This window comes from Malus domestica, chromosome 02, assembly GCF_042453785.1.
Source record: "Malus domestica chromosome 02, GDT2T_hap1".
Lineage (NCBI taxonomy): Eukaryota > Viridiplantae > Streptophyta > Magnoliopsida > Rosales > Rosaceae > Malus > Malus domestica.
Window position 1 is genome coordinate 37108817 of NC_091662.1, and position 69575 is coordinate 37178391.

The window sequence follows — 69575 nt, forward strand, 5'->3', positions numbered from 1 at the left end:
AATGAGTTACTATTTTATATAAATATATCTATACATTTATCTGTGTTTGTGCCGAGAGATGGTAGAGACGTCGGTGGTTGAGGGTTTTAGAGGGGTAGAGAGTGCGGATCAGAGAGAGGTTGTAGATGGATAGTACGAGAGGCGGCTAAGTATGTCCTCTTAATGGGAGGGAGTAGGGTGATAAAGTAGAAAGATGATTATGATTTTTATTAATTTGGTCGTTGATGTGGGTTGGGCTTTTTTTATTTAAAATTTTAATTATTTTCTAATTATTTTTATCGTTTAAAATTATTTTCTTGAACTATTTTTGTTTTAAAATAGATTTTTACCTTTTAACTTCTTTAGGTAAACAAGATCACTCATTGTTGTTGCCCTTTTTAGGCGTTTGAGGCCTCTCCAACTTTTTTACCTTTCTCTCTTAGAAACCCACTTAATTATTAAAAAAAAACATTTGTATAAAATACTTAAAAATGGTAAACATGGATTTTTATTAAACGGGTGAAAGCAAAATTTATAGTAATTTTAGTGGATGAGCCATTCAAATCCAATTCACTAGCCACTCCCTACACCCTTGTGTGCGAGAAGCATTTTTTTATTATGGAAAAAAAGCACATGTATTTGTGTAATTTTGGTTTGTTTATTGCTCCTAGTTAATTTTATATTCTTTCAAAATAAATGCGAATTTTTAATTCAACTAAAAAGGACAACAACGATATTTAATGTCTAAGGAAGTTAAAAAGAAAATATATTTTAAAAGAAAAATAGTTCAAAAAAATAATTTTAAAAGATAAAAATAATTTGAAAATAATTACAAATTTAAATAAAAAAGCCCAGCCCATGTCAATGACTGAATTAATAAGAATCATAATCATCCCTCTACTCTCTCACTCTACTCTCTCTCATAAAGAGGGCAGACTAGCCGCCTCTCGTACTCTGCAGGTACAGCCTCTCTCTGCTCCTCCCTCTCCATCCCTCCTAAAACCCTCAGCCTCCGACGTCTCTATCATCTGTCCTCACACACAGATACATATATAGAGATAAATTTATATATATCGCCCCAGCTGCAGGTAATATATTTGTACTCACTCTTATTCTATCTGTTTGCTTTCTTCCAATCCCTGGTTTGGTTCCCGAGAAAATATACTGACAACGAAGCAAATATGAAAGTTTGATTCTTTCGTTTTTCAAATAATGAATGAACGATTGTTGCTATTGGCTCAGTTGATTGAAAAGTTATATGTATATATGTATGTATATGTATATAGCTTGTCCTTCAGTTGTTGCAAAATGACGAAATGGAAGGTTGAATGTTTTTTTTGTTTTCATTTTCTATCAATTTCTTGGCAGCCAAACGGAATGAATTGTTTACCCTTTTATATAATGGCTGTATTTTACAAGAGAATGCTTTCGTGACCTATTTTAGAACTTTTCTTGAAATTTATGTCTTTTCCATTAATCTTTGTTCAAGTTCGTATGCATTTTTAATTAGTAGGAAAGATGGAGGCTTTCCATGTTTTCGAATTGGGTATCATATGATAAATGTATAAAATCACTATAAAAGCAAAAAAGTAGGAGTATTTTCTCTCTATTGCTTGAGCAAGTGCTTATGACTTGGGCATCTTGACAATATTATCAGAATAGGGGGTGAAAATGGCTGGAAAGTCGAATAAAGGGAGGAACCGTAGAGGTGCGAGCAATGCTGTGGTCCCATCTGATGCTCCTGTGAAAGATAACTCAAGCGCTTCAGAGCCCATTAAAGCCGAAGACAATGGTGTTCCAGCTGTTGAAGAATCAACTGCTAGTCTGGAGGTAAAGGAGTCTGAAACAGAAAATTCAACCAGCCAAACTAAGCAAGGTGAATTTAGAATTTGGGCCTTCAAATATTTATTTCTGGAAAAGACTTCTGGTTGATATGCCATTCCCATATTCAACATTTCGTCTGATCTTTACAATGTCCTATTTTCTTTTCAATAGAACAAAATTTTTTACCACATGAAAGAAGCAATGTAGATGCCAACATGCATAAACATGTAGACGTTTACTTAAACTCACATGTGTGCATGCATCTGCAGGTACTTGTATACTCTAATCATGTTTGCCTAGATTATTTGGATAGGTAGAAAATAGTTACATTTCTTGGTAAATAACAATTTGATCCAAGTACCAGATACAAAAGACATGTTCTACACTTCATATTTTTGTTGACAATTTTAGATGAATAGAATTACTTATACAACGACAAGACACGAACATTGCTTGGACATATGGGGAAATGATAAGTTATATATACATATATGATTGCAGTCACACATGCACACCCATATACACATATGTAACTGCATTCATATTCAACAAAATAAAGGAAGAAGATCAAGATTGAAGCCTCGTTCTTTCTTTCTTTCTCCCCTCAAGTGTCTAATTTTGTTGTTGCATTGGTTTCATTGAAAGAAATTTGCTGACACAGGATATCAGCGATCTCTGGATTTTTTTTATGACAAACGTTATGTGTGCTGATTTTTTTTTTTGTTCTACAAAAAAATATGGATATGTATTTAACACTTCTTTAGAGGCAATTCCAATGCATTACTTTAGCTGGATTCCCTTAGTTTTGAGCAAATAACAACTGAATTTCTTTGGAGTAATAGTTCATGGTTGAATGCCATATAGCTTGCCTGTCAAGAGTATTTCCCTTCAATAGCAGTTTGTATTTATGTCCTTTATTATCATTAGAAGAACCTTTAGTTTTCTCATTTGGTTATAGAAAAAGCCGTCTGTCTCATTCTGATAATCCATGTCCGTGAGAGTGCAGGTGACCTACATCTGTATCCAGTTTCTGTCAAGACACAAAGTGGCGAGAAGCTTGAGCTACAAGTGAGTTAATTTTGATTGCTATTAAAATCATTTTTTTATTTAATTGGCTGCAAAATGAAAAAGGTAATGCAATTTGAGCACCTGTTCTCATATTTAGGTGACACATCTAGTAGTTCAACTACAGAAATTGAGATGTCTATGTCTTCTAGTTAGATATTTTGTGTCCCTCCACTGTCACGTTTTGTTTGACTTTATCCATTATAATTTCCAGTTGAACCCAGGAGACTCTGTTATGGATATAAGACAATTTCTGCTTGATGCACCAGAGACATGTTTCTTCACATGTTATGACTTATTGCTACACACAAAGGATGGCTCCACTCATCATTTGGAAGACTTTAATGAAATTTCTGAAGTTGCTGATATTACCATTGGTGGCTGTTCCTTGGAGATGGTTCCTGGTATACTAACTCTCTGTTGCTTTGGGGTTACAAGTCTTAAAAAAGGATCTTCTAATATAAATATATTTTTTGGCAGCTTTATATGATGATAGATCTATACGGGCTCATGTTCATCGTACGAGAGAATTGCTTTCCCTTTCTACACTTCATGCGTCACTATCGACATCACTTGCATTACAGTATGAGACTGCACAAAACAAAGTGGCGAGCCCTGGAGGTTTGAGATATAGTTCATTTAACATTAAGTCATAATTTTCTCATTTATCTTACCTGTTATCGACATTTGGAAGTGCTTTAGCTTGGCACTCCTGTAATTCTCTGTGATCTAGATACGGTGAAAACTGAGGTCCCAGAGCTTGATGGTTTGGGTTTTATGGAGGACATTGCTGGTTCATTGAGCAATTTGCTATCTTCACCCTCAAAAGAGATCAAATGCGTGGAGAGTATTGTGTTTTCATCCTTCAATCCTCCACCAAGCTATAGAAGGTGAACCATGACATCTCTTACTTGCATCTGATAACATAAAGATACTTTCCCCCTAGAAAAGGTCTTAACTATGTACCGTTTGGTGTTTTTGTTGTCAGGCTTGTTGGGGATTTGATTTATTTGGATGTAGTAACATTGGAGGGTAATAAACACTGTATTACTGGGACTACAAAAATGTTCTATGTCAATTCGAGCACGGGGAACTCCCTTGACCCTAAGCTGAGTAAAAGTAATTCGGAAGCAACCACACTTGTTGGACTTTTGCAAAAGATTAGCTCTAAGTTCAAAAAAGGTACTATAAATGGTTTATACATTATTAACCTGTATTATTTATTGTTTCCTTTAAAATTTTGAAGTGTATAGATGTTTGATTAATTATCTTCTACTGTTTCCCATTTGAAGCTTTTCGTGAAATTTTGGAGCAGAGGGCATCTGCACATCCTTTTGAAAATGTGCAGTCCTTGTTGCCACCAAATTCATGGCTAGGGTTATATCCAGTTCCAGGTTAGTTGAACTTAATTGTACTTGAATTTTTACTTCAAATGAGGATCTTCGGGTGGTAGAAGGTGGCACTCTCCTTGGGAAAACTCTTGTCTCATATTTAGCATATTTAGCAGTCTGGCCAATTGGCTGGTTGCCTCTTTCAGGCGTTTCTGTTACTGATGAAGATTACTGTCACTATGAATTCTTCCCTTAAATATAAAGGAAATAAATTATAACGATTTTATGTTTAACTCTTCGTGTTGGTTTGGTATATACTGGATGTTAAATCTGCCTTGGTTATGATACTTGAGCATGATCATTGTTTGTTGTTGTTTTTAAGCTGCCATTATATCTCACTTTGCCTTCAATTTAGAGTTCAACAAATTCTCAGTCATAATTCTGTATGTTTTCTTTGTCTGGAACCTTTTGCAAAAATTCTTATCAGCTCGTTTTCTTTTTCTCATGTCTTTTGTGGCCATGAATAATCCACAAATGACAGCGAATTTCACCATAATCATTCTTAAAGTAGGAATGTTTAACCACAATACATGCAAATCATTTTCAGTTTGTGGTCAATATTCTTGTTTCACTATTTTTGCTATTGAAACTTATTTTAGGGTGTCGTTTTCTAAGGTCATCTTGTTTATGTATTTGTAACTTGTGACACTATTATAGGGCATAACGAAGTTGGTTTTCTGAGTTTCCTTGATGTTGTGCTTTATCTTTACATATAAATACATTTTAAGGGATCTTCTATTGTCAGATCACAAGCGTGATGCAGCTAGAGCAGAGGATTCTCTTACTCTTTCATATGGGAGTGAGCTAATCGGCATGCAAAGGGATTGGAATGAGGAGTTGCAATCTTGTAGGGAATTTCCGCATACAACTCCTCAGGAAAGGTAATGATTTCCGTTAAAATATTGGGTTCTAATCTAGTTATATATGTCCTTTATAATTTAGGAAAACTAACGAAAAGTCCATAAAAACTTTAGTTTTAATAAAAAGGACAAATAAAGGTGTAGTGAATAGTACCAGGGAAAGGTAAAAATGTGGTTTTTCGTTAAAAGTGAACAATACCGGGAGTGTTTCGTTAAAACCCCCTTATAATTTTCCGGTAATTATTTCGTCACTCAAGGTTTTATGTTTTATATTGTGTCTTTATCTCTTTCAAAATCCTTATTTTGCAGAATTTTGCGGGATAGGGCTCTGTACAAAGTGACTTCAGACTTTGTTGATGCAGCTATTAGTGGTGCTATTGGAGTTATTAGTAGATGCATACCTCCTATAAACCCAACTGATCCAGAGTGCTTCCACATGTGAGACTGACCTGAAACAGATTACCTTAATTTTCTTTGTACATGTTATACTTGAAGACTTTCAGTTAGGACAGTATGTCTACGAATCACTTTGTCAGCTGCCTAAATGGCGAGTAGTTTTGTGTTAATAATTAGAACTCTGTAAAAACAATGTCACAGCACCTCAGTATGCTAATTATCGCTACCTTTTAATTGCCTTTTATTGAAATAATTTTTTCTGCTGTGTAGGCTAATTAGATCCCACTATACTGTAATTCTGCTGATATTGGCAATATGTTATACATATTTGGTTTGTGCATAAGCATACATGTATTTTGATTCACTTTTACCATAACTCTAATAATCAAATATGATATATCAGCACATCATTTCCATTTGAGGGTTTCTGCATTGAATTTGAACTTTGAGGCTCTGCTTTAAGTTATCTCGACATATTAGACATGCTTGTTTTGATAGATTTTGGTACTCATGTACTTTCCAGGAAGTATATTTCTTAAGCATATGGTTGTAACTTCGATTCTCATGGCATGTGCATGCATATTGTGATGATAGATTAAATTACAATCATATGTTCAATGTCTATTGAATTGATATAAGATTTTGATCTTTTTGGCTCTAGGTATGTTCACAATAATATATTCTTCAGTTTTGCTGTTGATGCGGACCTTGAGCAACTGTCTAAGAAACATGCATCATATTCTAGTCCAAAGATTGGGGGCTCTGGTTTTTTACACGGTTCTGAGAAGGCTCCTGACAGTTTGTTGCATGGAGAGAGTGCGATTCCTAATGGAGAAAAATGCAAAGGATCAAGTACAGTTGATGATGCCACTGAATCCTCTACTGATGTTTCTGCCGAGACTCAATTGGGTGAAACTGAGCAGGCTACTTATGCTTCTGCAAATAATGATTTGAAAGGCACTAAGGCGTACCAGGAAGCTGATGTCTCTGGACTTTATAATCTTGCTATGGCCATAATCGATTACAGGGGGCATAGAGTAGTAGCTCAGGTGTGCCTCGAATCTGATGTTCTTTCTATGTTTTATAACTTTTTTACTCTTATAAAAATTGGTATTCTTAAGGCTATAGCTACAAAGTTGCAAACATCATGTTTTTTAGAAGCAAAATTGTCTATTACAGCCTGAGCTTATCCCTCATACCCCCTGGCTGCACACCCCTATGTGCATGTGCATTTGTCTCTCTTATGATCACGTCGAATCCTTATGATATATCCGGAGATAGTTTTGCTACTAAAATCCATCTTTAGGATTTTTGAAATCCAAAACCATTGAAAAAGTAGTTATAGTTAAAGTTGCCTTTCTAATTACTGAATTTATTGATTCTATCATTCACAACAAAAATATATATTTTTTAATTTTATTTTAAATTGCCATGCTTGCTATGGATAATTTTTTTTTTTACTTTTTTTTTGTTTTTTAATAAGGAGCAACTTTTGCTATCTGATTGCTCTCTCCTTATTCTACCTCTAACTCATTGGCATTGACACCAGAGTGTTTTACCGGGCATTCTTCAAGGGGATAAATCAGACTCTCTTCTGTACGGTTCTGTTGATAATGGCAAGAAAATATGCTGGAATGAAGAGTTTCATTCCAAGGTGAGGATTTGAAGCTTGGCATATTATATGATGCTGCCAAATGTATCATATTTTGATTTTTTTTAGTCATAAAACTGCTTACTTTCTTTTTAAAACAGGACTTTATTGTGCAATTTCTAAGATTTTATTATGTTTAGGTAGTGGAAGCAGCTAAGCGCCTTCATCTGAAAGAGCATACAGTCCTGGATGGATCTGGAAATGTTTTCAGATTGGCTGCACCGGTGGAATGCAAGGGTATTGTTGGTAGTGATGACAGGTAAATTTCTTTTTCCGTATAAGGTTGGATTCTTCTGTCTGTGTGATATTTGACTTCTCAGAACTCCTGTGTTGATAGTTTCCTCCAAAAGAATCTCTATCTATATGTTGAATATCTATTCATGCAATCAAGAATTTACATTCATATAGATCTAACTTAATACACATGTTTTAACTCTGCTCCCTATTTCAGGCATTATCTCCTCGACTTAATGAGAGTGACTCCTCGTGATGCAAATTTCACTGGATCTGGGTCCAGATTTTGTATCTTGAGGCCAGAACTAATTACTGCCTATTGCCAGGTAAGATATAATACCTTGTATCAGTACTATATTTGAATTTTTTTTCATAAGTTTTTAAATATGAGCCTTTTGTGTATTGGGAGAAGGCCCAAGCTGCTGAGAAACCAAAGTCTAAGTCTAAAGATGGAGAAGGTATTATCACCACTGATTCTTCAGTCATCACTGATGCTAAGCAGGTAAAATTTAGCCGATTCAACTGCGGTTTATAGAGTTTATGAACATTGCAATTTTTGTTAGACTTGTTTCTGCATTTTCAGTATGTAAGTAAAGTTTAGTCGTTGATTTTTTATGTCTCATTGGTCCCTATTTGACGGGAAAGGGGGTTTTACATATCTTTTGGAGTTGGTAAAAATTGCCATAGTATGTTAATAGTGTTAAGGGTACACTTATCATCTGTTTGGACAGTATGATTTTTTATCCATTTCCCAATGGGCCTTAAAGTAATTTGGGTGATGTGGCTTTTTGGATTGCTCTTCACAGGACATAACGGAAGAAGGGAAGGCCACAGATGCACAAGAAAGTGCGTCTCCACCTCCACACACTGATAGCTCTGATCCATGTGAAGAAATTCTTTTTAACCCTAATGTCTTTACCGAGTTTAAGTTGGCTGGAAATGAGGAGGTGTGTTTTTTTACTTTGTAATTTTTTTCAGTGGGTTTGAACATGTATCCATTTATTTGTTTTCCTTTTTCCAGGAGATAGCAGAAGATGAAGGAAATGTGAGGAAAGCCAGTTTGTATCTTACAGATGTTGTGCTTCCAAAATTTATACAAGACCTCTGCACGCTTGAAGTATCACCCATGGATGGGCAGACACTAACTGAAGCACTCCATGCTCATGGAATTAATGTTCGCTATATTGGAAAAGTAAGCATTATGGTTTTAATTAATACTTATAACTTTTGTAAGTATTGATGGATAGAAACTGTGGAAGTAGTCCCTTTTCTTTTCCTTTTGAGGTTTTGCATAAAATGTAACGAACAAGGTCTGATGACTTATGTGATTGTGATAGTGTGTTTGATGCATTTTGGATTATTCTAACAGGTGGCTGATGGGACCAGACATTTACCTCATCTTTGGGATCTTTGCTCCAATGAGATAATGGTTAGATCTGCCAAGCACATTCTCAAGGTGATAGGCATTTCCTTATCTGCTTGATCTGATATTATCACATTTTTTTTATTTTATAAAAACTGAGATGTTGTCTTGTTGGCACCAGGAAATGTGGCACATTACAGTGTTATTGCCGTAAAATCTACGTGACTATAAACTAACTTATTTGGTTCAGTTCTCTAGGAAGGACACAACTCCTGTGATGTCAGATTTAATTGAGTGCAGACCAATGATGCTTATGTGACTTAGATACTATAGGAGTGGGGAACTTGACCTCTCGGGTACTCCCATTATGTGATATATTTTTTCTGGACCAATGCTTAAGCTGGAAATGTCTGCTCGTTTTCCTTTTATGATATTCCTTGCTATTTTATAAGAGAGTGAAAATTATCCTGTTGAGGACCAGGAAATGTGGCGTCTTACAGCATGTTACTGCCATAAAACCTTTGTTGTTGGTCATAAATGAAGCAGTTTGATTCAGGTTGCAGTTGAGAATGTAGATCGTAATGCATGTAACTTAGATACTTTAATGGCGGGGAACTTGTCCCGTAAGGGACTTCAGTAGTGATATATTTTCTTTGGACTTATGCTGAAGTTGTAAATGGATAGTTTGTGCATTGAGTTGTTGCTTAATTACATAGACGGTTTTGGCTAAGAAATATCCTTTCAAGTTTCCCGTCTGACGATTAAACAGCATCCATTTGGCTGTTACAGTTTTGGAATTTTTATGCGTCATATATGCTTTCCTGCAAAGCAGTTTGTACATTTGTTTTACTTTAATTTGAACTGCAACTTTTCATGATTGATGCCTACTGTTTGTAATTGAGCTCCTATATTCTGGGACATCCATTTAAAAATATCAATTCGTGTGAGAGCTTGTTGCTTGTTTGTGCCTATTTGTACTTTGACGCTATTATTTTGGACCAAGGACATGATTGGGAAACAGTTGACTTGGATAGGTTATATATCTTATAGGTGTTAAATATCGTTTTAGTTCCATCCTTTTGGCTTTCATAATAATTGTCCAGTAACAGAAAAAGGTAAAAAACATTGAGGTCCTTGATGTTTGATGGAAAGTGGTTCATGGTTTTCTTGTACTGCAGGATGCCTTGAGAGAAACAGACGATCATGATAATGGGCCCACAATCACCCATTTCTTCAACTGTTTCTTTGGAAGCTGTCAAGCAGTTGGCTCAAAAGTCACTGCTAATAATATGCAGTCTAGAACCCCCAAAAAAGTAAGTCTTTTAGAATTTAATAGTACCAACCTATTGAAAAAATAATTTTTTGTCAATTTTTTTTCTTAGTTACAAGTTATAACTTATCTGTACAACTTCATGGCTTTTCTCATCTAATTTTATCTAACATATCTGTACAACTTCATGGCTTTTCTCATCTAATTTTATCTGTCATCCTTTAATGCTCATCTGAGAACTGTTTTGCAATCAGAAACTGAAGCTATGTGCATTTGAATATTAATTTTTAACTTTTGGAGAAACATAAAATTGTACCAAGTAAATCAGAGAAAATTTCGTCTATTAATTGAAAAATGTTGAGCAGGGTTTGTGACTTCAAGTTCCTTTATTTTCAGGAACAAACAGGACAGAAATCTCCAGGAAAATCGTCCAAGGGACAAGGAAAATTGAAGGATCGAGCATCTGCTAGAAAGAGTCGATCCTCATTTATGCTTGCTAGCTCAGAAACTCTATGGTCCGACATTCAAGAATTCGCAAAACTCAAATATCAGGTATTAAGTATCAATATTATTGTACTGTCCTGGAGAAATTAGATTTCGTTTAATAACCTTTTGATGGATGTTCATACATGAACTTTTTGGCATGAGGAATTTGCATTTGCTTGATTTTTTCTTTTGGTTGCCCATTTGTTTGAGTTTGTCTGCTTCTGCACCCTCCTCTTCGACAGGTTGCATATTTTTGAAAAATATAAACACTTCATGGGGACGTGGTGATTTTATTTCAAATAATTTATCATTTGTGGTATGGGACATTTTTCCATATTTTTAATGGTGTATTACTATTTCGTGAAAATGGACTTATATATGGTTGGTGGATCTTCATGTTTATTACTTGATCCTCATATTATACCTTTGAGTGGTGTGTATCATTATATATTTTATCTAGTTTCCCATTGTTGATAGTTTGAGTTGCCGGAGGATGCTAGGATGCGTGTAAAGAAAGATTCTGTTATACGTAATCTTTGCCAAAAGGTAACTCTGAATTCTTCTTGTCCAATGTACTTGATTGTTACTCTAATTTGTTTCAATATCAATTGAGCTTCTAAATGGCCAACAACTCAACTTTGATTTCATTTTGCAGATGGGCATTACAATTGCAGCTCGCAGATATGATCTTAACTCCGTAGCACCCTTCCAAATGTCAGATATCTTAAATCTTCAACCTGTAGTGAAACACTCAGTTCCTGTGTGTTCAGAAGCTAAGGATCTTGTGGAAACAGGAAAGATCCAACTGGCCGAGGTATGCACTTTATTGCGTGTCATTATAGCATCAGGTTCCAGATGTGAGGAAAAGTTCTCAACCAGAATATACTTGTCGATGAGAAACTTGAAGTCAAAGCTAATTCTCAAAGACGACCAAGACTGACTTAAAAAGTTGTATTAAAATTAAATTTAGAATATAACGAAGCATTTCAGGGTGTATATTTATGTATGTTCTAGTTCTGGGATATCTACCGTGAATCTAAAGATGGCATAGGTTTTTATATTTAAATATAAAGATGCTGCATTTACCATGAAAAGAAATATATTTCAGTAATATAAAGCAGCATTTCAACTTTCAAGATGGTGGGTTTTTTATTAATTTGGAACTCTTCACCATAAGAATCTATAAAGATCTTCTCTCAGTTAATTGTTGTCAATGACTCAACACCATGTTCCAATACTGATTGGTTTAATTATTTACCGTATACTTTTGGTTTCCTTCTAGGGAATGTTAAGTGAAGCCTACACATTATTTACTGAGGCATTTTCGATACTTCAGCAGGTAAGTAATATTATTTGGTTGTTCTTAAATTTTCCTCGATGCGTCTATGTCTAGCACTATTATATCCTTTTTTGTGATTTCAGGTTACTGGTCCAATGCATCGGGAGGTTGCTAACTGCTGTCGGTATGCATATACTTTTCAGCAGATTTTTTGTATTTATAATTTGATATTCATGATGTTGATAACATCTGAGCTAAGTATTTGCTGCGCTGAGTTTCAGGTATCTTGCCATGGTTCTGTATCATGCAGGAGACATGGCTGGAGCCATAATGCAACAGCATAAGGAACTAATTATAAATGAACGCTGCCTGGGCCTAGACCACCCTGACACTGCTCACAGGTAGTGCTTTTGGTGTTTATACCTGTTTCAGTAGCTAAGATGGTGGTTACATGTATATATTTTGAACTTAATTTTCCCGTTAGTCTTATATTTTCTGACGGTATAACATAAACTCAAACTGTTAATTATCAAAATTCTTGATTGGTTGCTCTTTTGAGGAGTACATTATTGAAATTCGTGATTGGTTGCTCTTTTGAGGATTACTATGAAGATTGTCACTGTACCTTTTTCTTAAGATGTGTTAATATTGGAATCTTGATGAGATTGTTTGTGTTTTGACATTTTGATTTACGGTGAGCCGGTGACTTATGAAAGTACCCATCCTATATTCTTATAGTGGATGTAGTGTCATAATCAGTTTAAAAATTCTTTTATCTTGCATGAGAAGGTTGTTTTCTCTTTAAATATGAATTGGTTTGTTTGTGTTTTTATGTTTTCTTAACCTGTATCGTACTAAACAGTGGTCGCACACTTGCCTATCATGGTTGATATTATTCTCTTCTTTCTCACTCCTTTCTTTTTTCTGAATCTGATGCTCTCCTTGTCTTTGCAACTTTGCTACTGCAGCTATGGAAATATGGCTCTTTTCTATCATGGACTCAACCAGACAGAACTCGCACTACGGCACATGTCGAGGGCATTGCTCCTGCTAAGTTTGTCATCTGGACCTGATCACCCTGATGTTGCTGCAACTTTCATTAATGTCGCTATGATGTACCAAGATCTTGGGAAGATGGACACTGCTCTTCGATATTTGCAAGAGGCTCTGAAAAAAAATGAAAGGCTTCTGGGGGAGGAACACATCCAGACTGCTGTATGCTATCATGCACTTGCTATTGCATGTAATTGTATGGGTGCCTTCAAGCTCTCTCACCAGGTATGTTGTGGAAGAGTTGTCCTTTTATTGTAATTTTCACTTGAACAATTTCATTCCATACACTGGGCAACTTTAGAGTGCAATTAACATATTATAACATTTGGTGTGGCAGCATGAGAAGAAAACCTATGACATACTTGTCAAACAATTGGGCGAGGAGGATTCTAGGACACGTGACTCTCAAAACTGGATGAAGACATTTAAGATGCGTGAGCTACAGGTAAGTGGATGGCATCCTTTATTAGCTTGCACAGTGAAAACATATTAAGGGTGATTGCATAATGTATGTACTTTAGTGGTATTTGTTTCTGATTCCTAAATTTATTTTTTTTCTTGTTGCAATAGATGAATGCACAAAAGCAAAAAGGTCAAGCTTTGAATGCTGCTTCAGCTCAAAAGGCAATTGACATCTTGAAGGTACTTTGGATTTCTTCTTTTTTCTTATAAATTTGAAATTTTGTTCAATTGAAGGATAATTGGTGGTTTGTTTTATAATTTGCTTCCAAAGTCATGGTCTCATCGTTACATTTCTCCTATTTCTGTTCCACATCTTTTCATATTTCTAATTATTTGTGAAGGACACAAAAAGGCCCAAAAAACCTAGTCCGTCTCCTAATGCTTCCGCACATAAAATATTCTGATGTATTGTCAGAATATTTTATCAGAAAGGAAGAATAAGAGGAACTGTGGGTAACGTCTTGAAAGAAGAATGTGGAGAGATTTGTGTAATATTGCCACGACAGTGATCCTTAAACTGCTAAACCATGCTGTTTTGTGTCTGGGTTATAATTTACACCAAGAATCTTGATTTCCAATTAATAGTTGACTTGGCCTGTCAGGCTCATCCTGACTTGATGCAGGCATTCCAATCTGCTGCCAAATCCGGTGGGTCTGGGAGCTCTAACCCCTCCGTCAACAAATCTCTTAATGCTGCAATAATTGGTGATACTCTTCCACGAGGTAGGGGAGTTGATGAGAGGGCTGCTCGTGCAGCAGCTGAAGTCAGGAGGAAGGCAGCAGCAAGGGGCCTCTTGGTACGCCCACACGGTGTTCCAGTCCAAGCCTTGCCTCCACTTACTCAGTTCCTCGATATCATCAACTCAGGTGCGACCCCACCAGTTGCTGCAGAAAATGGAGAAACTGATGGAGTGAAGGATGCCAATAGTCATCCTGAGAATGGCGCAGCTGATGTGAAACAAGAGCAAGCAACAGCGGAGCAGGAAGCTCAACCACCCGTTGGATTGGGCAAAGGCTTAGCAACACTGGACGGCAAGAAACAGAAATCAAAAAGCAAAGCCGCATCTTGAAATTTTGGGCATCAAAGTTTTTACAGATCGACGCCAAGGTGGGTTTTCGTTGCGAGGTTTTGATATTTTGAGGTAAGAAGATTTTCTGTTGGTTTTGAGGATTAGAAACTAGTCCAAGGAAATTTGTGGATGTTCCCTGTAATTACTGGACCAAATCGGTTCAATGTAATTTGCCCTAGTACGTCAGGATGGAAAATTTCAATTGACACATGTTTTTTCGTTTATTTGAAAGCAGTTCCCTCTATTACATTTAAAACCGCCTTGATTATTTCCTGATTGGAGGATTAATCAGCCATCCCTTCCCTCGGTTGTTTCTGTGCTTCAAAAAATGAAATAAATTGAAGGGCATTTGACAAAGGTCTCCTGCAAATTGTTTGTTCATCGTATGCTTGATAAAATTATTTTCGGAGCCGGAAACTTGGCGGATTCAAGTTTTTTTATTTGACTAGTATCGTCTTGTTTGGATTTATAAACGGAGATCATAACTTGGTCTAAGCTCAATATCACTGTTATGTTTGAAATCCCAATTGGATTAAACTTCGGTGAACAAGCTAGATGGCCGCAGGCCCGCAGTACAACAACCATCACATTTGTGGGCATCCTCTAACAGTGGCATGCCTATTCTCTCTTTCTCAAGCCATCTCGTGGCATTGAGGCCGAAAGCAACGCGCGACAAATACGTGTTGAACCCAATCAAGTTCTGTCCGAGTTTTGATGTCACCGCACCATATATATACTTGACGCCTTTCCTCATCTTTCAAAACCTACAGAAAGTAATTAAAACATTTTCTTTTTAGTATATACATAAGTTAATAGCAATTAGTAAATCAATTCTGAAAAACAGATAGAACCTCATAGACCTTTCAAACTTGTTGAAACTTGTCTTCTGCATAAATAAATTACACAGGCAGTATCAAAATGAAGAAACAATGGCATGATATTCCAATCAAATACCGAACAGAGTAATCGGTATTCAGAGCTCCCGGCAACCCTCTTTTTTAACAGACTGCAACAAAGGGAATCATTTTCGACATATTATTTCTGTATGTAACTCGTAAAACAATCTTTAATTTTTTTGTTATTGCGTGCTTGCGACTGTTGTTAATCAACTCACTTGTCCTGCATTGCTTCACATACTTGCATGGAAAACATTTCAATCTCATTAAGGGATATATCTGTCCAATACATTTGTGGTAAAAATAATTAGGGACAAGAAGAAACCCATTATCATTGTGAGATTATAAGTCAGAATATATGTACATTGCCGCAAAATTACTGCACGATGATCACCGATCACCTCGCCTAAATGACAAAGTACGAATTATGACTCGACGGGTAAAAATTATTACATAACCTTACAAATAGAAGTGGCTCAATTGGAACCTAAAACAACTCCAATCCTCTACCAGAATGGTCTGGGTGGATCCTTTTGTCTACTTTCACTATCATTCCTTGTCCTTCCAGCTATCATCTAAACAAAGAAACCCTCTCCACGCTAATCTCATCAAGATGCACCCGCGGCTGCATGCTTACCATATTCCCCCTGTTCTTCTTTGGCAAACTCTTCAATTAATTCGCGTTGCCTTTGAGTCAGATTCCTGCATGGTTACATGTCTCAAGTTAATAAAGATAAAACACTGGCTCAAAGAGTCTTTATGGTCAAAACAGAGGTTACCATTAAGCTTTATATAAAAACAAAAATAGACTATACTAACAGAAGTCGTTTGGAACCACGAAAACTTACGTTGGAATGCTGACATTGAAATGCACGTATTGATCACCAAACGTATAAGAGTTCCTCGTCTTTATCCCTGTCATACATCCCCAGTAAGTTAAGTGAGAAATGACCTTGTTCTATTCACATCGAGGGGAGATTAATAAATTAAATTTTCATACGATATTACTAAATTGCTAAACAACATAGACACGCCTTTACATAAGCCAAATTATGAATAATAAAATATAAAACTAGAGCACATTAAATGTCAGCTATAATCAGATAGACTTAAACTTTAACCCGCATCACCAGTCCCCAACCCAGCTTGCTCAATGCTCACTCAAGCATAAGAAACATCAAATTTCTCTTTCTGCTGATTTTGCTCTGCTTTCAATAAAAGAAGAGGTTGACCGGAGATTCAACTCCGAACTTTCAAAAGCAGAAACTTACCACTTACAATAACCTATTAACCAATTCCTAATCCAACTTATTTCTTCATAGAGTTAATGGGGACTGTTTAAAGTGGGGAAGTCAAATTCTTATCAGAGCGAGAAAATTAACCTATAAAGAGTAATCCGACTGCCTTACCTTTCTTCTTCAAGACTACCTTCTGACCAGGTTGGGTGCCAGCACGAACCTGCAGACGAGAAAGCAATGTGAATTATGCCACCTTTGATTATATAACAGTATCTAAACTTGAGTCATTTCCACTTATACACGAGTTGTCAACGCATGAGTTCCAAAGCAAACCTTTAATACAACATCGCCCGTGAGAGTTGGGACCTGGATAGTTCCTCCCAAAATTGCCTGCAAAGAAGCATTCACTAAACCTCAGTATGCCAATACATTAATGTTTCCCAATAATGGTATTCAGTTGTAAGAAAAGGCAGAGTTGATGACTCCCCAAAACCAGCATACAATAATAATTAGTCTGCATAGAAACATATTAACTTTCAACAGCACAATACACATAAAAACTGAACAGGCAATTTAGCTTGTTGGTGCCTCTGAGGCAATAAGATTCTGCCAAAGAGTATTCTTTTTCTCCATCTCATACACTCACTATACAGGATTTTCTGTTATTAAAGCCCATTAATTTCCCAAGAACTGAAAAATTTAAGCAGTACCTGAGTTATACTGAGAACAGCATCTACATGAATGTCTGCACCTTCTCTACGGAAAACTGGGTCTTCCCTAACCTGCAAATAGATTTAAGATGTAAATTAATGACAAGCAGCTTATACATCCTAAGGACCTGTTCCAGTGTTACCCAAAAAAAATAAATATATATATATACAGCTCAAGAGGACGCAAGGACATTATCAAGGATTAGTAGGTCACCTTAATGGTAACAAAAAGATCACCAGGTTGCATTCCATCAGGATCAGCCCCACCGCTACTAAACACTCTTATAGTTTCATTGTCATCAACACCTGCAAATGGAAATAACCAGTCGTCCACTATTACCAATAAAAAATAAAAAGAAATAAAAAAAAGCAGATATAGTAGTTCGAAAATTGGAGTCTTTGTTGCAAATGATGATTCATAAATGCAGCCATATTTTATTAACAAATTAACAAATGTTCTGTTAATATTTGCAAAGGACAAAAGCAAAGGATTAGGCTTGAGAATCAAGAGTGTGTTTTACTATTTGAATGCGAGCAATGAAATGGAATGACGAAAGGAAGAGCGACAGCATCATAGGTGCTACGTATCCGACAAAAATTCTTTCATATGGTAAAACACCCTCATTGAAACATTGATAACAATTTAGTACAGAGCCTAACTTGATGCCCAACTAATGGGTGAAACAGTATATGATACGAATGATATAAAAATCAAAAGCATATCAATCTATTGAATAGCTTGATATAAAATGATTGGCAAAACGAATGATCCCTTGAACAACGTAAAAACCACAATGATCACCCAGACGCAACCAAATGACAATAAATTATAAGAAATACCTGGCATGATGTCTAACTTGACCGACTTCATACCACTTTTGACCCGTCTTCCATTACACGAATTGCAAAGTCTCTGAAACCAAAAAGTGAATTATTTTACTTCGTGGTAACTCGTAATAAAAAATGATTACATAGTAAACATTTTAGACAAAACAGAACAGGATACAACATAAAGTTGAGCATAACCATAACAGTATCCAAGGAGATCTAAAAAGGAAAAAATAGCATTGGAAAATAATTTTTTAACACAGCAGATCTCATTGATATGGGGCAAGCATGTACAGATTTGTGCAGAAATGTAAGTATCAACTTACATGAATCCATGGGAACATACTAACAATACAGTTTGAAGTACTCTTATTAAGGTACTGCTACCATTCATATATAGGGACATGTCTCTTCCCCTTTCCTCAGTTCTGTTTTGAACAGAATAGGTGCTTCAGAAGAAAGAGGGATAAAACGAGCACACACACAGCCCGGACACATTTACTTTCCCAAAGCCAAATACTTGATCCCTTTTGAAATTTCAAATCTAAGCAATTATCTTTTGACAAACAAAATATAATCATATATCTAACAATAGCTGACCCAAAAAAAGGGCAAAAAATTGTATTATGAAGTAACAAGGTTAGAACAGCAGGCAGCAAACAAAGACTAAATATTGAAAAATGAAGACATGACACATCTGGAGAAAAATATAAACAATCAAACTTATCTGTAGAGGAGTGAAATGCATTAGTGCAGATAAGATGTGAACCGTACCGGGAAAGTTTTACCAGTCCCCCCACACTGAGAACAAGTTGTCTGCATCCTAAATGGGCCAGTTTGCATGAAAGTCTGGGTATGCAGCAAACCAAGAGTTAACAAGAGCAGATGACGCGATATCCTTTTTTATTAAAATAAATAAATAAGGTTTATGTTCTTAGAGAAACTAACCATCCCAGACCCTTTACAGCGCTTACATGATTCAGGTCTGGTGCCAGGGGGAACACCACTTCCACCTGCAATGATCCACAGAACAATAAGTTAGCTAAAAAGTTTCCTTGCAATGCCAATTGAGCAAAAGACAACTTCATACTAGAACATTTCCACAAAAGAGAACTTTCAAAAGAAAAGAAGACATTTAGAGGTGAACAAATCAGGCATACCACAGGCTTCACAAGGCACTGCAGCTTGAAATGACACCGTTTTAGCACATCCCTGAACAGCTTCCATGAAGGATAGTTCCAAAGTAACCTGAGTATTTATAAGAACAGAAATCCATGACATGAAGCAAATTCTAAAGCACAAATAAATATCAACAACAAAATTGAAGCGGAATGAAACCTTGATGTCTTGACCACCATTCTGACGGAAAATGTTGAAGATCTAATCTCCATCGGAAACAGCGCAACACCAATAACATGCACATACAATCCCAAAATGAAGATAAATCCCCAAAAAAATGAAAAAGTCAGCAACTTGGGAATGTAGGAAGTATTTTAGAACATATAATATGTCTTCTATGTTCATAACATATTAGATAGCATAAGATCACTTAGAAAAGATTCCAAAAATCTTCTGAATACTAAATGGAAAGAGATAAGAAAGACTATGCGGAGTGCTGGACCACATCGGCACATCCTCATCAAGACAAGAACGGGCTCCTTACAAATACTTGACAGGATATACAAATTTCACCAGTTAAGAAAACTAGAATATACAGAATAGTTTAACGAGCAACAGAAAAATGCTAAATTAAGTACTTTCATGGTTGTTCAAAGGAACTAATCCAAGGGCCCTTTTTTCTAGTTCTTCAAAATTCTGATCTCAAATTCCAAAACTCCCAAATGACAAGAATATTAACAAGCAATAAAACCTGACTATAAGGATAGAGTCATTACATTTTCATCAAATATATCTTTAAATGGATTTCTGAAATCATTTGGAAAGCCGTTGCCTTGATTCTCATATGCGTCATGGCCCATCTGTAAGAGAGTGCTTAATTACATAAGTGATAAACAAAAGTTCCTAATATAAGGAACACGGTTACATAACACAATTCTGAAGGAGGCTACACAATAAATGTACAATACAACAAGATTCACTTACTTAAAATGATCATGAAGTCAAGATTCACTTACTTAAAAAGATCATGAAGTTAATAGGTTTAATAACAGAACATGGACTATAATAGTCTATAACTGCCTCTGACATTGGCAAAAAAAAATAAAAAATTCACCAGTATCTTAGTATCTTCTCAAAGCAGAACATCTGGAACTATAACCATTTTTCGTATCCTAACCTGTAATACGTCTTCTATGTTTTTACAGTTGAAAAGAAGTCTTCTATGTTTGTTGAGAAGTACTTTGCATCTTCAGGGGGTAGACAAGCAAAAATTGCTGGAATATATGTTTGATTCCTATTGTTTGATAGTACACAGAGAATGAATTATAAGGAGTTCTCAACAATCTAAGAAAGTGTTATCCCTATCCAGTTCATTGTCAAGTAAAACTACCAAAAGCATTAACTACAAGGTTTTACAAGAAAAATACTAAGGACCCACTCCACATCATACTCAACCAGAAGCATTTCATAATGGAACACACAGAGAAGTTAATTTTGAACCAAAACATAGAGCGCATGAATAAAGAATAGAAGTAACACCTGGTCATATTCTTGACGTTTTTCCTCATCTTTCAAAACCTACAATAATAATGAAAACAAGTTCTTTTTAGTCTATTCATAAGTCAATAGTAATTAGTAAATAAATTCTGAAGAAAAAATAAAACCTCATAGGCCTTTTGAACTTCTTGAAACTTCTTTTCTGTATCAGGATCATTTTTATTAGTGTCTGGATGGAGCTTCTTTGCTAGCTGCAAAATAATTAAGGGAGATGAAGGATCAAAGAAAGATGACATTCAGAACAGAAACAATTTAAAATCAAATATGTATTCAAACTACACTACATTGTGAGTACAAATTGAAAAATGACTAAACTTCTAAATATGTAACTAGAACACACACTAACATTATGCATTATCATGGACGTGTAAGCCTGTTATTCCTCCTACAGCAATACTACGATCATACAAGTATTCTTAGATTCCTGGAAAACAACTCTAAATGTTAATAACAATTTTATAGTTATGGTTTTTATATCTACAGTAAAATATAACTTAATTATATTCCAACATCGCAAAGTTATGTCCAGTAGAAGTGGCATTTATTAATTCTACAAGACTTGAGTGAACATATACGTACAGTAGGCATGAAGTGTAGCAAAAACCTACCCCATAATAAGCTTTCTTTATTTCCGAGGAACTCGCATTCTTGCTCACACCAAGTGTCTCGTAGTAGTCTCTCACAGACATAGATGCTGATGCATAAAAGAGTACAAATCTCATAAATAAATTCCACATACTCCCTGTTGTATGCACTACCAAAATGAACAAATAATTGCATGATATTGCAAGAAACTACCTAACAAAGTAATGAAGTCTTTAAGCTCGACCTTTTTTTTTTTTTACACATAACATTGATACCAAAGTTTTCTCATAAAACGTGGGTTTTCAACTAAAAGTACACAACACAGACACTGAGTTTCGCGGCACGTCAGGATCAGTCAAGCCTTCAGAATGAGTAAATGAACCTTATAATTGAAATGCACACAATCGCAAAAACAAGAACATATTTACAAACATATGAACAAATAAACCAAAAATGAAAGCGTATTCATGTGTCTGATACCAGTTCCATGAATTGATCTCACTGCGAACCAATCTCCCAGCAACCAACTATTTTTACACACTGCAAAAAAAAGGGACAGTAAGGGGGAAAAGAAAAGGCAACAAAAACGAGTCCATTAATGAGGGGAGAAACTTAATGCTCATTCATAAGAGTAAAATCCCATTTAAACATGTTAAAAGAAAAATAACTAATTAAATCCAGAGCTTCGGTTGTTTTCCCTTCGGTAAAATCCGGCAATCATGAAAGGAAACCCATTTCCCAAATTCGAAAAAACAAAATAAAGGAGAAGTGGGTTGGTGTTTGACATACCATTATTAGTATTAGTATAATCTCCCACTAAAACTCTAGAATTGTTGCAAACCCCAGTCCTGAATGTCCTATAACCACCTCCAAACACCCTCCCGTACACCTGGAAGCACCAATTCAACATTGAGAAAGCTAATTAGCCAAAAAAGATAATAAATTTTCAGATTAACAGATTAATTAGCACAAATACAATCGAAAATGAAAAGATTGTTACAAAAAATTACGATTGAAGGGGAAAGAAAGGGATAATCGTACGGAAGATGAAGGGACGTTGGATGCAATAGAGCGACGAGCGAGCCAGTTGACGAGCCTGACGCCATTGGAGCGAACCATTTGGAGGAAGAAGCACCAAAAAAAGATCAAGTCTTTGTGTGGAGATGGGATTTTTTTGGGTTTTTGGCTGGATGGATGATAAACCCTCGAGAAACCCTAGGAGGAAGGTTCTAGTAGGCAGCTGCTCAAGTTAGCAGTTTACGGAGGAGAGAGAAGGAAGGGCCTGGCCCAATTTTGTGGGAGACACTTTTCTACTTGCTTGCCAAATAATTGATAAATAATTAATTAGGGTTTTATTTTAAAAATAATAAAAGTGAAATTTATAATTTGGTTGCGTGCGTGCGCGTGGTAAGGATCTAACTGTGGAGATTTTTTCTAGGCTAAATTACATTTTATCATCTCAGCTTTGAGATCTATTGTAGTCTTATACAATATCTTTAAAAAATTTCATTTTCATACATCACGTACTATTTTATTTCAATATAGTACATCCGTTACATTTTCCATTCATTGGTTCGTTAAGAGCTGACGTGGCTGCTACATTTGTACCACGTGACTGCCAAATTTATGTCATGTGGCAAAAAAAAATTATGCATTAAAAATATTATAATATTGACCCTAAAAAAATAAAAATAAAAACGAAACCAACCCAGAAACACATCTCACCCCCCCCCCTCCCGACCCACTCCTCTTATCAAAAAACCCACCCCCATCTCCCTCGTAACCCCCACCCCACCCCTTATCGTGCGCACCCCTCACTTGGTGCTCCAAAATCGGCAATTCCACCTTCTTCGCGAATGTGTTGCACGTCATGAACAGATCCCGCCAGCTCGACCTGAGAACCGGCGATCTACATGGACTCAACACCATTTTCTTTGTAGCCAAACAAAAATTAAGCCCAAAGGTGAGAAAAAAAAAATGAATTCAAAAGTTCAAATTTTTTACAAAAAGTTTATGAATTTATCGTGGGGTGGGTTTTCGGATGGGAGGGGAGGTAAAGAAAGTGGAGGAGCGATAGGTCTGGGGGGGGGGTTATGGGTTTCTAGGGTTGTTTGCTTTTTTTTTTTATTTATATTTTAGGGTAAATATTATTATTATATTTTAAATACATAAAAAATTATTGTTTTGCCACGTAGCATAAATTTGGCAACCACGTCAGTACAAATGTAGATCTCATATCTACCACGTCAACACTTAACGGTTTACTTAACAGATTTTCTAACGGATGTATGAAATTGAAATAAAATGATAAGTAAATGTATGAAATTAAAATGTTTTAAAGATGTTGTAAGGAATTCAAATTGATCCCAAACCTGAGGGGGTAAAATGTAATTTACCCTTTTTTCTTTATTGTTTTTATAAATAGAAGTGATTAGCCTCTTGTTTACAATATTCGATTTAAAAATTTAGCCTCATTAGCATTACTCGACAAACTATAACTTAAAAAATCTTTGAAAAATTCCTAGAATATGCTGGTCCCACCAATGAGAGCCAACATAATCAACCCATAATTAGCTAAGAAATCAACAACATGATTGTCTTCTAGAAAAATATAAGAGAAATGAGAATACAGTTTAGCTGAGAAAGCCAAGCAATTTTACCTATGAACTCTAAGACGATATTGTGGAGCAAAAAATAATCAAGAAAAATATGGATGCAACACGTGGATTTTTGGGCAAAAAAGACAAAATTACCCTCGATGCACATCGGAACTCCCACGTGCTAGCAGCGAACAATCATAATTCAATAAAGGTCAAAAGTGATCAAAATAGGTATTTATTCAAAATCTATTTCATCCATCCTCATCAAATCCTCCCCACAAGGTAACCATCAATTATTCATTCAAATTAGGATTAATTACCTAAATTAATTGATTAATTTCCTAAATTAATTGATTAATTTCCTAATTGATTGCAAGATATTATTTTGACATAATATCTTGTAATTACACCCAAAAACCACCATAAATGGCCGGACCCTTTTCTCCAAATAGGGGCCGACCACACTCTCCTATTTCTCCCAAAAACCTAATTCCAACTCTTTTGCTAAATTCTACAAATTTCTCTAAACACTTTCTTCCTCAAATTCTAACTTTGGCATCAGATGTTCTTTAGCCAAATCCCCCCATTCATCGTGGGTGCGTGAGGCTCTTGGCATTGACTTAAGGTGTTAATTGTTTTGCAAGTGCATTTTCGTCCAAGAAGAAGAAGATGGAAATTTGCATCCACAAATTGGTGTTGTCATTGAGAGTTTGAGTCACACGCTTGTAGAAGACTCTCGCATTCAAGGTTTTTTGTTTTCTTGTTCACTTGTAGATTTTTCGTACGTTCTTATTCTTGGTGTTTTTATTTATAAAAATTCTTCGATAATACGTAAAAGAAAAGTACAATGGCAAGAGATTCGGAAACCTCAACGAACGGAAATTCCAATGTTCAAGAATTAGGACCACGACGATCCACAAGGCTCAACAAGACGATGAGTGGAGCGGCACCACCGTAGCAACCACCACGGCAACCAACCTCGACAAAGCCCACGACGCCAAGACCACGACTCAAGCAGTGCCATTCAAGCCCACACGGGCTCAAGCCCAAGGCAAGCCGGTCCGAGCCGCCCAAATCAATGTAATTCCATTAATTCATCACAAATATAATATATATGCCAAATCAATGTAATTTTCACCTAATTTTTTAGTGTTAGGGTTAGCACTCGATCTGTTTATTGTTTTGAGTGTTTTAAGTGCTATCAGTTGGTTCTGCAGTTTGTACAAAAAAATAATTGAGATATCCTTACAAAAGAGGCACCAATGTCATCACAAAAGCAGCAGCCTTGTGTTATTGAAGCTGACTTCAAAGGCGAAAGCCATGGAGGGTTTGGGCAACCTGATTTAACGATTTCAGGTGAGCCTACTGATTATTATCCCAAAATATGGCTGCCGGATTTTCTTATGTTTAAACGATATTATCGTTCTTTAATTATTAAGGAAAAATGAAAAAGCTTATGGTTCTGTACCTTGCCGGCCTTCAGAATTTAGGGGCCCTAACCTTCGAAGTGGGGCTCTAAAGTTCTCTGACTTCTGACCTTTCGTACATTCACATGTATAAAAAAAGTTTGCTAAATACATTAAAAGTTTATTTCAAAATATCATTAAGAATTAATATTAAAAGAAGAAAGAAAAAAAAAATATTCCACACCCCGCGTTTTTGACACAAATGTATTAATTAAGTTTATATAATCTAATTTTCAATCAATTATTTTTAATTATCTATGACTTTATTATTTTGATATTTTTATGGAATTTGGATTTAAAAATATTGGAGGGCCCCTTTGAAATAGAAGCTCTGAACGGACGCCTACTTCTGCTACGCTCAGAGCGGGCCTTGTTTCTTTAATTCCAAATATGCAAATAATATGCACAACAAGCATAAAACTGAATGAGTAGTCCATACTCCAAAGTTTGGTTTTCAAATGGGGCTGCTGCAAAAATTTTAGCCAAATGCAATTTATGCCACTACTCTTTGCTCTGCTTGCCTTCGAGCTGTGACGTGAATGCGGTTAAGGTGTTATGATTTATGAACCAAGTCCAACAGTTTATCTATGTTGGGCAAGGTCGAGAACCATATATACATTTCACGTACTATATATATCAGTTGATATATTTTTTATTTTATGAACAAACGATATTTATCGGGGAGGGGATGGACTTAGCCTCACAATGTGCTAGTAATAATGTAGTTCAAATTCGTTTTTGGCGAGAATCGAACCTACGACTTCTCACTTACAAGTAAAGAGGAATACCATTAGACCATAATACTAAGTGTCCTATATCAGTTGATGTTATATGCAACTCTTACACAGTAAATTACGTTATGACCCTAAAATTAAAGTACAACTGGTCATGTTCACGTTAGGTATCCCCTTTCATCCGGAAAGTAAAAATATGTTGCCCTAAACATCAGCCTGGCCTTCTCCAGCCATAATCCTTTGTTTCTGCATGACAATGAAAGCATCCTTTGTTTCTGCATGACAATGAAAGCATCCTGGGTTTCATCGTGTTTTCCGATAAACTAACATGGTTGCAGATTCTTCGCGGGACTATAAAGACATAATTATTCACAACCTTGTGTGTATAAAGACATAATTATTCACAACCTTGTGTGGAGTTTTCTGATTTTCCTACTAGTGTGGCAATTAGAGTCTGTTTTGATGAAGGGAACGGAATATTGGGATCCAAGAGATCCTTCTTTGCAAAAATTTTGAAAGTGCAGCAATGCCGGTACTGGACACGTTATTTCAACGAGAATCGAATCGGAATTGAGCTGGCTTGAACATGGCGTCGAAGAATTTCAACATTGTATTAATACTAGCAAATGAGGTGAGGGATACAACACGAATAATATATAAGGTTAAAAGCAAGAAAATAATAGAAAGAAAGCTCAAAGAAGGAAGGAAAAGCATAATTTGATCACAAGCCAAGAAAGGGATTTCCTCAGCACATCCAGATTGCTGCCTAGCCAAGAAAGGGATTTCCTCAGCAAACAAAAAGCAACATGTGGACATTGCAGCATTGGCTAGAGTGAACATGCTCCTCCTTTTGTGCCCGAGTTTGAATCCCCTCCCGCAGTTTAGACTAGTTTAAAGTAGAATATCTTTTGTATCAAAAAAATCAAACAGATCATAACTTGAGAATATATAGAAATGACAGAGGTTCACTTTCCCACTTTATAAAGTTTGAAGCTTCCCTCCGTTTTCGACCTTCTTTCGAATTTTTAACAAAACTGAGAGGCAGCTTCTTCATCAAAACATTCTTTGCTTCACCAAATAAACACAAGCACCACTTTGTTTGGTCCTTGTTTTGTTTCCGATTGCTTGTGGGTGTCACTGCCTCTAGATTCCCACAGCAGCCAAGAAAGCAAAAAGAGAATGAAGCTGGTAGTAGAAGTGGTAGATGCTCATGATCTTATGCCCAAAGACGGCAAAGGATCTGCTAGTCCATTTGTACAAGTCGATTTTGTGAACAAGCTTAGCCGAACCAAGACTATTCCGAAAAATCTCAACCCCATTTGGAACCAGAAACTTTTCTTTGATATTGACCCAACCAAATCCATCACCAAGCCATTGAAGTATCTGTGTTCAACGAGAGGAGATCACCTATTCCTGGCCGAAACTTCCTTGGAAGAGTGAGAATTCCTTGCTTAAATATTGTCCAGAAAAGTGAGGAAGCTTATCAAAGATTCCAACTTGAAAACAAGTGGTTTTTCTCATCTGTCAAGGGTGAGACTGGCCTAAAAATCTATATTTCTCTAGAATCTGAACCGAAAGCTCCTCCATATTCTCCACCACAACCCATAGAAGCCTCTCCTTCCAAGTCTCAGCAACAAACATCCGAAAACTCAAGTTCTAGTCCCTTTGCTTCTCCAAATACAGAAAACACAAAATCCAATAGCAAAGTATTGGCTGCTATTCCAAAAGAAAAAGAGTTCAGACAAAAATCAGCTGAAGTAAGATCAACTGAAACATCCCACCACGTACACAAGCATCAAGTTCTGCAGCAACCAGGCATATCGGTAGCAACACAACCTCAAGGTTTCCAACTAATCATGCGGCCAGCTCACCTGGAAGCGCATCGTAGTCATAACCAGCAAGACGACTATGACTTGAAGGACACCAGCCCACAGCTTGGCGAAAGGTGGCCAAATGGTGGAGAGTACGGAGGAAGAGGATGGATGAGCGGTGGTGAAAGATTTACAAGTACTTATGACCTTGTTGAGCAGATGTTTTATCTGTATGTTCGAGTTGTGAAAGCCAAAGACCTCCCTCCCAGCTCCATTACCGGAAGCTGTGATCCTTACGTGGAAGTAAAGCTGGGGAATTACAAGGGAAGAACAAAGCATTTTGAGAGGAAGATGAATCCAGAGTGGAACCAGGTGTTTGCTTTCTCAAAAGACCGAATCCAGTCATCGGTGGTGGAAGTTTTTGTCAAAGATAAAGAGATGATTGGAAGAGATGATTATATTGGAAGGGTGGTTCTTGACTTGAATGAGGTTCCGAGCAGAGTTCCACCTGACAGCCCGCTCGCTTCTCAGTGGTACAGGCTGGAGCACCGCCGCGGGGAAGGGAAGGTTAGAGGTGAGATCATGCTTGCAGTCTGGATGGGAACACAGGCTGATGAAGCCTTTCCGGATGCATGGCATACGGATGCTGTAGCTGTCTATGGAGAGGGTGTGTTAAATATTCGATCCAAGGTATACGTATCACCAAAACTTTGGTACCTGAGGGTGAATGTGATTGAAGCTCAGGATGTGCTGCCTAACGACAGAAGCCGCCTCCCAGAAGTCTTTGTCAAAGCTCAGGTTGGGAACCAAGTGCTCAGAACCAAGCTATGCCCAACTCGAACTGCGAATCCATTGTGGAATGAAGATTTAGTCTTTGTTGCAGCTGAGCCTTTTGAGGAGCAGCTGGTTGTTACAGTTGAGGATCGAGTCCACCCTTTGAAAGACGAGGTGTTGGGTAAGATAAGCATGCCAATTGATGCGTTTGAGAAGCGGCTTGACCACAGGCCAGTTCACTCCCGCTGGTTCAATCTCGAGAAGTATGGTTTTGGTGTGTTGGAGCCTGATAGGAGGAATGAGCTAAAGTTTTCTAGTAGAATTCACCTGAGAGTTTGTCTTGAAGGTGGATACCATGTGCTAGATGAATCGACCATGTATATAAGTGATCAGAGGCCAACGGCAAGGCAGCTTTGGAAGCAGCCTGTTGGGATTTTGGAAGTTGGCATTCTAAGTGCACAAGGGCTTCTTCCAATGAAGATGAAGGACGGCCGAGGGAGCACAGACCCTTACTGTGTGGTTAGGTATGGCCAGAAATGGGTCCGTACCAGAACAATTATCGACACATTTAGTCCTAAGTGGAATGAGCAATACACATGGGAAGTGTACGATCCGTGCACCGTGATCACATTGGGAGTTTTTGACAACTGCCACCTAGGTGGAAGTGAGAAGCAACCACCAACTGCAGGCAGCGGAGCAAGAGATTCTCGAATTGGAAAGGTGCGTATTCGACTATCAACTCTTGAAGCTCATCGGATGTATACACATTCGTATCCTCTCCTTGTTCTACAGCCTAATGGAGTCAAGAAAATGGGCGAACTCCAACTAGCTGTTCGATTCACAACCCTCTCCATAGCTAACATGATATATGTTTATGGGCACCCCTTGTTGCCAAAAATGCATTACTTGCATCCTTTCACAGTGAACCAAGTCGATAATCTACGATACCAAGCAATGAATATCGTAGCAGTAAGACTTGGCAGAGCTGAGCCGCCTCTGAGAAAAGAAGTGGTGGAGTACATGCTAGATGTTGATTCCCACATGTGGAGTATGAGGAGAAGCAAGGCCAACTTCTTCAGAATTATGTCATTGCTTTCTGGTATGTTTTCCATGAGCCGGTGGTTTGCTGATGTGTGCAACTGGAAGAACGGCGTCACCACTGTTCTTGTTCACATTCTCTTTCTGATACTGATCTGGTATCCAGAGTTGATACTTCCAACTCTTTTTGTCTACATGTTCCTCATCGGAATGTGGAATTACAGGTTCAGGCCTAGATATCCTCCTCATATGGATATCAAGCTTTCATGGGCAGAGACAGTTCACCCAGACGAGCTTGATGAAGAGTTTGACACATTTCCGAGCTCTAGACCCCACGATATAGTTCGAATGAGGTACGACAGGATCAGAAGTGTAGCAGGGAGGATACAGACAGTTGTCGGTGACATAGCAACGCAAGGGGAGAGATTTCAGTCGCTACTCAGCTGGAGAGACCCGAGAGCAACCAGCCTTTTCATATTGTTCTGCCTTTGTGCAGCTGTGGTGCTTTACGTGACTCCGTTCAGGGTGGTTTCTTTGGTTGCAGGGTTGTACAACTTGAGGCACCCCAAATTCCGGAGCAAGCTGCCTTCCGCACCCCACAATTTCTTCAAAAGACTGCCCGCTCAGACCGACAGCTTACTCTGAAACTGCCTGTGACAAGTCCTGTGCAAACTGTAACCAGATTATGTTCATCTGACCTTTCCTTTCTCTGAGTTTGAATAAATGCCCTGTTTTATGCTGATGCTGCTGTTTTCGAATGTGTTGGATACTGGCCAACCATACGGATGACTATATAACTAAACAAACAGGCCTAAATGGATAGGTGGTCATTGTGATGATAGGGTGGGTAGTAGGAAGATGGCACTCGTGCTAAAAAATTCGGATTTAAATCATTGTGATGAAATCAGATAAGGATTAAACTCAAAATCAAAATTTCTGTTATTTCTTCGTTGCTCCTATTAGGCTATTAGTCATGGCTCCACACTCAACAACCAAGCTTATACTTTTTTACTTTTTTAGCTCATGTCGCATGACATGGATGTGAATTTCGTGAAAGTAAAGATCATAGGTTCAAGCCTCTCCTTTAATTTAAAAGAAAAAAGAAGTTCGCACAACTCGAGATCTGAAGTAACATCTGATTAGATGTCAATTACAAATAAAACTTAAAAAGTAGCACCACTGAGATCGAGTTCAAACAAAAATGGAACGTTTGTAGGATAGGAAAGCAAAATCTAATACTTTCCAGCTTCTTCTCTAGAATACAAGCTCATGAGGCTTCATGCCTTGCTTGAGAGAGAACCTTGCAGCCAAATAAGTCTTCAAATCTGCAATTTTGTCGATGCAATTAACCAAGGGTGTATCAACAGCCTTCTGGTCTTCTTTTTTCTCCTGGGGAAGTACATTTTTGTCCTACAATTTGAAGAAAGAAATCAAAAGGTTATAACACAACAACAAAAAGACACACACATGAATTGCCATCCACAGTATACACTCAAAATACAGAAGATAAACACCCAACCTCCTTTTCCGCTTCAAAGAATTCGCCTTCTCCCTTCTTCTTTTTCTTCTGAACTTCCTTTGCAAAATACTTGTCATCAAATTTATCAGCATTAACCCCAGAGATGTCAATCTTAGTTGAAGTTCCAATAACGTAAGATTGGTTCACACGTCTTAGAGGAACACCGTTAATCTTGAATGGTCCTGAAAGGAAAAGAAAGAACAGTGGGAAACACTCCAAGGGATGTAAACGGCCACCGTTTCATCAAATTGCAACAAGTACATGTTCACGAGCATGTTTTCCTTTGTAATATATTTGAATCGTTTGAAATAACGCACGATATTACGCAATAAAGCACACTATATACCATTGTGGAAGAGATTTTGAGATATACGCAAAAGTATCATGATAGTCTAAAAAATCGTTCGAATTCTGCATGATATTCCACGATATGGCGCAACATACCACACCGAATGCCTCATGATCCTATTGCTACGACAATCACCACATTCATCCATTCAATGACTATACTACTGGTTTATTATGCATTAATGTGAACTTATATGTGTTTTGGTGCAAGTATTCATGTATAAATATATCTAAACTACATAACAAAATCCTCTTTGTCAACCAATATTGGGTGAAAGGACAATTTGGACTTCCATCGCTACGTAAAATCATGGGTAGTAATGTAATTTTGCACAAACGAAATATTTTTTTCTTCCCTCACCCACATGTCATCATAGCATTTCTCAAATTTTTTTTTAAAAAAAATCAAAATAAAAAACTCCACGCATGGGCTCTCAGTCTCCCTTTCCAACTTCTCTTCAACTTATCTCTTCCATATAAAAAGATTTAAAAAGAAAAAACTAATAATATGGAAGAGATAGAAGTTGGTAAGAAATGTGAAAGAAAGAAAGAGAGAGAAAAACGAGGGTTATTTTTATTTTTTATTTTTTAAATTAGAGACATGCTTTGATGACATGTGGGTGTGGGCAGAAAAAAACAACAAAAAATTTTGTGCGAAATTACTCTAATGCTCATGATTTTCTTTTTGGATATTTTCTTTCAATTATGCATGAAAGGGTATAGAAGTATTTTCCTCAGTTTTTGGTTGACAAAGAGTGTTTTATTGATAGGTAGTGCCTGTGTGTGTATTATTCATTTACTATTTTACGCTATGCAGGTCTCAAATAGCTTACATGAAACCTCCCACCCAAGCCCTTATGCAATGCGATTTCTAGTACTGGTATATTAAACCAAGTCATCATCTCAAAAAATGAAATCAACCAGCAGCACAATTGACACAAGCATTGAGAACTAATAAATCAACCAGATCAATTTGGTACCAAGAACTGACGCAGATGAAAAAAGATTCACTCCCTGTTATTTTTCTTGCACCAATATCATTAAAGTTTAGAAGAAAAGCCCAATTAAGGAGAACAATAACTTACCAGTGACCAAAAGCAAGCCAGATGAAAGCTGCTTCAAAAACACAACTCTCTTCCCCTTGAACCTCCCAGCAAGAATGATTAACACAGTTCCAGGAGTAATGCTAGCCCTATACATTACAAAGAAAAAAAAATGTCAACAGATTATTAATGATTTATAGAAGAAAATACAAAAAGATTACCAGAAACCATAAACTTCTCAGTTATATGAGGCCTAAACAAACCAATTCCAAATTGAAGCAAACACCGAAAGAGAAAATAAATCATTTCCATCCCAAAATTTGTGCATGATTGGTCCTGAAAAGAATAAGTGATCCAACTTCTACTCTCCATATTGTAACTTTTCCTCTCTATATTGTAACTCATAAGAAAGTAAATATTTTTCTCAAATCCCTAACCAATAGGAGCTCAAATTCATATCATCATTTTCTATGTTCCCAATATCTTATCCTCAAATGGGTATTGAAAACCATAAACAAAATCCTAATAAACAGAACCTTAAAACGAATGCACGATACATTACATTTCAACATTTCAGCTGCACATCTTCGGAAAGCCTAACATGACGCAAGGCAATAATAATCATGTGTATACAAAATCCCACCTATCACTCACTTTCAGACCGATTTTTCGGTATTTTTCTGGCAAAAAATAAAACCTCACTACCTAAACCTACATACACGATAAGGAAAAGAAAAGAGTAGCCATTCCAAAATCTACAAATTAATTAGATAAAAAGTTACACAATTCATAAAATAATCACACAGGAGCACACATTTCCTCAGAACACACTCACAAAAGCACATATCTTTCTCAGAATCCAAACACATTAAGACAACAATTCAACACATTTTCTCATCAGTCAACAGCCAAAAGAAAACACAAATACATAGAATCTATAGATACAAAGACTGAGAACAGGGATGGATAAGCACCTGAGTTTTGTGGGCTTGGGCTTGCGCTTGTTGACGAGAGGCTTCTTGACATCGTCGGCGGGGTAAAACTTGGGCGGCTTTACAGCCGGGGCGTCGGCGGCGGGCTTCTTTTCGTGGCATGGGAAAGCACCGCCGTTCTTGGCCTTGATAGCCCAGAGCCCTCGCTTGTGGTACATCTTGGACCTCGAGTATTTCCCAATCCCTCTGATCAGATCTGGGTTTCTGGTCACCTTTGGAGTCCTCTGCTTCGGCGCCATCGCTAACACGCGGAGGTGAAGGTAAGCTCTCTCTCTCTTCTATCACTCGCTCGCCGTCTCTGATAGGCGCGGCCACAAAACACAGTGCGGAAGAAACTTGGGGGTATATATATGGGCCGAACCCTTCAAAACCCTTGACCTACCCTGTAGAATGGGTACTCACTAGTCGCTACTATCACTTTTTACACTGCCATCGGCACGTACGTAAAATGACCATTTTGGTCACTGTACTTTTGTAGTTCAATTTTTTACAGAGAAAACTAATGAAAAATGGCTTGAAAACTTCGAGTTTTAACAATAAGGACAAAATAAAAGGTAAAATAAATAGTGCCATGATTGATATTTTAGTGTAAAAATGTGATTTTTCTTTAAAGTAAACGGTACCGGAAGCTTTTCATTAAAATATCTTTTTTTATAAGCTTTTTAGTCAAAATGATATTTGAAATTTGCATAACTCATCATTTTGGTCATTGAGATTTGAAATTAATAGAGTTGGTATGTGAGATTGTCAACCATCAATCATTTTGGTCATTCCATGAAATATTATGTTAAATAAGAATCAAGATAACAAAATACTATCAATTTAATAAACAATAGGCTTGTTGCGGTCCTATTAGATTATGAATGTGATTGTGTAAATCCTAGGATATCCTTATGTGATTCTACCATATCTCTAGGGTTATATATTATCTTATTAGAGTTGTAATCATATTGGGTAAGGAATTTACCTTCCTTATTACTATAAATAAAGGCATAATGGGGTGGAATAGAACACACCTTAGAATTACATATCTCTCTTCTTTCTTTGTTACCGCTGGCCCCTCTTCCTCTCTGTCCTTTATACAGTTCAATCAAATAGGTCTACAATACGTTATTAGCACGCTCTTAACGTTACGCTAAAGAGAGTTTGATCTTCAATAAGAAGAGTATTACATTTTAATCATTCTTTTTAGGAAACTTTAACGAAAAGTTCTTAGTACTGTTCACTTTAACGAAAAATCATATTTTTACGCTAAAACGTCAATCTTGATACTATTCACTTTACCCTTTATTTTGTCCTTATCATTAAAACTTAAAGTTTTCAAGCCCTTTTTCATTAGTTTTCCTTTCTTTTTATGATTAATTTATTATTTTATTGAATTGATATACATGTTATTTAGTCAATTTAATTTTTCTTTGTTGAACGTGATACAACACATTGGAGATGCAATTTCGACTTTCCGAGAATGATCTTCTACAAGTTCAAATGCTCAATTATTTTCTGCCAATCAAGTTCTTTTAAAATAAATTAAGATATTTGAAACGACCTTGAAGCATGAAAACACTCCCCATGATGCATAAACCCCCTATATTTATATTTTCCTTCCAATTATATATATTATATATGTGTTCATATATTTTGTCAATATATATACTTGTTCATGCAATACGCAATTATGCTATGTGGAATTTGTGAGTCAAAACATCAAAATTAATTTAGAAGCAATTAGAGTTTTTAACCTTAGAAATTCGAAGAAAAAAAGTGAAAATTGGGATTTATGCGGTACTGTCGCCACACCACCGTGGCATTATCATCTGACCACCGCGCTGGCCTGCAGCCCAACCGCGTAGGAAACGGTGTCGTTTTCGACACCCTGGAACAAGCATAGCAGCCATTTGGGCTTGCTGCCATTAACCTGCAACCAAGCTTCGACCTGGGTTGAATTACACATGGGCCTAAAACCCTGATCCACACCCAAGCCCACTTCAGCATAGCCTGAAGCTATGTTAGGCTTGTCCCTGATCGGGCCTGAAGCCCTGGCCTACTCTTGAAGCTTGTTGGGCTTTGCCTTTACCACGACCCGCGACTCCATAAGCCAGCCCATACGGCCCAACGACCTAAAACCCAACTTCGACTGGGTTTCCTCTCACCACCCGCAATCTCGCCCTGGGCTGAGCTTTCCCCGTGCACTGGTTTCGGCCTACATCACCAGTAGCCTTGCTGCTGTGCTTCCCAGACTCTCGACTCATGGCATGCAGCAATGTTTGGGCTGCTCCTCAGCCACCCGAGGCCTAATATGCCTTTTTAGGGTTTTACCCTACTCACGACACCCAAGCCCACCGTAAATTGGCTATTGTTTTTCGAATCCAATGCTATTTTTGGCATTCTCTATAATTTTAACCCGAATGTTGTTATTATTTTTGCTTATACGATCAAACCTGAATGGTTACGATCTATTGAATTAATTAAAGTAACCATCAGTCTATTAATCTGACAATTAATCCAAAATTATTGGCATAAAGTCCACTTTTTGGGAATTAGCGATTCAATAAATTATTTATTTTCTTTGAACCACTGACTCCATTTCATAGTCCCAAAACACTCACACTTGAGTTCCTAAAGCAACCCAAATCCACTACACTTAGTTGTATATTGTATTATGTGTTCTTACAAGTACCTAATTTTATGAACCAGAAGTTCATAACTAAACTTGAACTGTAGTTTCAAATTTAGTGTCTTTGAAACTCGAAGTTTTCATAAAATAATACACCCATGAAAACCCAACGTTTTTCATGTAAACCATGTCTTAGAACCCGAATGTTCTAACTTTGATGTTTATGGATATTTTATTTCCATAATACCAGTCACAATCTTGTTCCCTCTATTCAGTGGATTATCGAACCATAACAAGTTCGATTTCACTTATTTGGACGTTTCTTGACCGAAACCACGTTATATGGGTACAAGACGTGAATCTTTACTTGACTATATCAAGAAGCTAAGTAACCATTGAAGCCAACAATGGCAAGGAAGAGCTTAATAAACCCCCCACCATGATCTTCATTTGAAGACTTATGCCCGAAACACTACAAACGGAAGTACCTCCCGAACAAGGATTCCATGGTTATTTGGCTCGCTCTTACGGACTGTCTAATCATGAAAAATATTTCCTAAAGCACACCATGATTACGTGACGTCCATGAATGAGTACGATTCTAAAATTTATAAATCTGATCGAATTTTGAATGGAGAATACTTTTCTCGTCATTCCAATGTTCTAACTCGTTCCTGAAGTAGCACTGTAGAAAACGGAAGTTTACCAAATTCTCGGATCTGATTACTACCATAAATGTGAGAAAAAGGATAGACCCAGCTTAGTTGGAGTTTACCGAATGGCTCAACCTAGTTCGGTCAAGGTCTACTGAATGGTGGTGCCCTGCTTCGGCAATGATGCACCGAAGGGCATGCTCTGCTTCGGTAGAGGTACACCAAATGGTATTGCTTTGCTTCGGCAGAGGCCAACCAAACAAGACCCCTCAAGCTTCGACTGGAGCCTGCCGAACCCAAGTCTGGGTCTATCTCTCTCACAATCCAAATTCGAGTTTGATTTTTACAACGTATGGTAGAATCAGGGATAGCCAAGATATGTCATTATGCCTGAAGCATGATCATTGGCACCTAAGACCTAAAACTTCAAGAATAAGGGATAATGTTCCCAAACCTTAACCCTGCAGAATTTACTTCATCTTGATGGATTAGATCATTGGTTATGCACATGTTCGTGTCTCTACCAATGTCGTTGAGGAGTACCATTCTCGTAGTCAATATGCGAAACTAATTTTGCACTACCGAACATCGATGGAATAGCATAATTTTGACATAGATGGCCTTGTTGGTCAAATCCCCTTAAGTAAACCATTTACTTTGTGAACATTTTTCCATGTTCTTGGATTCAAGTTTGGTGTGTGTTTTACTTATGAATTATCTTAATAATATTGTCCTCAAATATGAGTTAATTGAATCATGTTTCTTGTATACATGTGACCAAATTCAATTAAACACGTGATTAGGTACGAATGTGGAAAAGTTAGTTGTCTGAATGAATGCGATACTATGCACACTAATTTTATACCTAAATCACATCTCTAGCAACTACTTCAGGTCTATCCAACTTGATTAAGAGCATTGACATGCTCATCGTTGTATGAATGGTACTAAATTACCATTTAAGAAACCTTATAGTCTCCCAATTTCGGAAGAACGTTGTTGAGTTTTAAAGATATTTGAAAGAACAATGTTCATGACTGAAACCACTAAAGAAAATAAAGTAGAATATCTTTGCACCACCTAAAAAAAAGAGCCTAAAGCTTTGCATTAGGGCCAATGGGCTGTTTCCCAACTAGGAACATGCCACATGTGGCCGACTTGAAGCCTAGTGATTGAGCAGTTTACTTACCTTAGCACAACCTTTAGGGACACTTAGGTCGAACAATGATGCTACAACGTATCTCCTTACCCAAAGTAAGGATCATGTGCTTACAAGCACACTTTGCCAAGCTCGCTCGTTGGGGAAATTGATTTTCTAAATCATCCCTCACAAAGATATGAAATCACCATTTTTCACAATGGATTCAATGGAATATATGTGGACTAATCCAACCAAAATGTGGACCATATAAATACTTATGGTTTTGGTTGATGAATCAACAAACTGGTTGCATGTTTGTCCACACACATTGCTGCTAAACCTCCTGGCCAATTTTAAGGGTTCACCACCCTACTTATCTTATCAAGTCTGGAAAACTGGATAATTTCGAATAGTTTATATCAACGGTTTTTTATAAGTATTGCATGTATTTTGAGTTTATAATTGAACATCGAATTCTCAATCATAAAGCGCAATTTCAATGATCGCCTGGACCTTGATGAATGCACCAAGTTTTCGGTTTTTGGCTAAGGCTATGCAATCTTGTACGCAGCTATATTGGTTCGCCTTGAGGCCCATTACCACCCAAGCTATTCGACGTTACAATTGGTTACAAACCTGACGCTTCGTATTTACGCGTTTTGGGTATGTATTCCATGTGCCAAGTTGCGTTGCCGCAATGTACCATTATGAATCTTCGTCAATTATGATTCTTCTTCACACTAGCTCTATTGGAGCCCTTACACACGATTTCTTTACCGTTCATTTACAGATTGTCACTTCAATAAGATAGTTTTCCCGCCGTTAGAAGGAGATAAGAATGTCAACATTCATGTAAAATGACATGAATTTGCGTAAACGTTGCCCATTATGTCTCATCTCAATCCTCATACTGCACAAGTGTGATAAGAAAGTGTGATGAATTCTAGCTTTCAGAATGTTGCTCCAGACGTATTCATCTGATCTAGCTAAAGTGACGAGATCATATATCAGCTGGAAACATGCATGCAAGGATAAACGTACTTAACAGATGTTGAGTTAACATCCTCGAAGGATGTGCTGCCCTTGTTGGATGGTTTGGTCACCCATGTTGGACAATCCGATACACTGGCAGATAGCTAATCAATCTGTTTTGGCCTGAAGCATGACATATTACTCGGTTCATAGGATTCACTTCTTTAAAAGAGGAAGGTCACGACACAAAATGAATCCATACTCAATCGTTGTCTCAATCATTTCCATCTCATGAGATTAATCTGGATTACTCCTGAGACTTGAAGTTCTTGGTCCAGTATACTAGTTTGGATGAGATAATGGAATTGGAATGAGATTATCATCGATGATGTTTTCACTTATATGGTAGCTACCGACTTAAATGAAAGCGATGATATCAAACCGTGTTCCGTTGATTAGTGACAACATAGAACTGATTGGACAACCAAAATTACAATTCAGGTTAAATTCCTTACCAAAGTGTGTTTTGGACATATCGTTCCTGCACTATCCAAGGTAACCTTGTTGTGTTACAAATGGGAAAGGAAGCATAATGAGATGAATGAAATAGTGTAATATGATGCACGCCTTATGACACAAGGTTTCTCTCAAATGCATTGTGATTGATTGCAACATTATGAAATGTGGTTAGAGTTTTTTCATGGGGATATAGATACGGATATTTACATGTAAGTTCCCGAAGAATTACATGGACTAGTTCAAATAGTTCCAAACCACGGAACACCCTCTTAACTTGTTTGAGGTGTACATTTACGGATTGAAACAATCCGACGAATGTGGTATACCTGTCTAAGTGATTATTTGATCAGTTAGGGATATAAATTATGCCCTTGCGTGTTAAACTATGAAGTCATATTTCGAATTGCTAAAGTTACAGTTTATGTCGTTGACATGAATCTCACTAAAACTCTAGAAGAGCTTGACAAAATTGCATCACACCTAAAGACGGAATTTGAGATGAAGGATCTTGGAAAAACTTGTTTATACCTTGACCTGAAGTTGAAGTATTATTTTGACGGTACTTTGGTCTACCAGTCGAACTATACCCTGAAGGTGTTACCTTTTGAGTATATCTATGATCTTCCAACGCTATATGCAAATGAGACCCTCGAAGAGGTTATGAAATCCGAAATTCTATATCTAAGTTCAACTTTGCGCTTTGTTGTACTTAGCTCATTGCAATTAGAAATGACATCTCATTCGTTGTTGATCTATTGGTAAAGATACAACATAGCGCCTACACGCAACCACTAAATTGGTATCAAAGACATTTTTCTGCTACTCGAAAATGTACTACAAATTTGGGCTAATCCCAACATATCTCGAGCGGATCTGACCCCCTTGATTATTGGAATAATGATTGCCTTATTGTAATGTTGATGCTGGTTACTTATCAAACCCGCACAAGGAAAAATCCCCAAATGGTTATGTCTTTACCATTAAGGATATCACAATATCTTAGAGGTCCACGATATGACCTTAGTTGCGAAATCTTTGAAATGTTCCAAGACTCACCTCACTTCACTACCCCACACGCGAGACATGGTTAGGAGTTCTCGTTGAGCATATTCGAAGTACTTGTTATTTTCATCCATTGTTGAGTCCCAACGACGATCCATGAAGATTATGTCGTATGTATTAACCCGACCAAGACATTATACATCAACGAAATCAATGCCAAGACATATTGTGTCTACATCTAGCATCAGGAGATTGAAGTCATGTAAGCCGATCCCAGACAACCTTACTGACCTTTCACGACATCACTGCTGAAGTCAACCTTCCAGAAGCTTGTCCGAGGAATTGGTATGCCCAACTATTCATATGCAATGCTTGCAGTTCTCATTTGGAAGTTTTGTCAAACTCAAGGGAGTATCCAGAAGTATACTCGCTTTATCTTAATGTACTATTTTTCCTTACGATTATAAGCATTTTCCCCATTGGGTTTTTGCTACCTAACTAGGTTATGACGAGGCACCCATCATGGGTTGGTCATACCCTTGTGAGCTTTTTTACTTGCGTCCAGAAGATGTATAGTTTTGACTTAATGCAATTTCTCACTTTTCTTTTTAGTCTATGTGGGTTTTCTCCCACCTTGGGTTTTACCATAGTGAGGTTTTGTGAGTTTTACCTTTTATGCATTCTTCCGTTGATTTGAGTCTTGCATTCGCTCATTGTGCCAATGACTTCATCAATGTACTTACTTCATCGTTGAAGACCTTATGCGCCATTTAGTTGACTATTTACACACTCAGTGTTGCAGTCATATTAGATTATGAATGTGATTGTGTAAATCCTAGTGTATCTAGGGATATCTTGGAATATTATCTAAGGTTAGATATTATCCTATTAGAGTTGTAATCCTATTGGGGTAAATAATTTACCTTCCCTACTACTATAAATAAAGGCATAGTGGGGTGGAATAGAACACACCTCAGAATTACATATCTCTTTTCTCTCTCTGTTGCCGTTGACCCCTCTCCCTCTTTGTCATTTATACAGTTAAGTCAAATGGGCCTATAACAAGGCCAAAATAACTTGACAAAAGTTGAGAATATTTTTGTCATTTTATTCTTATTTAATAGAGATTTTTCACGGAATGACCAAAATGATTGATAGTAGATAATCTCATAGACCAATTCTATCGATTTCAAATCACATGGACTAAAGTGAGGAGTTATGCAAATCTCATGAACTATTTTGGCTAAAAAGCCTTTTTTATGCAACAATATATTTGGGTGGAGAATAATAAATTAGAATCAAATTCTTCATGTACGTGATTCGAATTTAAGAATTATATAAAAGTAAAATGAATTATTTTAAGAATTCGACCTATACATCACTAGATCATAATACTAAGTGACTCGTAATTTATTATTTCAACTTTAAATAAAAGGAAAACTAATGAAAATAGTTTGAAAACTTTGAGTTTTAATCAAAATGACAAAAAGGTGTTGTAAGTAAATAGTACTAAGTGTGACTTTTCGATAAAAAATATTATTTTCATTATAAGTGAACAGTACCATGAGTGTTACGTTAAAACTCTCTTAAATAAAAGGTGGGCGCTAACCAATTTACATTGGTTTCACTAAATTCATCAAGTGTTAAACGGGGAGATGATTCTACTCTTTAGGCCTAAGTTCATTACTCTCATTTTTACTGGATTTTTAGTGTTAAAACCAAACCAAACTAGTCAAATTAGTTAATTTTGGTTGATCTTCTGCCTTCCTTGCTTTTAGATATGCTCTACAATGCAATTTTTTGGGTATTCTAATTGTGAAATTCAATAAATCGAATAAACTAATCTAATATTGTTTATATATGAAAACAACATTTCACTTTAAGCTAACCTTACAACATTTAGACGCATGCGGGTGGGAGCAAATTCTTGTCTCGAATTGAATTGACGAAAATCTACGTACACAAAGAAAAGAGACAAGCAGTTGGCATTGGTTATAAGAGTGTGCTGAGAATTCTTGATTGTCGGAACAAAGTAGTTGGCATTGGCTATATATAAAGAACTAAGGAGTAAACTCTAGTGTTTAGGTTCGTTAAACCTCTTAACAGAGTGTTACCTAGTCTGCACATCGATGAAACATTATTCCTTTAAGATTCCCATAATATACTTTGGGGTGGATGTAGAAAACTCAAAAAGATGTAGTTTGTAGTTGCGCAGTTAATATTGGTCTTCAAAATCAAATAGGAAATTGATCTTCAAGGTGGAATAGGAAAGCAGTATTCAAAGTTCAATGGGAAGAGAGATTTAATTCTTTTAGGATTTCAACAATGAATGGGATACTGTTTCTTCATTCATGGTTGAAGCAACTATCAATAAGGGTGCTTGGACTCTTCTTTCTCATCACAAATATTTGCATAAGCATTCATCGAGAGCAAAGAGCAAGCAATTTCTGAAATTTCTAGTGAGTGTCAAACAATCCAACTTCGCATTTATGTCGAGAAAATCAGAAATAGTCGGAAAAAAAATCGGTGTTGTTGTTGGTCGCACATGCGAGTTGGGCTACGACTCTGTCAACTGAGCAGCCCTAGCCGGATTGGCTTGACTCGACTGGATATTATTTGGCTTTTGCCGTCAATGACTCAACTTGGCTTGACTAGCAACTTGGGCTAGGCTTTTTTTTTTTTTTTTAATTTTTTATTTTGGCAACTTGTTGATCTTCGGCCTTCTTTTTCATGATAGGTGAACTATGTCTCTTAAAAAAATCTATCGTCTGAGAGAAATCTCTTGAAGTTTCTTTATATAGGCAAGGCGGCTCGACCACTTATGTGGGCTATTTTGTTCCTTTGTTGTCTAATTTGGATATTGCTGAGAGGTATCGAGATTGGAGGCAAAATGACCTTTATGTTTTCCCTCAAAGAGTCAAAGCTTGGTTGGTCGGTGATTATTTTTGACACACCCCGTCCCGAATGAGGGCATGCTGGCTGTCACGTGAGAGTGACGTAACCATTTACACAGTTCGGAAGCTTTAAAGATACAATTACTAAGATGTAACACCCGATGGTGAGTCCTACTTTTGTGGATTCTGTCATAACACCGTTGGATTCCTCGTGGCCACCAAAGCTCTGCTATCTTGAACCTGGAGGGGCGCAAAACAAAGTTGAGTGGGTCAGTAAAACAAAGTTTTTCGAAAACATTTCATTTAACAACATTTCTAACCCCTCGCTGTAAAACCTGTATACTTTCCCAGAAAATAGTATATATATAACCATATATAATCTCAAAACTCAAATCACAAGTCTTTAACACTTTTCAAGAAAATATGCCATGCTATGCATCAAAACATAATAAGGATGCATCAATATAACAGGTAAAATAAAGAATCAACTGAAGACCCTGCAGCTATCCTGTACGGTTAATTCTATAGCTCAATATCCAATCCAACCGGAGTCATCACTGTGACTTGTACGACACTATTCTGCACATAAATCGGAACTACCTAAAGTAGTCTGTACGACAAGAATGATGTAAGAATACGCTCTAGTGCTTCTCTCATCAACAGCTGTATAATAATCTAAAGTCACCTACAAGTCGGAACCACCTCTAATGGTCTATACGACATGTCAGAATCACCACTAGTGATCTGTACGACATGCACCTACTTGGATCCAAGGTGAGCGTGTGGTGCGGGGTGAATAATATAAGCACTAACACCAGGGGTGCAGGTTATGAGCTCTCAACACAATTCACATCAACAATAAATCATATGAACAATATAAAACTCACCTGATACTACAACACCATTTAACATATACGCATCAAATACTAATTCACATAATTCATATATATATGCATGGCATTTTAAAACATACTTTCATTTAAATTCAATTTCTGGGAAAATCAATAGTATATGGGTATATACAGAAAATAACTGCCCACTCACTTGGAGTTCGCCCTACAACTCCCTAGCACAACACATCAAGGCGTCATGACGATCGGCACCTAGAACAATAATAAAATCAAACCTCAGAATTCATATCGATAGAATATATAACTTACATAAAACACGTCACTACGCAGTTCGATCCGGAAGATCTGTAACTCAGATTTCCAATCCATAACTTCCAGAGGTCCACAATATATGTCTAGAACAACATCCTAAAATTTCCTTACCATCCAATGGTCGGATCTCCGTCAATTGTCAAAACCAAGTGACGGTTAACATTCTATTTTATGAATTTACAACTCCAATTTCGGAAGATCCGTAAATCGAATTCCCAATCTGTAAGTTCCTATAATCCTCAAATATTACGTATTACAACGTATCAAAGTTTGTTGACGATCCAACGGTTGGATCGTCAATTCACATTTTCACCTAACCACGAATCGTAACGAACTTAGGTTCAATTACTCAATTTACGTCAATCAATTATCAAACTGAACCTAGAACATTAAACACATGCTAAGAACGACATTGGCGGGCCACTGGCCACGGGCCGCCGCGAGTGGCGGTCGGCCGCCCCGGCTCGCCGGAAAATCCAACTATCTCAAAAAATTACCAAAATTTACAAAAATGAAGATCTCAATGAGTAGAGTAAACTTTATACCTGAGGCCAAGGCCAATTTGGCTTGGAAACACTTCAATTTCACCCAAATTTGTGCGGACCCTAGAATTTGGTGTGCTTCGATTCGACCTCCAAACTTGTTCCAACGCCTCCACCACTGCTTGGGCTTTGTTCCTGGGTTCTAGGGAAGTCTAATGGTAATGTTAATTGAAGGAAAATGTTTCATAAGTGGTGGATTTCGAGCAATGTTCCTCACGGCACCCACATTCGGTTTTTGAATAAATTACCACCAAATTCCTTCTAATTTTGAATGGGAATGGAAGAGGGAAGGCTAGGAAGTTGTTTCTAGGTCATGGTTCGAGACAATTCTTCGGAAAGTGGCCGGGAAATAGGTGAATTCGGCCTTGGAGCTCGGCCGGGTCGCGCGGGTCAAGAAGAAGACCCGACGGTTCCCCTCATTTTCCTCCTTCCCCTTTTCTGGTTGGCCATCCTCTCCTTCTCTCTTCTCTTGATTAGCCATCTCTCTCTCCTTTCTCTCTCGGAGCTCCTGCTCTCTTCCTCTGGTTGGGCAGCTTTGCCCAATCTCTTCTTCTTTTTCTTCACCAGTCACACACACACAAACACATACAAAACCTTCCTTCATCTTTTTATTTTTATTTTCCTTCACTTACATCCGAGCCATCCATTTCAGATTTCCTTTAATCTGGGCCATCCAAATGGCACACCAAATTTTAATAATAAAATTCATAAAATGCCCAAACTTTAAACTTTAAAATCTTTTTCGTTATAACTCTAAATCACGAACCGTCTGCACCCACGCTTCCGTAGCGACGAGTATTACGAGGATATGTCAAGAAAACAAATCTTAGATGGCACGACACAACGATTAACCTCGAATAATGCGCGTGCCTCAAAGGGCATTTTTGTAAAATCTTTTATTAAAACTTTAAAAACTCTTAAAATCAGGACATGCTGTCACAATTTTAGCCCGGAATCGTGCATGAATGTGAATAATAGCAGAGATTAGTACCTAAATTAATAACGTTACACCATCTCATGTACTTACAGAAATTATTAAAGAAATAAACTGAGAAACCTATCACTCACCGCTCCGCCACTCCACTTCAAGATTCCAGCGAAGGTTCTTCCTCTTCTTGTCTATTTATAGTAATATTGTTTTTGTCTTAAGAAAATACCCTAGCATTTTTTGGATCAATATTAACACTACTATCTCTATTATTAATATAATTCTCTTTGTCAACTAAAAATATATGAAAAAGAAAAATTATAGTAAATCACACATACAATGATTTTGCTATTTTTTTTTTCTCTCCATCACAACCATGTGATCCCCTATTTTCCTCCCACCTCTCACTCTCCTCTCCTTAATTTCAAATCGTTAAAAACAAATCATTATTCTTATAAAATAATATTTCTCTTACACTTGGCCTTTGCTAGTAAGAAAATGGGAAAAGAGTGTCCAAGAAAAATTGAAATGAAGAAAGAGGTTCCATTCATATCTCATCTTACCGAGAAATTTTTAGTTGTGACGAGAATACGGATGGTACACTACGTGTTTTTATGCAATAGTGAAAAATTTTAATTTTTAAGTTATTAACCTTTTAACACACATAGCCCACCATTTATATAGGAACATATGATGTACTATCTCGTGTGACAGTGACACTGGAAAAATCTTTTACCCGTGGGTGAGATACCTTTGAAGACCAAAATCCCAGCAAGATAATGAGATAATGAAATTGAAGCCTTCCTCCTCAGCAACTTTCCCACCCTCTCTCCCACTCTACTCGCTAGAACCCCATTAACCCAAAGATGGCTACAATCTCATCCATATTCTCACCACCCAATCTCCTTCACCACCCCACAAAACCCATTAAAACCTCACCTAAACCGCCCCTCCAAATCCTCAAACCAACCCAATTTCAGGGCTTTCACAAACTCACTTCCTCCTATCTGACTCTGACCCCCAGGCACTCACAGAGGCTCTTCGCTGTCGCCGAAGAAGTCGCGGCGGACCCGGCTTCGAAGGCTGCCAGAAGAGTCTACATTGGTAACATTCCCAGGACTGTGGATAATGCTGAGCTTACCAAAATAGTCGAGGAACATGGTGCTGTCGAAAAGGCTGAGGTATCTAAAAAATTTCCGTGTTCCTTCTGTCTCCCTTTAGTATTGTCATGCATTTTTGTGCTGTTTTAATTGTTGGGTTATTGAAGATTTCAGAGCTCAGTGTGATTAGTATTTGATATTTGGTAGGCACTACTTTTGTGTTTGTTACCTTGAGAATGTGTTTAGTTTTGTTAAGTTGGTTTAATTGGTGCAAGGGGAATTTGTGTTTATGAATTTGGTTTTGTTTGTCGCAAATCTTTAGTTATATTTTACGAAAGGCGAAATTTGGTTTTCGTCAATAAATACTTCCATGGGGATATGTGTGGAGAATTATATTGAAGAATGCTTTTTCTATATGAGTTGACTTTACCATAACAAAGAAAAGAGATGGCCATCTTTCCTTCCTTTTGGGCGTAGGTGATGTATGATAAGTACTCTGGAAGAAGTCGCCGATTTGCATTTGCTACGATGATGACTGTTGAAGATGCAAATGCCGTGGTTGAGAAACTGAATGGAACTGTAAGTGTTACCAAGGTTCATAAGTTTATTTTGATTAAAACACTGTTAAAAAATTCATCTACTGAAATGTTTTCTGCACTTTATTGGCACTTTTTTCAGTTTCCGTAGTAAGATTTTATTAATTGTTGGAAATCAATTAACTCCATCTTGTTGTTATTATACAGGAGATTGGGGGACGTGAAGTCAAAGTAAACATAACTGAAAAACCCCTGCTACAAGCGGACACATCACTTGTTCAGGCAGAAGAGTCCCAATTCATTGACAGCCCCCACAAAGTTTATGTTGGAAATCTTGCAAAGGAAGTAACTACGGATACACTCAAAACCCTTTTCTCTGACAAGGGAAAAGTTCTTAGTGCAAAGGTTTCGCGGGTTCCAGGGACCTCAAAATCTAGCGGATTTGGGTTTGTTTCTTTTTCCTCGGAGGAGGATGTAGAAGCTGCAATCTCATCTTTCAACAATAGTGTAAGTTTCTAGCTGGTGTACCATGTTTTAGAGGAAGCTTGGAATCTAACTATGCAACATGGGTACATATATTCACTTGCACATATTTATGGATGTTCTGTTTAGTTTTTGATACACTTGAGCCCGTTTGTTTATATTCTTATATGTTCTTATGGCAGTTTTCATACACTTTTATTATAGAACATATGACAGACAACATGCACCATTATCGAAAATGTATTACAAATCATGGCTACACTACATATACGTAATGCTTAATTGCTTATGCATCTAGAATCACCCCCGTCAATCTGACTTAATTCCTTTGTTCAGTGAACTTTTTAATCACCAACGATGAGCCAAATTACTGCAAGTCTTGTATAATTCTCCAAAACTTTTTAATCTGCATGGTATTTCGTCCCTAGTTGCCTTTTAGTCTGCATAATTTCCTGCAAGTCTTGTATAATATCTTATCCCTAATCAGAACACTCTATCCCATCCTCCAAGCTGTATGCTTCCTTTTGGTTTCTATTCCTGCTCAGGGTCATGTGTTACTACTACTAGTACCACTACTATTAATGTATGTTGTCGATAAGTTGAGTTGGTACTGATAATATATTGTTCTTTTATCTTGATGGATTGTGCTTTCGTCATGAATTTCTTGGAAGCGATTCTTCCTTTATTGCAAATAATCGAAACTGTTTGATTTCCTTAGCAAATTGAATCAGTTGCTATCCCCTTTCATCGCGTTAGACCATTTATTTGTATTACTTATTGTTCATTGCAGTTGTTCGAAGGGCAAAGAATTCGTGTGAACAAGGCATAGTAGAGCTGCAGAAGAGAGTTTGCAATTGTATCTATTGTATCAGAAATTAGGGTAGGCCACATATGAGCGAAACAAAAAATCGAAGTCATTTTTGTAGTTTCTTATGGTTTCGATCTTAATGACATTGTCACGACCTTGAGGGTTTCTGGTCATTCCTGGTAGAAGCTGACTGGATTGAAAGTATCAATGTATGATATGGCATAATTGGTGCGTCCGATTTTATTCTGGCTTATCTTGGTTGAAACTGCCTCGAACTTGAACTAGATTTGAGCATCCGTTGAGTTAAAGTAATCTTGCTCAAGCGTCGTTTTGGATTAGGTTGGATTTAACTTGTTTAACGGTCAATATTAAGATCAAAACGATGGCTTTTGTTTTGATCCATGTTCCTTAGTAGGACATGGAATGCCTTGTAATTTTGAGTGCATTCTAGAATTTGTGACATTTGATGTATCATTAGCACATTTGTTTATGCTTCAACTGTATTATGTAAAATCTGAAAAGACTGATCCGAAGTTTTTTCGACATTTTTACAATCAGAAGATTAATATGTTTCAAAGAAAACAATAGAGACAAACAATACTCAAGAGATGTGGCATGACCTTGGGGAATAACAAATTTCAGTTTTAAGACTTCGAACAAAGTTGAGGTGTTTCGATAGCTTCATTAAAAGGAAAATAGTTTCTACACAATTTTTTTTGGGTCGAAATTAAAAAGAATGTGCAAAAGGTGAAAAAAGATTTGCAAAACCGCTCTTTGGTTAAAATTAGGCAATAATAAAAATTCCAAAGCAAGTTTCCGCGAATAAATTTACGACTAACCCCGTCCCGCGCCAAATTAACAGTAAGCAAGTGCATGGCAAGAGTCGTAATTCTTGTAAACGTCAAGGGCTATTCCCGCTCCAAATAGGCGCCACTTTTCGTTTCCCGCGCCCCGTCTTCGCATTCAATCTCCAAATAACCCTAAAACCCTCCATTTTCTTGCTCCACCCTCTCTAAGAATTCATATAAATACACACACAAACACAATCAAAGCGCTGTATTTATATATAATTATATATCAGTTTCGGCATTGAAGAAGAAGAATTGAGAGAAGGAAGGCGGAAGGATGTTTTATTCGCAGACGTTCTTGGCTCGGAAGGGCCCACTGGGAACCGTCTGGTGCGCGGCCCACCTCCAGAGCCGGCTGAAGAAGTCCCACTATACTTCCACCGACATCCCCTCCACCGTTGGTCCGTAAAACCCCTTTCCCTTTTGTTTGATTGCCTTAAATTTGAGTTTTTTCTTCTTATTCTGGGTGTCTCAAATTCTGAATCCAGTGCTGCTTTCTGATCAAATTTGTGTTAAATTTCGAAACTTTGTTGCAAAATCATCGCCTTTTTCGGATAAAGTTTTGTTCTTTTCTTTAATTTTGATAAAATATATAGTGTGTGAGTAGTAGTATTCTTTGTAATAAAAGAAAAATTAAAATTTGTTTGGGTTCGAATCACTTGATTATTTTCCCCCTTTTTTGATTTTTAATCCCTTGTTGCGAATGTTGTGGGTTTATTGTGGGCTGAATTGCTCCATGTTATTTGGTATAAGTTTAAATTTGAAGATATATTTATGTGCGATTTCTCATAAAAAAAACTTAAATGTGGAAAAAATCAATTGGCTTTACAATGTTTGTATGAATGTGTTTATCAGATCGCATCATGTTTCCGGATGTTCCTATTGCACTGAGAATGTCAGGACACCTTTTATTTGGCGTTGTTCGGATATACTCCAAGCAGGTCGACTATCTTTACCAGGACTGTAATGTTGTTTTGACTACCCTAAGAAAGACTTTTGCTTCCATAGACTTGAATTTGCCAGAGAATGCAATGCAAGCTCCAGTTCAGTCCATCACTTTGCCGGAAACATTTGACCTTGATGCTTTGGATTTGGATGGAGGCGTGTTCGGTGAGGGGTAATATTCTCATTAAACCCTTTTCATTCATCTTTCTATTCTGCTTCTAAATGAATGTATGATGCAAATGACCTTGTTTCCTTAGGGCTTATGATAATCATCACGCGAGTCAGGAGGACATCACACTACCAGGTTGTAGAAGTTAATTGCTGTTTGGAATTCTCATCTTTATTATTTGTCTTTGTTATGTTCATTTGATGAAAGTCTTAAAATATTTTAACTTTGTGTCACAGATCAAATTCCTATTGCAACAGACCGTTATGTCACTATAACTTTTGACGAGGTTGACATTTTTCTTTTCCAATGATAGAGTTTATTGTTTCTGCTCTTCTTTACATTTATGTTTGAATGGTAAGGTACTGGATTTGTATTGTTACTGAATGAAACATGTGTTATTTTTTAGGATATCCAGAACGAAGTTTTTGGTTCAGATGTTGCTCCCATGGATGAGGAGTATGATTCCCTAATGCACTTAAATTTAATGTATGGTTCAAATATTTTTTCACAAAGCTGTAAATTTATTGGTTATATTTAAATGGTTACAGCATCCACTCTACAACTCCAGGCGAGGGTGTTCCTAGTGATCGCTTCACCCCTCCAAATAAAGAAGCTGGAGTTATTCAAGACGCTCTTCCTGACAACAGTTCCCTTCAGTATGTTCAACCAACGGAAGTTCTGCAAGATGATGCTCATCTTCCAGATGACGGTTCCCCTCAACATGTTCAACCAATGGAAGTTATGCGAGATGCTGTTCCTCCAGAAATTGTTCCTATGGTTGCTCTCAATAACGGCAATGATCTTACTGAACCTGACAAATCTATTAACCCAGAAATGAATGAGAAAGAAGTACTTTCTCCAATTACAGAGGAGAATACTCCTGGTGGACCATCTCCATTGTCCCTGCCAAGTTCAGGACCACGAGCTTCTGTTGCTTCTTTGCCAGAAATGAATGAGAAAGATGTTTCCTTTCGTGAGTAGAGTTCTCATCGTCTATAATGTCCTTAATATGTAGCATTAATAAGACACAACTTTGTTTTTTCCCTTGAATGTTTCTCTCTCCTGTTGCAGAAATGCAATCAACACCACATGTTGAGCAACCAAGAGCAAGAGCAAGGAAGAGAAAGCAGTATTTTGATGAGACCCTTGTGTTATCCAATGAGTATGGTTGCACATGTTATTACTGTAGGGTCATTGTTTCTTCTGGTATTGTTTACTGAGATAGGTTGTATATTTTGCAGGTTTATGAATAGGACTATTCAAGATGCTAGTGATTTAAAGCGTAAAAAGAGGAATATTGCCTATTCTACTTTGGGTGTTTGGAAGTTGAACAACAGTCTAAGAAAGGAACAAATATTTTTCCAGCCTTCATTAACTGGTGAGGGGATCTTTTCCCTTCATGTATTTCTCTCACTGCTTGTTTTCTATTTTAATGAATTTTTTTAAGGAAGATCTTGGTGTCTGCTTGTAGGATTGTGTTCGGATCTTCGTAACATTTTTGACAAGGACTATATATCCAAACAGTCCCATTTGGTTGAGGGAGCTCTTCCAGTCTCTGGATCTGCAACATCTCCTCCTACAACTGAATTCTCCCTAGAGCGCGGTGTTCCACCATCTCTTCCAGTCATTGAAGTTTCCACAGAGTTTAATGGCGCAGAATCTCCCCCAACAATTGAACGTTTTCAGCATGTTGAAGAACATGATGGTGGAAATAACTTACCAGAGCATGAGGGTGCACAATCTCCGCCACAAATTGAACGTTTTCAACATGCTGAAGAACATGATGGTGGAAACAACTTACCAGAGTATGAGGGTGCACAATCTCCTACCACTCATTATGACTTTATTCCTGCCCCGTCTCCAAACTTAATGTCAGCTTCAGTTCCTCCATTGGAAGCAAGCACTGGAACTCAAATACTGCTGACACCGGATCAAACAGCATCGACTAGATTTCACGAATCTGTAAATGAAACACCAAAGACAATGTTTGAGGAGTGGGTAGGTCTGGAGAACACTGGTTTATCAAATAATCCTGAGTTCAACAATTCTGCTGAAGCAGTAAGTTATTTAGTATTTGGTCCTATTTGTGTTTTGTGTAAATTGTGTTTGGCTTTGATATCAATTTGCCTTGTTTTACTGTTTATTGCCAATTTGTTGGAAGCCTTAAGTTCTCCTTTATGTTTGCGTGAGATGCATTTAAGGTTTAAGGCTCAGGGGAACTTAATAGAGAACCTAAGGCTTGTAAAAACAGCTCATGTTATCGTGCACAGTTCATTATACTGAGCTCTATAAATGCTTTGCTTAGCCTTGAATAATAAATTTTACAAAAACTATAGGCAACTATTGTATCAACAAGAAAAGTATTCCACTCATATATATAGTAAAATGTGAGTATGATCTATTTGGAACGGAAGATAAAAAGGACAATTAGCATCTCTCATATTACTTAATGAATTCTCTTGAAATATTGAAATACCTTAAAAAATCATCAACCAAAAATATTGAAAATTTCTGTATTTCGATTAGTTTTACATAAGCTTTATGTGATTTTTGCAATAAAAAAGATCAATGTATGAGCCACATTTCTTAATTACTTGTCAAGCTAAATACAAATTGATGTAAAACAGTAAAAGCATGGTACTAGTTGCCAGACCGGAAACAAAGATAAAATGAGATACAACTCCTTTAATGAATATTACCTCATAATCGATCTGAAAGGTTTTAATAAAACTTCTGTTTTTTTTTACCAAAAAAAAAAAAAAATGAAATACAAAAACTACGAATGCATGTCACCCAACACATAAGCAAAGTACTAAAACGAGGGCAAGACTAGTATTTATTTTTAATTACCATGCACTTCATTTAGAGGACCAGATTTTTATTTACAGACTATATGTGCTCTATATTTTGGCGTGGGATGGGCATGTCCCCATTATTCTCCCTATAGCCTTTTATTTGGAGTCTCAAGTATATAATCTTATTCTTATTTTTATGATAATCTAACTCCTAACCCTCGTTCATTTTGACCTTCTTTTCCTTGTGGACTAATTGTAGAAGTTGAACTGTTCTTCTTACCTTTATATAGGATTATACACTTTCGACCTGCCATGCATTATGTGATGTTACAATTGTCATAATCTATCATTCATAATATACCATGAGAGACTTACTTTTTATTGTGAAACCCCTTTCGATGAACCAGTTAACTCCATGTATTAGTGCATAACTCCACTTTTTCCCGTCTGAACAGTTAACTAATAATTAACTTTCTAACTTGTTGAAATGTTCATTGTAGGGTCTTTTTTTCCTAGAAGCAGATGGCAATACACCAGCTGGTAAACTCAGAAATCTTTATTTAATCTGTTATTCGAGAGATCATGTAAATTGTGCATAATGTTTTTCTTGGCTGCCTGTTCAAATAAGCGTACACATTCTTCATATTCATTTACTTTTGTGTACACTGTTTGGATGATACATCTATGCTTGTACCAGGATCTCAAGCGACACAAGGAATACCAGGATCTCAAGGGACACAAGGAGTTGATTCATTGTCAGTTAGAACCAGGTACTTCTCTTTCAATTGTTTCTTTTCTTTATTTACACAGGATTTAGTTAGTCACTGTATTTATGTATGGCTCATTATATTTATTTTTCTTATTATTCTCCCCGTTTGGTATGCAGGGCTGTGGCTCAATTTTTGAAGAGGGAATCTTCTATCTCCTCAATTTCAGAAGACGTCACTGGAGATCTCAGCTTGGACAAAATTTTAGAAGGAAAAACTAGAAAGCTATGTGCCCGAATGTTCTATGAAACACTGGTAATCTTTTGAGCCATATCAGTTAGGTTCTCTTGTTTGAATGCAAGTTTTTTTCAGAAGTCCTCCAAGTATTTGATGTGGCATGGATCTTATGGTACATCACAGATTTTAAGAGCAACTTATTCGTATTCATTTTAGAAGTAATAGGAACAAGGGAGCAAAATGTTTGCATAGTTTTCAATGCACAACTTGGGAGTTGATGTTCATAATAACCTAGTTATGGGAAATTGATTCAGTTATCCAAGTTTTATTTCTTTGTTCAATAACATTTATGTCTGCTATCTGTTCCCGCAAATGCCACTCCACAAATAATAGCCAGGAAAATCTGTCTCTTAGCAGCAGAAGTTTCTCAAGTCGATTTTACATCAAGTCAAATGTTTTGGACTCAAATTATTTCTATGTTAAATTGGTTTGTTATCTGTTTTCTTATATTCTATGAACAAGTAAAAAATATGCTCCCTTTTTTTTCCCGGGTCAAGGAAACTTATACTGCCTGTAGAAGTACTAATTGAGCACGTATTGGTATATAACTACTAATACGATTGTTCATTGTCGCTTTCAGGTTTTGAAGACTTATGGTCTTGTTGATGTAAAACAAGAAGTACCTTATGGTGACATTATCTTGACATTGAACCAAACCCTATCAAAAGCTCAAATTTAAAAAGAGGATATGAGGTAATTAAGAGCATGCTTATCATTGCAATATTTTTCCTGGAATCATATACACTTTGATATGTTTCAGTATTCGGGCTTTCTGATATTTAGCCGCTCTGTAAGACTTGGCTGAGTAGCAAGTTTTGTGTAATCATGGTGTTTTAACCACAAAGGTAGCTACACTGTACTTGAGGTAAATGAGCATTTAAAAATGCTTGGGAGAAAATCCAAAACACGGGATTATACTGTTTTTCAGAATCTCAGTAAAACATTTGTGATTTTAGAGTAGTTCATATTCTCATGGGTCGTCTTTCTTTTTGCTTTTCCAGTTCAGTATTAGCTTGTGTGTGTGCGCTCGGGCGTGCTCTTATCGTGTGGTTTTTTATTTTCTGTGAGTTGCAGGGATTGGGTGAAAGGACATGGAGGGAATGCAGTTGAGTTTGTACAGAAGTTGCAGTGGAGTTTATAATTTTTGACCTCAGAGAAGTGTTAGTAGAGTCCACATGTGTATAACTAGCAGAGGAGGTTGTGATGTAAATTAAGTTACTCTGCTCATAGCTTGAGCATTAAGTTAACTATCTATAAATTGCAATAATTTACATGTTGTAGCTCTTTAACTTGAAACTCAAATTCTGGCACACAGATATTCAGGTAGACGGTAATCACAAGCAAGTTCAGAGGAAACAAGAACAATTAGCTGCGAAATCACGACATTATTTCTTATTAACTATTGAAGTATGCGTAACACAAGTACGGCCAGAAGTCTAACAAGTCATAAACCATCCAAGAAATTCAACCATCTTAGATGTTCAAATGATACGAACTTAATTTCCAGCAAGAAGGGCATTGATTTTGTTTTCAACATGCACTTTGTGGTCTTCAAGCCAACCCTTGATTGCATCATTTTCCCAGCGGACTAGTGTTGGAACTCCGGTCAGCTTAAACCTCGAGTCTACTCTTCATGGGCGATGTGCATTCCTCCATGTTGGGCTGTCTCCGACGTATGCTCCAAAAGTGCAACATCAGCTATAGCTTCTTCTAGCCTTTTGTAAGTTACCAGCTCCACACAATCTGACATTGAACAAGGGACATCAGTGACAAGTACAATTCAATATCTTGTTTACGTTTTAACCAAAAATTTATCCATAAATTGGAGGATCATCTAGCTAAATTCTCAATGCAGTCTTTGGTAGGAGAAGCATGCAACGAGTTCTTTTACGGGAGCTCCTGGTAGAATGATGGGAAAGGACGAAACTTGCTTTTCACCTTTTTTCCCCTTTGCTTTTCAAGTACCGAGCAATGCACGATAGCAAAAACTTCCTTCTTTTCGAACATACATTCAGTATTTGTGGTGAGAAAGAATACATCTAAAGGACGAATTTCAAGTTAAACACTTTTTAACAAGAATTTTAAGATTTTGAATCAAGACGAGGTTTTCGTAGAATTTGGATTTTCTAGTGTTATTATACAAAGCGAGCAGACCCTACGCTACAATGCGCCCTATTCACTTTGTTTGTACCATACTTGACCAATCCCGAAACTACCGAGCACCGGCCAACGCTATACTGTTAAGGACCCAGAAGAGTTCCCCTCCGACCAGGAGGCCAATCACTACTCGACACGTGTCAAGATTAGAAGCCAATCAGAGCGCAGCACGTGTCAACATCAAGAACCAATCATAACATGACACATGTCAATGTGACAAAGCTACAAGTTTTTCTATAAATAGGGGTCATTCCCCCACAATATTGCCTAATGCCATTTGTGTTAAATCATTCACAAGAACTCACTAAATTGAGAGCTTGATCCTTTGTACTTGTGTAAGCCCTTCACTACTAATAAAAACTCCTCTACTCCGTGGACGTAGCCAATCTGGGTGAACCACGTACATCCTTTGTTTGCTTCTCTGTCTCTATTCATTTACGTACTTATCCTCACTAGTGACCGAAGCAACCAAGCGAAGGTCATAAAACCTGACACTTTCTGTTGTACCAAAGTCTTCGCTGATTTTGTGCATCAACATTTGGCGCCGTCTGTGGGAACCGACACTTATTCCTACTCTCTTCAGCTGTGTCAAGCTGGTTTCTATCATTCGTACACTTTCTTTTGATCAGGCATCCCTCTCCAGCATGGGAAGCGAAGGAAGCCACATCACACAGAATGACACCCCCCTTGCACATAGTGCGAAACAACGAAAGAAGGAAGGAAAACGAGTTCTTCTTCAAGCTAAAGTCGATGAGTTGGAAGCTCAGAACAACAAGATAGCAATGAGGAATGAGGTCCTCCAGGAGCAATATGAGAAGCTCTTCGAGACACTCCACGAAGCTAGGCAAGCTCAGACACGCGAGCTTGTTGCCCCCGTGGAAGTCAACCATCAACTGGGTGCCCTCCAACATGGAGGGTCACATGCATTCGACATAGATATCCCTGATAGGGAACAGATTACCCCTCGACTTGATAATCAACATGAGGCTTCTCTTAACCCAGTTGCTTCGACCCGAACCATGAGAAGTGGAGGGAGACACCTTTTTGCTGAAGGGGCAGAAGGATCGAAAGCCGTCTTTCGCGATTGTCGGGACTTCCTGAAGCAACGTCGAGAGAATTCCATCCATATAAGCTCAAAGATTAATGACCCAAGGATTTCTGAGAAACTCGGTCCCCTGCCACGGCCCAAGCCGGCCACCAATTTGGGGAAGGGGCAACAAGTCCTAGAGAGACATGAGGGTACAGGGGACTCAGAGGTGTTCCGACAGACATACCCTGGAAGCCAGTACAGCGAGTCCAGGGAAAAATCACATGCCCTTGATCAAACCTTCCTAATTCCAAGAGGAGATGGAGATTTACGAAAGAAAGCTCCAGTGGCACATAACTCCGCTCAGGACCCCCTTGTCCTACAACTTCTTGAGGAAGTAAACAAGTTGAAGGCTGAACGTCAGGCTGAAATACCTGACTGGAACCAACCCAGGCCTGGCCCTCTTACAAGGAGGATCCTCAACACCCCCCTTCAAGCAAAGACAAAGCAAAAGCTTGGCTTGCAACTTTATACTGGAAAAGAGGACCCGATTGAGCACCTTAACCTCTTTGAGTCCACCATGGCATACCGGATGCACACCGACGAAGAGCGATGTTTTCTCTTCCCCTCCACCCTCTCTGGTGGAGCTCTAAATTGGTATTGTCGTCTTACACCTGAGACGGTAGACTCATTTGAGGAATTGCGGAAACTATTTGTTTCCCAACACATTTTCCAAACCGATCGCTTGCACTCTGCAGATGACCTGTACACTATCCGCCAGAAGCCAGACGAGTCATTACGTATGTATGCTGGCCGCTTCAGCCATGAATACTCCCGGTGTGCCGAGGCAGACGACAAGACTGCCCTCAAAGCCTTCACGGCAGGCCTACGTGATTGTTTCTTTAAATACATGATCAATGCCAATACTTGGAAGACTTACTCTGAGGTGATGGCGCAGGCTTATAACCATGCCTCCGCCGAGGCAAAGACATATCAGGAGAAACCCCCTACAACCATCCTTTATCAACAAGTGGGAGGTGGAAGCCAGACTCACCTAAATGAGAAGACCTCGACTTTCCAAACAGCAGTGGCACCTCCCCATGCCTTGCATAATGCTTCACCGAATCAACAGACATATCAATTTCAAGGCAAGAGGAAGGATTTCCATCCTCACCACTCTCCTTCCAGTAAAAAGAATAAGGGACACTATCCCGATAACCAAGGGTATCGCCACAATAACGCTCGCCCCCAGGCAGTCAATGCAGTGGGTCAAACCCGTGTCAAGATACCCCCTACCCCAAGGTATGAGACATACACGCCCTTGAATGCCACATGCGCGGCCATTTACCCCAGCATAGCTCACCTGATACCAAAGCCAAAGCCGAGGCACCCAGATTACACGCCCCCGAATAACGCGGGCATGTTTTGTTGCTACCATGAGCATAACGGCCATGATAGCGAGAAATGTATCATCCTCCGTGATCGTATTGAAGCTTTGGCACGAGAAGGAAAAATTGATCAATTCCTTCTTCACCCTCAAAGGGATAACCGTAACCAACGCCAGGTGAATGTCATATATTCCATAAGCGGCGGCACACCCATATCTGAATCTTCCAATAGGGCCATGAAAAACAGTGAACGAATTCTGAGGCCTGGTCACCGAGTGTTTCACGTGGAAGACATCAGGGGAGGGAAGTATCAAAAGCCTAACTGGGATCCGATATGTTTCTACCCTGAGGAAGAAAGAGGCATCATCTACCCTCATAACGACCCATTGATCGTGGAGGCTCACATAGCCAACTTTGATGTTCGACGAATCCTCGTAGACACAGGGGCTTCGGTCAATATCATGTTTGCCGAAGCTTTCAGGGCACTCAGTGTAGCTGAACACTTGCTCGATCGCTCGATTTCTCCTCTGATAAGCTTCTCCGGTGATATCGTGCAACCCTTAGGGAGCATACATTTACCCTTTACTATTGGTACAGGCCCTTACACGGCTGCCATTACCACTAACTTCCTAGTGGTTGACTGCCCAACAACATACAATGTCATCTTTGGGCGCACATGCATCAATGATCTCAAGGCTATGGTATCCACGCATATGCTGTTGATGAAATTTCCAACCCCCCATGGCAACGGCTACATCAGAGGAGATCAGCTTAGTGCACGATCATGTTACAACATTTCAGTTAAGCAACAACACTTGCCCGGACCCAAGGAAACCCTGTCTGTACATGACCAAGTCACAAAGACCAGCCTAGATGAAGCGAACTTGGATCTTCCTGATAGCAACAATCAACCCGATGATCCTCGAGATGACTCTTTCACCCAGCAAGCCCAACCTGCTGAAGAGTTGGAGAAGGTACCTATCTCAAGAGATTATCCAGACCGCATGGTGAATATTGGCACCACATTGTCACCACCCATTCGGTTAGCATTGATATCTTTTTTGAAAGAGAACACTGAAGTCTTCGCCTGGTCATACGAGGACATGCCAGGCATCTCTCCCGATGTCATCTGTCATCGTTTGAGTATTGACCCCAAGATCAAGCCGGTGAGACAGAAGCGAAGATCTTATGACGCTGAACGATACGAGGCAATGAAAGCAGAAGTTGAAAAACTCAAAGGCATAGGCTTTGTCCGCGAAGTCAATTACCCGACATGGGTAGCAAATGTGGTCCTTGTTAGGAAAAATCCGACCAAAGAAAGTCTTTCGCTTCAAAAGGTCTTGTGGAGGATGTGTGTTGACTACACCGACCTAAACAAAGGGTGTCCGAAAGATAGTTTCCCTCTTCCTCTTATTGACAGGCTTATAGACTCTACGGCAGGGTGTGAGCTCTTGAGCTTTATGGACGCTTATTCAGGATACAACCAAATCCTCATGAACCCCTCAGACCAAGAACACACGGCCTTCACTACTGACAGGGGACTATATTGCTATAAAGTCATGCCTTTCGGCCTAAAGAATGCAGGAGCAACTTATCAGAGAATGGTCAATTCAATGTTCGCCGAACAAATTGGGAAGAACATGGAAGTTTACGTTGATGATATGCTAGTCAAAAGCAAACATGCTGACCAACACATCACCAACCTATCTGAAACTTTCACCATTCTAAAGAGGTATCGAATGAGGTTGAACCCCAACAAATGTGCCTTCGGCGTGGGCTCTGGAAAATTCTTAGGCTTCATGATTAGCCAACGAGGCATTGAAGCTAACCCTGAAAAGATCAAAGCAATCCTCGACATGAAAGAGCCAATAACTTCAAAAGACATCCAAAGCCTTACTGGCAAGGTGGCAGCCTTAACCAGATTCATCTCTAAGGCCACAGACAGATGTGCTCATTTCTTCAAAGCACTCAAGGGAAATAAGAAGTACATTACATGGACGGAGGAATGTGCCAAGGCATTCAGGAACCTCAAAGAGTACATGAGTAAAGCCCCTCTGCTCTCCAAACCAGAAGTTGGTGACACTCTCATCATCTATCTATCGGTTTCGGCTTCAGCAGTCAGTTCTGTTCTTATTCGAATGGACAGTGGTGTCGAACGGCCCGTCTACTACGCTAGCAAGGCCCTACAAGATGCGGAGACACGATACTCCAACATTGAGAAATTAGCTCTAGCATTGGTCATGTCTGCTCGGAAACTTCGCCCTTATTTCCAAGCACACGCCATCATCGTGCTTACCAATCACCCTCTTCGACAGATACTCCAGAGTCCTGACACGTCTGGACGAATGATCAAATGGGCGATAGCATTGGGTGAGTTTGACATCTCCTACCAACCAAAACCAGCCGAAAAAGGCCAAGCAGTAGCAGATTTCATCGCCGACTTCACATATCCTGTTGACATTGCTTCTACACCTGAAACAGTAGCTTCATTACCATCGGAAGCTCAGAAGGTAGAATCAACGACCTCAGCATGGAGTTTGTATGTTGATGGCTCATCCAACCAACAGGGCTGTGGAGCGGGACTAGTCTTGACTACGCCCGACAAAGTAGCAATGGAGTATGCTCTTCGTTTCAAATTCAAGGCATCAAACAATGAGGCCGAGTATGAAGCCCTTCTAGCAGGATTACGTTTGGCCAAACACCTCGGGGTTAAACAAATTGATATTTTCAGTGACTCCCAATTAGTGGTCAACCAGGTTACCAACAACTTTGATGCTAAGGACAGCTCCATGGCAGCATATCTTGCGCAAACACAACTTTTGCTCAAGCACTTCCACTACCAGATCACCCAAGTTCCTCGAGCGGTAAACAGTCATGCAGACGCCCTGGCTCGCCTCGCCTCAGCTGTGGAAGACAAGATTGGAAGAAAAATTCATGTCGAACTGTTGGCAACACCAAGCACCATGGCCGCAGAAGTATGCAACTTACAACAGGGGGATAGTTGGATCACCCCGATCTATAATTTCCTTGCTCATGGCACCCTCCCAAATGATAAAGTCCAGGCTAAGCAAATTCGATACAAGTCTACCCGCTACCTGATCATCAATGATCAACTCTATAAGCGAGGTTTTAGCCTGCCATAATTAAGGTGTCTTACGCCTGCCGAGGCGGAAATCGTCCTTCGGGAAATACATGAGGGAGTCTGTGGAGATCATGCTGGATCTCGGTCCCTAGCACACAAGACTTTTCGCCAAGGATATTACTGGCCAACACTCCACCAGGATGCCATCAAAGTATCCCGCTCATGTGACAAATGTCAACGATATGCGACTATTCCTCATTCCCCTCCAGAGCCTCTTACTCCTATGATCAGCCCTTGGCCCTTCGCCCAGTGGGGACTTGATTTGATCGGCCCAATGCCGGCAGGGAAGGGCAAAGTCTGTTACGCAGTCGTTGCAGTGGACTACTTCACAAAGTGGGCCGAAGTAGAACCCTTGGCAACCATTACTGAGGCAAAGATAGAAGACTTCGTGTGGAAGAACATCCTTTGTAGATTCGGCATTCCCAATGCGATAGTCACTGACAATGGGCGACAGTTTGACAACAAGAAGTTCAGGTTGTTCTGCTCTAAGTTCAACATCAACTTATGCTTTGCCTCTCCAGCTCATCCCCAGTCTAATGGACAAGTTGAGGCCATCAACAAAATAATCAAGCGCACTTTGAAAACCAGCTTGGACAAAGCTAAAGGCTGTTGGCCAGAATTTGTACCCCAAGTTCTTTGGTCATATCGCACTTCATATCGGACTTCAACAGGAGAAACTCCATTCTCACTTGCCTTTGGCACAGAGGCGGTTGTCCCTGTTGAGCTCGAGCAAGCAACATTCCGAGTCCAGAATTACATTCAAAGTGAAAATGACAAACAACTCACCCTCAACTTGGATTTAGTCGAGGAACACAGAAACCAAGCTCACTTGAGGAATGTCGCCTACAAGCAGCGCATCTCCAACTATTATGACTCTAGGGTCAAGCCTCGTTCTTTCAAAATAGGAGACTGGGTCTTAAAGAAAAGATTACTCTGCGACAGAGTCCCGAGTGAAGGCACACTTAGTCCAAACTGGGATGGACCGTATGAAGTCATTGGCATCAGTCGCCCTGGCTCTTACACACTTAGAAGCTCCGATGGCAAGACCCTTGGCCATCCATGGAACACTGATCACTTGAAGTACTACTACAAATAGACTCACGATGTACAAGTGTTGAGCTATAGCCGTTCGGCATCCTGTGTAATGAAGGCCATTTGGCAATGAATTCAATAAAGAGGTAATTTAGCCAACTCAGCCCTCACTCTTTTACATTCCTAGCAATGGAACACTCAAGTGTTGAAACCTCAAAGCAGATATATCCAACACGAAACAAAATCTAAGTATGTGTCGACAAGACTATACAAAGAAAGGAACAACCAAACAAGGGCTTATATCCAAACAATAGATTTATTCATACATAGCCAAACATGCATTAATAATAGTGCAAACACTCATAAACACCTAAAATCCAAAACTCTCAAGCTTATAACATGGGCACATGTTATACACACATCAGACTACTACATCCAGAATACATGCAGATAGTAAAGACACTGCTATTCATTCTCATCTGAAGCCGAACCCCTGGCAGTATCACTCCGCGTCCTACCATCATCCTCTGCATCCCCAAGATCCTCTTCACCATGCTGAGTCTGTGCATCAGCACTACCTTCATTATCAGACTCATCTTCGCTGCTAGGATCAACAGCAAGGACAAATGTCTCGCCCTTTCGATGATGCTCATCTATATCTTCGTGGTATTTTCGAAGAATGCTCCCATCATCATAACGATCAAGGACGGCCATCCATTTCCTTTTTTCAAAGCGAGCTTCTTGAGAACAGTAGGGTTTAATAGCAAGATGAAAGGTCGAAGAACTTAAGTATTCTTGCACAGCAGCCTCCCTTTCAGTTGGAATGCTCTTCTCCAGTTCAGAAATCTCAACTAAGGCACCATCCAATTCTCCCCTAACCTTGGATACCTCCAAGGTAGCCACCTCCAACTGTTTTTTAGTTGCCTCAAACAATTTCTTAAGCCTTAGGTTCTCACCATTTCACCTTTTCAAGCTCTCCATGGTTTCGTCCTTCAGTTGGAGAGCCTGAGTCAAAAGTCCCTTATTCCTTCGGGCCTCGTCCACAAGCTGCTTATTCTCCTTCAGTTTTGCCTTGTACCGCTCAACCTCTTGCAGTCTGTCGTGATACTCGGCCATGACCTGCATGGCAAGACGATCATCACTACTTAAATAATGATAATAAAGAGGAAAAAGTAAGGAAATGACAAACTAACACTCACATATGAAGACAGCTTCAACATCCGGTCGCAATCCGATTCATCCTTAGCTAAGGGCTCTCCGAGCTCATCGAAGGCGAATCGACGCCCTGCCAAGCAATTGTTGATATCCCCAAAATCCTTTGGCCGCGTGGCAACCCTCAAGTCCTTCCACGGGACACTGCCAGCTCTTTCCTTGCCTTTCCCCTCATGGCGGGAACCAGGATCACTTTCCTGGACAGTGTGCTCCATAGTAAGAGGAGGAGGCAACAGTTGGCTCCCTTCTCCTACAACTACGGCAACAGCATTTTCAACGGCCTCGACTCCAGTCTTCCTAAAGGCAGGCCCCTTAAGGACCCCATCTTGGGACTTAGGTCTAACGGATGGTTCCCCTCGGAACTTATGAATTTTCTTACGCGGTAGGATGTCTTCCGAAGGAACTAACACTGGTGCTTTCCTTTTATTGGTGCTAGTCCCTGTTTTCTTGCTTACCTTCTCCACTGCATAAGGAAAATCAAAATAAGAAATACAACTTTCCAAATAAAGTAAGGAATTGAGCTAAGTTTACATGAAGGATACAACTTACTCGATCGTCCCTGGCTCTCGGAAACTAAGGGTTGGAAACCGTACCGACGAAATAAGGGTCGTAGCTTGCTTAAGTGTCTATCCTCTTTGGGCACCCTCAACACCTTCTCTATGTCAGATAGCTCCTGCCCAAACAGTTGGATGGTGCCCCGCGTCACTACATGAAGCAAAGTGTTAGAAGCAAGAAAAGACCACAACAAATAGCAAATAGTACGAACGGTTGATACGTTACAACCTACAGTCTGGAAGTGAGTAAGCACACGTCGCTCAGGCGTGACACCCTTATCATACTCCCAATCATTATACAGAAAGCACCAACGGTTTTTCCATGTGTAGTATGCCTTTTTCTTACCATACACAATACGCTCTCTCTCACTCCGACATGCACACTCGGCATAACCAGTGCATGATTTTGCTGGGCGCATCTTGTAACAGTAACGCCACTGATGGAAGGAAGGCTCACACAACCCACACTCCATCCAAATGATATAAAATCCAATCAAAGTATCCCAGAAACCAGGATTGAGTTGCCCAGGTGCATATCCGATCAAAGATAACATCTTTTGCAACCACGGATGTAAAGGTAGTCTCACCCCTAAAGTCAGTAATATCTGGGTGTAGAACATAACATGACCCTGGGGAGGCTCAGAAGGCCATTCTTCATCATGTACCAAACGTATCCCTACACTACGAGGGATATTACATGACTGCCTTAGCGCCTCAACCTGCTTCTCATTATTTAACAAGTTATTCTTTAGATGGTCTGCTGTGAACTCAGAGCGAACTATGAGTATGGCATCAAAAACAACCCCCTCACCCAACGCCATGGAGGAAGAACTAGCAATAGCTAAAGTTCGACGGTTGGGAAGATCATCCAATGTTTCTCTAGTACAGGACTTTAACAAAGACCCTGAAGACTCCGACATTGCAGACTCAGACTTAGAGCTAAAGCTAGAAGAGCCCTCATCACTAGAACTTCCAGGCTCTGACATCTACAATAAGAAGAAACAAATTCTATCACTACATGCATGATCAAAACATAAGGAAGTTCCTATATTACCCACATGAAGATGGTGCAGAGCGATGCCGGAACCCTTCTCAATCAGAAAGCAATCCGTCTTCCACAGTCACTACAAAACAAGCAAATGAAGACTGTGTCAAGCGCAAAAAAAAAACAGCTTCATCCAAAAAGCTTCACCCGAAAAGCTTCACCTCCAAAACTTCACCCGAAAAGCTTCACCTCCAAAACTTCACCCAAAAAGCTTCATCCAAAAAGTTTCACCCAAAAAGCTTCACCTAAAAAAGCTTCACCCAAAAAAAAAACTTCACCTCCAAAAAGCTTCACCCAAACAGCTTCACCTAAAAAAGCTTCACCCACAAAGCTTCACCTAAAAAGCTTCACCCACAAAGCTTCACCCAAAAAACTTCACCCGAAAAGCTTCACTTAAAAAAGCTTCACCTACAAAGCTTCACCTAAAAAAGCTTCACCTAGAAAGCTTCACCTACATCGCTTCACCCAGAAAGCTTCATCTACAAAGCTTCACCATCAAAGCTTCACCTCCAAAGCTTCACCTACAAAGCTTCAACACAAAACCTTGCTCCAAATAAACAAATTTTGTTCACAAAACCCAAGATGCCCTTGAACTTGTACAAAAACACTTGGGTAAACATAAACATTTTTTGTTTTACACCCACAAGGGCCCAAAATTTTCCTTCTTATTTATTCACTTATATATGTTCCCAAACATATTATAATAGATCCAACAACAAGCCAAAGTCCCAAGTTTCATAATGGACAAAAGTACAAGCAATTCATCAATAATGAAGGTGCTACAAAACTTGGAATCTGCCCCAAAATAGAAATCCAACCCAAGAGACTTTTTCTCTTTCTCCCTCTTCCGCCTCCTTTCATCTATCAAATTTCTGCAACCTCTGCTCTTCTCCAATGGAGCTGAATTTTGGACACCCTATAGTTTTTGAGCATATGAACAACTTTCAAGAAGGAACCATTTCTGTTTGAGCGACGGAAATTAAAGTGTTGAAGCTCCAAACATGACAGTCGGATTCTTGCAGATTTCGAAGCTGCTGTGATGTTTCGAAGATCTGGAAATATTTAACCATTAGTTCATTCTGAATTTTTGATATGTTATGAAAGAGACGATGAGGAACAACTTCAATGAAGAAAGCATGCTGATCTGAACAATAGAAAATGGAGTTTCGAAGCTCACAACAAATCTGACGGGTTGACAGAAAAATAATAACCAGTCATTCATCATACCTGAATTTCTTGAGTTATACAGCTCCGAGGGATCTCAAATTTGGATATGTTGTAGTTCACAAGCTGAGGAACAACTTCAATGAAGAAAGCATGCTGATCTGAGCAAGAGAAAATAGAGTTTCAAAGCTCACAACAAATCTGACGGGTTGACAGAAAAATAATAACCAGTCATTCATCATACCTGCATTTCTTGAGTTATACAGCTCCGAGGGATCTCAATTTTGGATATGTTGTAGTTCACAAGTTAAGGAACAACTTCGATGAAGAAAGTATGTTGATCTGAGCAAGAGAAAATGGAGTTTTTTAAGCTCACAACAAGTCTGACGCGTTGATATACAAATGACGAACAATCACTCATCATACCTGAATTTCTGGAGTTGTACTGCTCCGATGGATCTCCAATTTGGATATGTTGTAGTTCACGAGCTAAGGAACAACTTTCATGAAGATGGTTTTGCGATTTGAGCCACAGAAAATGGTGTTATATTGAAGAGCTACCACTCCCTCTACGTAGACACCCTCCTTGGTTTACCTAGCTCCAACACCCACATTTCCTTCAACAAGACTGCAGTAAATCAGATTGTGAGGAAAGATGGCAATCTTTCCAGCCAAAAAGGAAAGGCAAAGCAAAAGAAAATTAAACACATTGATGGCATATTATGAAAGAAGAAAAGGGAAAGTAGTAAATGATGATGAAGTGTGGGAACAACATCATGACAAATGATGATGAGTCATGCTTTCCCCCCTCCTTGGATTCGGCTGAAAACATCCCCCTATTTGGATTCAGCTGAAAACATCCCACTCAGTCGACAAAAAAAAAAAAAAAAAAAAAAAAAAAAAAAAAAAAACAAACAAAAAGAAAAAAGGGCCTAGGCCTTCACTTCTTTGGGCCTAACACATCTTCATAAAAAAAAAAACAATATATGAAGAAAGAGCCCTGGGTTACCACTTCGAAAAGAAACAAGTGAAGTTTTCCTACTCATGACATTGACTACTAGCTAGACACCTCATTCGGCAACTCTCTTCGCCTGAAGACTTGGGGGACTCCCACCATATGCTACTGCACCTTGATACTCGGCAGTCTCACAACCACTCAGTGACTTGGATTTTTCAAGTCTCCAATCGAGAAGTTTTCCTCACTCGGGAAATTAAGGGAACACTACCTCAAACTACATGCTTCACTCACAAAGCTTCAACAATACAGGTTTCAACAAAAGCAAAAATTCAAAGAACTTTATGAAGAAGGCTTTGGTGTATTTAACACAATATGTTGAAATGAAGCAAAGCTTATTTATTAATATTTTCGATAAGCCACAAATATGTACATATACATGAGTCAAAATAAACAAACAAAAGGGAGCCTTCACAAAGGTTGCTTAGGGGAAGTATCAGCAGTCGGTAGAGCCCCAGAAAGAGAAAGCACCGGAGGGTGGTTATCCGGAGCCTCAGTACTTGACAAAACCCCAGAAGGAGGAGGCATTGGAGGTTCATCATTTGAAGCTTCATTACCAGGTACAGCCCCAGAGGACGAAGGCAATAAATGCCTTTGGAACAAACCCACAAACCGCTGATGATCAAGTAAAACCTTACCATCAGATTCATTCATCTGGTCAAGCTTCCTCTTCATGTTTGTAGCATAGTCATGGGCGAGCCGGTGCAACTGCTTATTCTCATGCTTGAGCCCTCTAATCTCCTGTTTGAGACTCATCACTTCAGCAGCCAATGATTCAACTTGGCGGGTTCTAGCAAATAGGCGTTGGGCCATATTAGACACAGAACCTGCACACTGAACACTAAGAGCGAGAGAGTCCTTAACAGCCAACTCATCAGACCGTTTGGAAAGTAGTCTGTTATCTTTGGGAGTGAGAAGGTTCCTGGCCACCACTGCAGCGGTCATATCATTCTTCATCACAGAATCCCCAACGGTAAGAGGACCAGTAGGGGATATGAATGATGGGTGCCATATGTTGTCTGGAGAAGGCGTGGCTGTCTCTTCTCCAAGGTTCAAGTCAAAACGACGGTCGGAGGGTCCAG

At 38.5% G+C, this 69575-nt stretch overlaps 7 protein-coding genes and 1 long non-coding RNA gene across 11 annotated transcripts; 4 read left to right on the plus strand and 4 right to left on the minus strand.

Annotated features, from left to right (window-relative positions):
• Positions 1–849: 849 nt before the first annotated feature.
• LOC103418599 (clustered mitochondria protein-like) lies at positions 850–14740 on the plus strand. Of its 3 annotated transcripts, none has more exons than XM_008356705.4 (29): positions 850–1067; positions 1637–1855; positions 2810–2871; positions 3083–3272; positions 3349–3489; positions 3602–3758; positions 3857–4050; positions 4161–4262; positions 5005–5140; positions 5429–5557; positions 6177–6564; positions 7065–7169; positions 7307–7425; positions 7618–7726; positions 7813–7902; positions 8207–8347; positions 8422–8592; positions 8770–8856; positions 9942–10076; positions 10430–10585; positions 10997–11065; positions 11175–11333; positions 11802–11858; positions 11942–11982; positions 12080–12199; positions 12767–13076; positions 13189–13296; positions 13422–13493; positions 13916–14740. In XM_008356705.4, the coding sequence occupies exons 2-29, from the start codon at positions 1651–1653 to the stop codon at positions 14381–14383; spliced, it is 4221 nt and encodes a 1406-aa protein (XP_008354927.3). In that variant the 5' UTR covers positions 850–1067; positions 1637–1650; the 3' UTR covers positions 14384–14740. The 3 variants fall into 3 exon arrangements, with proteins under 3 accessions (XP_008354927.3, XP_028952771.2, XP_028952768.2); XM_029096938.2 differs by having other exon boundaries at positions 13937–14740; XM_029096935.2 differs by having other exon boundaries at positions 855–1067; positions 1642–1855.
• Positions 14741–15520: 780 nt separating this feature from the next.
• LOC103413404 (chaperone protein dnaJ GFA2, mitochondrial) lies at positions 15521–22632 on the minus strand. Its single transcript, XM_008351875.4, has 18 exons — positions 22358–22632; positions 22106–22205; positions 21797–21856; positions 21340–21425; positions 20839–20922; positions 20714–20752; positions 19951–20034; positions 19394–19435; positions 19216–19303; positions 19004–19068; positions 18830–18904; positions 18068–18140; positions 17442–17533; positions 17228–17299; positions 16851–16907; positions 16689–16737; positions 16128–16194; positions 15521–15981 (listed from the first exon to the last, which is right to left on the minus strand). Exons 1-18 carry the CDS (start codon positions 22433–22435, stop codon positions 15888–15890), a joined length of 1305 nt encoding a protein of 434 aa, XP_008350097.3. The 5' UTR covers positions 22436–22632; the 3' UTR covers positions 15521–15887.
• A 4632-nt stretch (positions 22633–27264) lies between these two features.
• On the plus strand, positions 27265–30684 carry LOC103414233 (FT-interacting protein 1). Its single transcript, XM_008352634.4, is given in 2 exon segments — positions 27265–27464; positions 27467–30684. Coding segments are annotated over 2 exon segments (3087 nt in total). The 5' UTR covers positions 27265–27295; the 3' UTR covers positions 30385–30684.
• A 121-nt stretch (positions 30685–30805) lies between these two features.
• LOC103413414 (large ribosomal subunit protein eL6z-like) lies at positions 30806–34086 on the minus strand. The gene is made up of 4 exons (XM_008351882.4): positions 33624–34086; positions 32692–32798; positions 31259–31440; positions 30806–31149 (listed from the first exon to the last, which is right to left on the minus strand). The coding sequence occupies exons 1-4, from the start codon at positions 33878–33880 to the stop codon at positions 30994–30996; spliced, it is 702 nt and encodes a 233-aa protein (XP_008350104.3). The 5' UTR covers positions 33881–34086; the 3' UTR covers positions 30806–30993.
• A 12688-nt stretch (positions 34087–46774) lies between these two features.
• LOC103413424 (small ribosomal subunit protein cS22-like) lies at positions 46775–49239 on the plus strand. Its single transcript, XM_008351892.4, has 4 exons — positions 46775–47250; positions 47647–47748; positions 47913–48212; positions 48979–49239. Exons 1-4 carry the CDS (start codon positions 46936–46938, stop codon positions 49015–49017), a joined length of 756 nt encoding a protein of 251 aa, XP_008350114.3. The 5' UTR covers positions 46775–46935; the 3' UTR covers positions 49018–49239.
• A 757-nt stretch (positions 49240–49996) lies between these two features.
• LOC103413433 (sister chromatid cohesion 1 protein 3-like) lies at positions 49997–56046 on the plus strand. 2 transcript variants are annotated; one of them, XM_070817960.1, is made up of 14 exons: positions 49997–50245; positions 50700–50961; positions 51047–51093; positions 51195–51244; positions 51365–51414; positions 51507–51931; positions 52030–52120; positions 52200–52336; positions 52430–53016; positions 54254–54293; positions 54451–54523; positions 54640–54775; positions 55338–55450; positions 55832–56046. In XM_070817960.1, exons 1-13 carry the CDS (start codon positions 50122–50124, stop codon positions 55434–55436), a joined length of 2121 nt encoding a protein of 706 aa, XP_070674061.1. In that variant the 5' UTR covers positions 49997–50121; the 3' UTR covers positions 55437–55450; positions 55832–56046. The 2 variants fall into 2 exon arrangements, with proteins under 2 accessions (XP_070674061.1, XP_070674062.1); XM_070817961.1 differs by having other exon boundaries at positions 50010–50245; positions 51374–51414.
• Positions 56047–64340: 8294 nt separating this feature from the next.
• On the minus strand, positions 64341–64944 carry LOC139190665 (uncharacterized). The gene is made up of 2 exons (XM_070811055.1): positions 64703–64944; positions 64341–64622 (listed from the first exon to the last, which is right to left on the minus strand). Exons 1-2 carry the CDS (start codon positions 64928–64930, stop codon positions 64464–64466), a joined length of 387 nt encoding a protein of 128 aa, XP_070667156.1. The 5' UTR covers positions 64931–64944; the 3' UTR covers positions 64341–64463.
• Positions 64945–66961: 2017 nt separating this feature from the next.
• LOC139193987 (uncharacterized) lies at positions 66962–68254 on the minus strand. Its single transcript, XR_011578600.1, has 4 exons — positions 67905–68254; positions 67723–67820; positions 67542–67639; positions 66962–67366 (listed from the first exon to the last, which is right to left on the minus strand). It is a non-coding gene; the product is annotated as an uncharacterized lncRNA (long non-coding RNA).
• Between the last annotated feature and the right edge of the window lie 1321 nt (positions 68255–69575).

What these genes read in the sequence shown, in the direction of transcription:
- LOC103418599 (XM_008356705.4), top strand. Translation starts at nt 1,651, where the DNA reads ATGGCTGGAAAGTCGAATAAAGGGAGGAACCGTAGAGGTGCGAGCAAT. An exon ending in TCATCACTGATGCTAAGCAG is followed by an intron (nt 7,903 to 8,206) that starts GTAAAATTTAGC and finishes TGCTCTTCACAG; the next exon opens with GACATAACGGAAGAAGGGAA. An exon ending in ATGTTCGCTATATTGGAAAA is followed by an intron (nt 8,593 to 8,769) that starts GTAAGCATTATG and finishes TTATTCTAACAG; the next exon opens with GTGGCTGATGGGACCAGACA.
- LOC103413404 (XM_008351875.4), bottom strand. Translation starts at nt 22,435, where the DNA reads ATGGTTCGCTCCAATGGCGTCAGGCTCGTCAACTGGCTCGCTCGTCGC. An exon ending in TTATACTAATACTAATAATG is followed by an intron (nt 21,857 to 22,105) that starts GTATGTCAAACA and finishes TTTTTTTTGCAG; the next exon opens with TGTGTAAAAATAGTTGGTTG. An exon ending in CTGTTCTCAGTATAACTCAG is followed by an intron (nt 16,908 to 17,227) that starts GTACTGCTTAAA and finishes GCTTCTTTGCAG; the next exon opens with GCAATTTTGGGAGGAACTAT.
- LOC103413414 (XM_008351882.4), bottom strand. Translation starts at nt 33,880, where the DNA reads ATGGCGCCGAAGCAGAGGACTCCAAAGGTGACCAGAAACCCAGATCTG. An exon ending in CCCAAGCCCACAAAACTCAG is followed by an intron (nt 32,799 to 33,623) that starts GTGCTTATCCAT and finishes TGTAATGTATAG; the next exon opens with GGCTAGCATTACTCCTGGAA. An exon ending in TCTTTGAAGCGGAAAAGGAG is followed by an intron (nt 31,150 to 31,258) that starts GTTGGGTGTTTA and finishes TTCAAATTGTAG; the next exon opens with GACAAAAATGTACTTCCCCA.
- LOC103413424 (XM_008351892.4), top strand. Translation starts at nt 46,936, where the DNA reads ATGGCTACAATCTCATCCATATTCTCACCACCCAATCTCCTTCACCAC. An exon ending in GTGCTGTCGAAAAGGCTGAG is followed by an intron (nt 47,251 to 47,646) that starts GTATCTAAAAAA and finishes TTTTGGGCGTAG; the next exon opens with GTGATGTATGATAAGTACTC. An exon ending in TCTCATCTTTCAACAATAGT is followed by an intron (nt 48,213 to 48,978) that starts GTAAGTTTCTAG and finishes TGTTCATTGCAG; the next exon opens with TTGTTCGAAGGGCAAAGAAT.
- LOC103413433 (XM_070817960.1), top strand. Translation starts at nt 50,122, where the DNA reads ATGTTTTATTCGCAGACGTTCTTGGCTCGGAAGGGCCCACTGGGAACC. An exon ending in CGACATCCCCTCCACCGTTG is followed by an intron (nt 50,246 to 50,699) that starts GTCCGTAAAACC and finishes TGTGTTTATCAG; the next exon opens with ATCGCATCATGTTTCCGGAT. An exon ending in TCACTATAACTTTTGACGAG is followed by an intron (nt 51,245 to 51,364) that starts GTTGACATTTTT and finishes GTTATTTTTTAG; the next exon opens with GATATCCAGAACGAAGTTTT.
- LOC139190665 (XM_070811055.1), bottom strand. Translation starts at nt 64,930, where the DNA reads ATGGAGCACACTGTCCAGGAAAGTGATCCTGGTTCCCGCCATGAGGGG. An exon ending in TGTTGAAGCTGTCTTCATAT is followed by an intron (nt 64,623 to 64,702) that starts GTGAGTGTTAGT and finishes CTTGCCATGCAG; the next exon opens with GTCATGGCCGAGTATCACGA.